We start from the raw sequence: 72,089 nt of genomic DNA on the forward strand, positions 1-72,089 counted from the left end.
ACACACATAAACATTCAGGCAGGGCAAATGCACTTGTCTGCAGTGAAAACAATAGAACAAGCAAATTGAGAACAAACACTGTTACACTTATATTCTAAATGAAACAGTGTATTCGGCATTAGGCAAGTCGACAATGTTTCGATCATTTTGTAAAAATATTAGGACCATCATCAGGACAACATTAATACATGTATACACCAAATGGGCTGCCCCTAGTTTGGGTTCCTACAGTTTCTTACAGACATTTATTGAGGTGCATCACCTGTGGGGGCATCTCGCAAAAAGTGATGGACTGGCCTTTTTGTTGATGAAACAGTGCCTGGGATAACGAAGTATAACTTGCGGCCCCAAAAGGAGGACGGTGCACCAGCCGAACAGTCTAGGAGTTAGGGAAGGACGTGAGCTTAGGGCGCAGGGGCTGTGCCTAAGGTGCCTGTATTAGAATAGGGTGAGCTACACTGATGCACTGCCTTGGACGCTGGACTGGATAGTTGAGGGTACTTGCCCAGGAGGGAGGGTGCCCTATCCTGAAAGACGAGGATTTGTTTTCTGCAAGTGCTGCAATCGTGCTGCCCGTCTGCTCAGCTGGAATTTGTGATGACCTCATAGAATGCTTGGATGCCTGTGTGCGTGTGGAGCGTCAGTTGGTGAACAGAGGCTGAGCAGCAGGGAGCAGCAGGGAGGCTGTTCCTGGTGGGGGTACACTTCATCTACTCTTTACCCTCTACTCATCTATCCTGAAACTATGCTCCAATAAAGATATCCTGATTATACACCCAGCCTGTGTATCTTCCATTTACAACAATTTGGTGACGATCTTGAAGAGCCTATGCGTGGAGTAAGGAAGGTCCTGTATAAGGGAACTAAGGAACCAAGAGACTGAAACTCTAAGGAAAAGAAAACGTTACGGTAGCCAAGACATTGAAACTTTGAAGAAACACCCTGGTCAGCCTCACCAGTGTCCTTTACCATCTGGACAGCCTATAGCCTGGGCGTTTCACCTTTCTATCAGTCTACATACAGTTACTGTCAAACCTGTGGTCATCCAGATGCCCTGTAACTACGGGCGTTTGCGCTTTTACTGCCCTGTGAAAAGACTCTGTGTAACTTCAAACCAGTAAGTTGAAACCACAAGTTTTTCAGGAAGGTAGTCATCTTAGACTACCTTCCTGAAAAACTTGTGTAATTTTATATTCTCTTTGCTTTTCCTATTCTTTTTGTTTTATCTTGACCTGAAGCTGATTTTGTGTTGTTTTAAAGATGTAAAGATGACCAAATGGTGGTAAACTCTACCCTTTTATGATTTTTACTATAAATCAAATAAAAGTATTACTGAGTATTAACCACAATTGGAGAAGAAAACTGGCAGCATCATAGTCAATAACACTGGCAACAGGAGAAAATTGGCAGCATAATTTTGACACCAACCTGCAGCATTTGGCCTGCGTAGGACGTCAGTGCTGACATCTGTCAACGTTGGTGTGAACTCAACATCAACAGAGTCTGGTATGTGAGCAGGCACTTTAGAGAAAGACTGGCAGTGTTTAACCGCATCAACGCTGAGCAGATTTACCGCTCAGCGCTGACTTTTGCGGAAAACCGCGTTACATGACGAGCTCAGCTCGTCATGAGCATACGAGAGGTGTACCTCATGACGAGCTGAGCTCGTCATGAGCGTCGAAGGGGTTAAAATGCATCATTGTCCGTGTCTGACAGCATACTCAAGCAACTGCAAAATGCTCTGGCGCACACCTAAAGGACAATCTCTACTGCTTGTTAGTCAGTTTTCTTGGAATTAACTGTTTTCTGCTGGCTATTCTCTTTGTGCGTGCGCTACTTGTGCCAACCTCCAGTTCAAAAGGATTCAGTTTGCAAGATCTCTATTAGAGTAACAAAGACTGGCAGTGTTTTAAGTGCTTCATTGACTGTGTTAGAGAGTGTACTTAAGTGACTGCATCCATTGAAGCTGCTCGTGTATCCTAACTGGCTCTTTCTCTTCGTTGTGAACCTTGATGTCTGATGTGAGGCAGTTTACATCTATTATTGTTTGGGGCCCTTTGTGCCTTCCTGCCAGCTGTGTCAGTTGATCAGTGTTGTTTTTCAAACAAGGGTAGAGCGCGCGCAGCCTTACCTGTCATCGGTTTCGCGTGCCGTCACTGTGACAATTGATACCACGCGGAGAGGCACTGGAATCCTATACTGCTGGGAGACTCTCTGCTGCCTGGACGTGCCTGTAGCCACCCGGGACGGCGTGAATGAACGTACCATCATCTTCTTTGTCCCTTGATTTACCTCAGCCAGTTAGTATCCCGCAACTACAAGATCTTCTTCTTTGTCTTTTGAGTCGGCATTTGGGGTGCATAGGGTAAACTCAGCACCAGCCACGTTTTCCAATGCTCACTTTCTATGGGGAATTTAAACAAAGTGTTTCTGGCACGTAGTCTATGGATTGATACAACAATACCAACTAGTGGTTATCTGACGCCACTGCCCCTGTACAAGGAAGAAAATGATTGTGACTTGAGGAACTGTCAGTTTCCTCTCTTCACCACGTGCAAATGGCAAATAGCTGTGCACATGAAGTTTGCTGCTTAAATAGCTGGAGGACTTGTTGCCGACATCTTCACTGATTTTCTTAACAAAGACTTCATGTCGGGCTGAAGATCTCGGGAGGGAGACCGCTCACCGTAGCTCAAGACTTTCTTTTCATTATATTGCTGCCCATTATAATGCATGTCTCGTTTTAGAGTCTGTGCCCATAAGGTCATAGTTTGTCTATAGGTTTCATATCAGTTGTAGGGCAGCCCTTCCAGTTTATACTGCACTGTGTATCCATCTTTGAGGAGGTCATGGGGGTGGTGTACCCTGTCCTGTGGAAGTTTAGTGGGTGGTCGCTGCTTCCCTTTTAATATATGGTGCCCTTTATACCAATTTGTACACCTTTTAAGGATTTGGTGTACCTTGTCGTGGTGAGGTTGTAGGTTCAGTCAGTAACTTAATTCAATTTTTAGGGTGAATCTTACCCTGCTGTGTACCCAGTCATGGGGCGGTTATATGGGCGGTCAGTGTTCTTTATGCTTAGAGTGTACCCATGCATGGGGAGGTTGTGAGAGTGGTGATTGCTCAAGTCTAGTTTTTTTTGTTAGTGTAGAGTGTACCTACTTAAGGGAGGTTGTAGAGCCAGTCAATGCTCCAGGTTTGGTTTCTGGGGAGTTGTCTTATCCTACAGTGTACCCTTCATTTGGGAAGTTGTGGATTCAGTTAATGCTTTATTTGAGTTGATGCATACTCTGCGGTGTGCCCTTTTAGTGGGGAGGTTAATGTTTTTTTCTTTAGGTTGTGGGGGCAGTTAGCGCCTCAGTTATTTTCCCTACCACAAGAGTGTACCCTTTTACGGAGAGGTTGTGTGGATATCCCAAAGTCATGGTCTCGCTACTTTGTTCTTCCCCACAGGAGAGGGACGGGGCATGTCTGGTTATTCTTCCAAGTAGTTATTCTTGGAAGTAGTTATTCTTCTATTTTTCGTGATGTTTTACACCTATTGTCATATGCACTTTGAAGTTTTTCTATTCATGCATATGTTGTTTCTGCTATATCGTTTATAATGACATTTCCTACATTGCACTCTTTTGCTGTTTTATTGCCTAAGGAAAGAGGATGTGTCATAAACTAGTGCTTATCTCTTTCCTACTGCTCATGTGGAATGTGTGATTACCTCATAGAATGCTTGGGTGCCTGAGAAGCAGGGAGCTGCTGGGGCTGCTGGGGCTACGTTTCATCTACTCTTTGCCCTCTACTCATCTATCCTGGAACTAAGCTACAATAAAGATTTACTGCTTATACACCGGCCTGTGTAATTTCCATTTACAACAAAGGCCTATCGGAAATCTCCTCATCATTAGGACTTAATCAAGACATTAAGGAATCCACACTCAGCTGGACACTTGTAACTCCCACATTACTGTTAAAAAGGTTCTTCCGCTCAGCTGGTCTGACCACAAAACCACTATCCTCTAGTTTAATGCACTTCACAAATTTTACAACTATTCCAAGCCAGTTGAGTCCACTAATTGCAGATCTTGGAACAAACGAGACACTGACATTCTATCCCAACATTTGCCGCATATTCAACCTATCCTCCCTCTGGATGGCGAGCTAGCATTCACATACTATATGGACTGTCTTAACTCCACCTTTCTAAAGCTAGCTCCTCCTAATTCCTCTCACTCCAACAGGAAGGAACCCTCTGCTCCATGGTTTTTCAAAGCCCTCAGGCTGCAGAAGGCAGGAAACGAGCCGGCGAATGCACTATGATGCCCGAGAAAAACATTCATAGGAATTAGCGTTAGCCTAATAAAAAAACTTCTCATCAAAGAGAAAAAAGTAATTCCTACACACATATGATTGAAAATGCCTCTAACGCCACCAAGGAACTCTTCCAGGGGGTCACCAAGCTCACCTCCATCCCAAAAACCAATGTGACCATACATTGCCAACAGTTCTGCGACACCCTAGTATTTACCTTTAAGCGTAAGGTTAACCAATTTTTCAATAACTTCAATAACTCTCATCATGTGGCCTAAAATGATTAGCTACTTCAGATAGAGCAGGATTACCCCTGAAGGAAGTGACCTGATTAGGGTCACCCGCGTCACTCGCGACCACCTCTCAGCCTTCCATACAAATGAACAGTCAGTCAGACAGTAGGGAATACAAACCAAGTATTTATTCAGACACACTCAAGCGGAGCCCGATCTGCCCAGTCTCTATGGATTGCTGCAGGGGGACTGACTTCAGCAAACATGATGACACATTATGTACGATTCAGAATCATTGATGGCACGCCCAGGCTGGAAATTTTCAGATGGAGGCAGGCAGCTACAGAAAGGAGGTACAGAAGGATGTGTTTTGATCCTGAGACACTATCTCTATGCCAAGGTTGTTCTGACTGTGCCCATTGCTGGACTAGTGGGAGCAGGCCTCTATCTAATGGGAAAGGTATGAGCTAATAAGAACAGTGTATTCATAAAGCCCAAGGGAACATAGATTATCTAATTGCAGCAAAATACGTGCATCTAGCAGCAGAAGCTCCAGCCTACACAAGTACAACAGCTGAGTTACCTCCTGGGCTCCCATTGTCTTTTATGTACCATATTCTCTAATATAGATGTCAGCAGTTGAATTGATCACTTTGTTAGGCAAGAGGCATCAGGAACATCATGCTTTCAAGCAGAAATTGAACAGGGTGGGAGGAGCCTCAGCATGTATCAGGGATCACCAACAAGCCAGAGATTCCAGCACTTAGCAGCTCCTAATTTGAGCAGGTGGTTTCCAGTGCTCAGCACTTAATTATCAACACATAGAATGTACGACAGTTTGCCACATGATGGCACTGTCGGTAATTTTGAAATGAGCACAACAGTGCTCATTTCAAAATTAGGGCTCCCGGTCTTATGTTATTTATTCTTTTAGCATTTCTGTCTGTAGTTCTTCATATTTTTTTCCCCACTTTATCTATCAATATTTATTTTGCTTTTTCAATATACAATAAAAATGACTAATACCTGCCGCTAAAGCCATTTTTATAACTTTGGGTGGCCTGGACTAGTCTTAATAGTCACACTTGTAGGACTGTGATGGCCATAACTTGTGGTGGTACTGTTATTGGCAGCACTGGCAGGGGGCAATGAGCGGTGAAAACACAGTAGCCTCCTAAGAACGGCCCTGGCACTTACTTTTTTTTTTTTTTTTTTACAATTTAAGTACTGCCACTTAGGCCCCCACTTGCTAAATATGGCTTCATTACAATGTACCTTGCGTTTTCTGATCCTCATTAAAATTCAGAGATCTTGGGGAACAAAAAGATCTGTTTATTTTCATGCAAATATTATGGTTGATGAAAGAAGCATACATTTCTAAGTGAAAGTCGAAGATAAAATGACAAACTGCTGGGTAGGTCCAAAAACACGATTCCATCAATTCTCTGGGACCTCTAAAGGTATCACCTAGAATCCCCATTGATTCTCTTGCCCACTTCAGAGTAACAAGTACCCTTATATTATCATTAACTCTAGGGGTGATAAATTCACAAACCCGCATCTGGAGCAATCTTAATGAGTCCTACACAGCACCAAGATTAAGAACAGCAGAGAACCATCATCATTGTACTGTGCTACCAGGACTCTAAGGTTCGAATTTAGATTTTGTTGGATGGTCCTCCATCTCAAGCATGACAAAAAAGCAGTCTGCATTATTGCAAGTGGCATAAGACATAATGAATAATACGGTGGACAGGATATCCCCCACAATTGTGGAAGAATAATCCTTCAGCCAATCTCTAAACCAGGCCCCAGATTTTTAGGTTGATACAGTAAATATTTATATTTTTCATATGAAAAACAAAGTTGGGGGTCAGAGTTCCAAGAAATGGACCAGTCTTGTTGGACAATGTGTCTATCCTGTCACCCTATCACTTTCATATCACATTAAACGTGGGCACTTGCTCAGGTTTCTGTTAATTTGCTATCAAAGCCACAAAACGCTGCTCATTTTTCCTATTGCTATTATGGATTTCAAGCTTACCCTCTTGCTGGAAGTTCTTGATTAACCACGTTTTATAGTATTGTTTACTGAGCTTATCTGGTAATATCAGTATCTATTATAATTGTTAGTGTGTTCCACCCCTGCTTACATTACATTTTGGAGTATTTTGATACTTTTTAACTCTTGCTGGGTAGTTCCATTCTGGCTCCTTCTAGCTTGTAGTATTAAGAAACCTGATACATGTGAATGTATTTGGATCGAAAACAAATGAGCCATAGGGCAGACTGGAGTTATAAAATGGGCAGCGTAACATCCATCATCAGCACTCCACCTGTAGGTCCACCCTCACCTGCTAGACGGCATACTAATCAATACTATGCCAATCTGCATAGTAAATATTGGGGTCCTCAATCATGAGAGACTTGAATCATGTTTGCACCACGCACTGTGGTACATGTGTAAGCTTTCCTGTTTTCAGTTTCTATTTTTGGCAAATTCTGGTGGTGTTTTTTCAGTGTTTTCCAGTTATTTCAATACCTCAAAAAAACAGTGCTTTTTAGTGGTTACTCATTTTCGCGCCATAAAAAACAACTGAAACAGTGTTTTATCTGTGTTTATGGAACGCTTTGCTTTTATTATTGCTTTTTCCATTTTTCAACAGAAATTGTATACTGCTCTGCATTTCAGAAGCTTAATACAGTCATGAAATACTTTCCATTGTACTTTGATTCTGCAGCTTAGATTTAACAAGCATATGCAATGCAATAGGTCTCGCATTTATGCGAGTTTAAGCTATTGACATTGTAAATGACAAAGCCTTTTATTTATGTTTTAAAAACGAAAACAAAAATAAAAGGCTTTGTTATTTGTAATGCCAATAGCTCAAACTCGTGTAAATGCGAGACCTATTGCATTGCAAATGCTTGTTTTAAATGAAAGCGTGAATTGGTCACTCAGCAAGTTGGAAGTTACAGTCTGTGTTCCAGAGTCGCTACCCCTCTCCTGCTCAGAGAGTGTTGCATTGCATTGTATCATCGATATAGCGCCCTCACACGTGTTGTGTGCGCGAAGCGCTGTTTAGCACTTCATTTGGTCTCTTTCAAAGGAATGGCTGACTGTGCATATTTTGCATTTTCTGCGTTGTTTACACGTGGGTACCATTGGCCGCCTGTGTCATAGGAGCCAATATCTAAATATGGAGCACCCCCTAACTCACATATAGCTCCAATACCTTCGCCCACTCCTTTGTTAACAACAACAAAGCCTTGTTAATTATACTTGTGGATTTGTCACATTTGCCACATAATCTATCATCTTCAGCTCAATCTGCAGATTTAGTGGATCAATACTATCACAAAATGTGGCACATTAAGCTGCATAAGTGTCATTTTATGCAGCTTAATGTAGTCAACAATGCCACATAATGTGACCCTCTACTGCCTCATAATACCAGAAGCAGTACTTTTCAACCACATACAGGCAGTCGTACATGTGAAAATAGCACGTCGTCAAACCAACAGACGGGATTACGTTAGTTTAAGGCCACACGCACTAAGTGAGGGTGGGGTGGCTCAAGCAAACAAAAAACACCTCATGCATGAAAAACCTTTGGCATTCTCTGACACGCAGAGAAAATACTAGTCAAGGACACACTGCCACTCTCAGTCACTCACTTCTACTTATACTAGGCAGTGCACATTCAACAACCAATCAACAGAAGTACTGGACATTAACAGAAGTGTCTCTTCTCTGTGACTGTGTGTTATCAGGTAGTATGACTGCTTTTTATTTGCACGACTTTTGTTGGGGACATGTTATGCCTGCTACTCCTTCGAAGTGGCCAACTGAAGTTGGTTTTTTAACTTAAACATTGGGGTTTTCAGTAAATATATTTATGTACATAATGCGGTTTCTCCGAATTCGATCTGTCTGTGATGAGGCGTTTCAGAGCTGTATCTACTTCTAAAGTTGCCTGTGTGGACGTCTCAGGAGGTGCTAGTCTCAGAGCTCATCTAGTGTGGGAAATATCTCTGCTTCACAATTATCATGTTTTTTTCACTGCACAATATTTCTTCGGCTCTACCACAAATACCCCTTTGCTGTAAGTGTCGGTTTGCGCCTATTGTTGTGTGATTTTGGGAGGTGATTCGGATAGTTGTGGTCAGATATGGCATTGTTATGTGTGGTTCCTTCAGAGGTTACTTTGCCGCTGAGGTTTTTCACACACTGGAGCCTCGCTGTTGCGGATGTGAAAGGCATAGATTTTGGTACGGAGAGCAATCTCAGATGTTGTTTAGAAGCAACCAGTATGTCTTCTGACTGTGGTACACTTCACAATGTGCAGCACAAAGGTGAAGCCAGTGGTGTCTCCTTAAAGCCCCCTGAACCCGTGCACTGACACTTCAGCCCCAGGCAGCCTACCAGCCCCGGGTGCTACTCCTAAAACTATACACCGAACCATCACGGAAATAACCCCACCACCATTTCCCAACCCATTGCTTCTAACTGATAAACATACTCACTGTGAAACTGTATATTCTGACAAGCATCAAACAGTTATGAATTGGGAATTCGAGTACTAGCTCTGATGCTTGGCGCTATGTGTGAACTTTGGAACATGGACTGGCTGGAAATAGATGGCTTGGATGATTGGAGAACAAGCCTTCAATGAAGTGATACCCTCTTTCCACCCCGCCCCGCCACAGTGCTACGGCTTCTCCTTCAAGTCCTGGGTACCCGAAGCTCATGCACTGTCACGCTACGGATTAATGTTTGCAGTGCTTTGGTGGCAGGTGATCTCATGCTCAGGACCTCCTGGGGGTCGGGCCTTCCTTACTCCGCAGGTCGGTCAATGTTTGTTCCACACCAGAGGCGCAACTAGAGCCACATTTCAGGGGGGGCAACTAGAAAATGTCGGGGGGGAGGCTGACTCTTCCTGCAATATGAGGATTGGAGATGAAATGGCTTTCAGAAAGGGGTGGTAAAACAACAGTGCTCATAAACATGTAATGGTCTTTAAAGACCTGTGAAGTGCTTGGGTGCGGCTGTGTGCGCCGGGGGACGCTGTCTGATCCCGGGCTGACACACACACAGGGAGGCTGAAGCCCTTCGAGCACAATTGGAGTGGTGCACCTGTTCCACAGTGTTCGCTTCTTGCTATGTATCCTCTTGCACATAAAAATATTGTGCCGGCCTGGGCAGGCGGCGTTCCCCGCTCGTTCGCTTCTACAGCTGCTGCACATATGTTCCTCTACCTGTAACCAAGGTGACTATCAACCCGGTGTACACAGGAGGGGCGCGACCTACACGGAGCGCAGCAAAGACGATCAGAGTGCAACAAGAGATAAGGAGGTCAGAGGTCAACCGATCAAGTGCTGAATGCACTCCGATATATAGCTGTATGGGTCCAAGAGCAGTGCTGACGGACAGAAAGCTCCGATATGCCCCGTGTTCATCCAAAATATTCCTGCTTTCTTCTCTGTAATGTTTTGGCTCCATCAAGTGTCCAAGTGGTGCAACACCAATGAAAATCAGTGACACTCAGTTTAAACCAGGTCAGCTGATTTTCATCCAGTAGGGCACTATCGGGCAGAGTCGGTTTAAACTGAAATCCGGACAGCCTATACATGTGTGACGCAAACCTCTAAGGCAGATTTTTGAAGCCATGCAAGACCACTTTTTTGACTCTGAGTGTCTTCAAAATTCTCGAGTAATGCAACACAGTGCAAACTTCTGCACTGCATTACTCTGCCCTGAGTAGGCATTCCATGGGTGTTGTATGGGTGTTCCCACGCAACTCCGATGGATTTTGATGCATCCCCAGATTTAAAATAACTTCTAAACCTGGGGATGCGCAAAACTCTTGTATCTTCACAGGGGAGGCGTAGTGAGGGGAAATATCTTACCCCCGTTTCTTCCTCTTTCTATGAGTGCAGGATTTTGCTGCATATAGAAAGAGGAATTGTTGGAACTGGGATTTCTGGTAGGCTAAGGCTGACGCAAAGCCAGGCAGAAACCACCATTCTAGTCAGGGCAAGGGAGTAACACGCCAAGATAATCCCTGCTCACCTCCTTGGTAGCTTGGCACGAGCAGACAGGCTTATCCCGGAGGCAATGTGTAAAGCATTTGCGCACGCACACAACAGCAACAACATCCTAGGCACACCACAAAAGGAACTCCACACAAGTTTATATAAAAATAACTTCTGTATTGTCAAAACACATCAGATAGTACTCACACAATATACATTGTGCCAACTGGCACGGGCAATATTCACAAGGGATTATTTACAAGACAGGGTCACCTAGACCACTGTCAGGAATCAGCACTTAGCAGAAATAGCACTTCTAGAACTTAGAATACTGTTAGAAATAGCACTTTGTAGATCATAGAATATAGGATATAAAATCACTGTAGCACAAATTAGCAAGTATAGCACACCACCAGTAACTACTGGTATCAGGTAAGTACCACCTACGCAACCCTAACCACCTTAGGAGAATGTCACGCAGGGAACCAGGACCTCACTAGGACCACCTGTACAGGAAAGAACAACCACCTAAGTATCACAATACAATTAGGGGTATAAGCAAGAACACATTACACATGATGCATCACAACATTCAGAGGTGTAGGGAAGGAAAACACATGATGCATAAACATACATTCAGCGGTGTAAGAACAAGGCACATGATGCATAAAAAACACATTCAGAGGTGCAGGGAAGGAAAACACATGATGCCTAAAACATTCACATTCAGAGGTGTAAGAACAAGGAAGACACATGGGGGCATATTACCAAGCAATAGCGATAATTATCGCTATTGCTTGGTTAGAGAGAAAATTTTACCGCTAAGCTGCGGCGATTTTTACCGCAGATAAACCTTGGTATTACCAAGGTTTATCGCAAATGCGATAAAAAACGGCCGCAATGCATGAATATCGCTGAAAAGTCAGCGATATTCATGCATTATCGAGCTAATGCTCTTAGCCATGTTATCCACCTCCCATTGGATAACATGGTTAAGAACTGCTCATGGGCAGGTGTTAGCTTTTGGAGATATTCACGCTTAGCGCGAATATCTCCAAAAGTTGGTAATAGGAGATAGCGATGTTAGCGACTGTTTCCAGTCGCTAACATCTTGGCACGCCCACTTTGCATGTCATTAGTGATAAATATCCCTGACATGCAAGTGGGGCCCAAGATGGTCGCTATCTCCTACTAGCTGTCGCTAACTGGTGTTAGCGACAGCTAGGTAATAGGGAGATAATTTTATCTCCGCTTTCTTGGCTTTTAAAGCCAAAAAAGCGGAGATAAACCCCCTTGATAATATGCCCCATGATGCATAAAAACATTCAGAGGTGCCAGGACACAACTCAATAGCGCAAAATCACATTGGCAAGTAAATCTCCAGTTGCGCAAGGTGCACATAGGCACAACACCAGCACTGTCCCAAATGCCAGGGCCTAAACGGAGCAGCTGCCCACTAAGTGCTGGGCAGCTGTAGCAACACTGGTGGGCCAACACTGGAGCCTTGCAGGCTCTGGCCAAAGCAATCGTGTCCCCCAAGAGCCTCGTGGCTCTAAACAAATAACTGGCCGCTTGGAGCCTCGCTGGGCTCATAGACAACAATGTGGGCACTCAAGAGCCCCTCGCGGGCTCCTCAAAAACTGGTGCCCTGAGCCTCTCGGGCTCTAAATTAACTGAAATGCGTCCTTGAGCCTCTCGGGGCTCTGAAGAACAAATGCCCTTAATAACGGTGGAGTCCCGCTCGGGGGACTCAGGACAATGGCCCCAAATCAGGAGCACTACTTAGCAGGAGGGGGCGGGCACTAGCAATGTGCCCCAACGCCCCCTCTAACAATACTGGCCCTCGGAAGCCTTTCGGGCTCTGTAAACATGGTGGGGCGGCCCACTGCCATCTGGGGCCGCCCACTGCCATCCGGGGCCGCCCTGACTCAGTGCCTCAAACCGGCACCAACAGCAACGTCACGGAGCCCCCCCAGCCCTTCCTACTCACCGGGCTGATCTTCGGCCCGCACAGGACAGCTTCTTCCTTCGCTGCGGGGCTCTCCCAACCTCACGGGAGCCCCGCGCCATCTCTGCCGCACTTCTCCTCCTGCCGGCTTCCTCTCTCGCGGGGCTTATCTCCGGTCTTCCTCTTCTTCCGGGAGACTGGCAACGACGGCAAAGGCTTCCCCCAGGCCTCTGGACACCACGGGGCTCCTGGGACTCGCTACCCAGCAATGCGAGGAGGCGGGGTGGGCTCCCGTCCTCCTCTTCACACAGCTTCCTCTTCCGTCTTTGGCCCCGCCCACAACCAGGCGGGCCACGGAGGCGGCCATTAATAAAAATGGGTCGGGCCGCGGCGGTGATTTCTTTCGGGGGTATAAAGGGGTAGGCACCCTCGTAATTAAAAAGTAAATAGCGGGGAGAGTACCCGCTTAAGGCGCCATAAAAACGGGGTGACACCCGTAAAACTACATAAAAAAAGGGCAAATAAATACGCCGAGTGGGCACCGGCACTCGGGGCACACAGAGGGCAGGAGCGCTTCCCTAAGGGGAGAAACGACAGCGCTCTGCCCAGCAATCAAAAACAAAGCGCCTTCAAGGTGCTGGGGGCACAGGCAGTGCCAGGCCCCTCAGGAATGGCCCCATAAGCAATCAGGGCCCCAACAACAAGGCAATTCCAAAATAAAGCGCCTCCCAGGCGCTAGGGGGGCAGAGTCCATCAAGCCCCCAAGGGAGGACTCCCAGCCATGCAGTCCAGCAGGTATCCAGGGGCTGGGCAGAGCCCTGGGAGGCAAGCCTTCCCCTGGGCCCAAGCAGCAGCATGCCCCTGGCAGGATTCAAGTCTGAAACAAGAACATTTTCAGAGTGTCACAGCACCCTTTTTATACACAAACATCCCTTTGTCTAGCAGGGTGTAGGCAATGTAAGAACCAGCTACAACTGGTTATGGGGAACTCCCCTTCACTGGCCAGGCTGGGGACATCAGACGCACCACAGGGGGTGGAGCCAGCATTGTGACAGGCAGGCACAGCCCTATTCACTCCCAGGTGCTATCTCCTCCCACCACTCTAGTTGCAGATGCAGTCACTCAACCCAGGGATGACTCAGACAACCTCCTGGGGGCTCCCCAGCCCCTGTCACCCTCAAACCAGACAGTCAATCCACAAGCAGGCCCAGGCACTCCTGGAGCCAGGCTCCAGCCAATCACGTGCCAGCAGACTCACTACACACGCACACCCATGTCTAGAAGTGGCACTTCCACACTAGACACATTCATCCCACATACATCATTATGCAGCATTCAATCTTATGAGTTCACACATACCAAACTCGACCCTGCACTCACCACATATCAGGAACTACCATGGTCACACATATTCCCCATGCATTCCTATGGGAGGGCAGATCACTCACCACACATACACAGAGAGCTCACGCACTTTACACTGTACCGCAGTGAAAAAGTGCGCAGAGGCCTAAAATCACCAACACCAGGTCAAAGAAACAGGCTAGGAAAAAGCAAAACGTTTCGGGAGTGAACCTGCCAAAAAAGGCCAGGTCCAACAGGAATAAACCTTCCAGATTGCTTTTGTGCACCATGGTGCAAATAATAATAATAATAATAAAGAGCTTGTAAAGCGCTCAGTAATGCCATCACGGCATGTCCCCGTGCTAAGGCTAGCAGTGAACCAGCAAGAGAGAGATCCAGAGGTCTATGCTGTGTATAAGTGAGTTTTCAGCAAGGCCCTAAACCGCGCTTCACTACTCTCCAGTCTCAAGGCCAAGGGAAGTTTGTTCCATTGTTGAGCTGCATGGAGCGCAAAAGAACGACCACCTATTCTGGCCTTCCTCGTCCTGGGGACTGTCAGCAGTCCGGTCCCCTCCGAACGAAGGGTCCTGGAGGGTTCATACCGGCTGACTAAATCCTTTAAATAAGCGGGCGACCTATCCCAGACAATCCGATGACAGAAGAGTAGGCACTTAAAACGCACCCGTTTCTTCACAGGCAACCAATGAAGCGCATCCAGCGCCTTCTGCGAATTGGCCCTCCTAGGTCTTCTCAACACCAACCTGGCGGCGGAGTTCTGGATGACTTGGAGGCGGCCCAGGCTACCCTCGGTTGCCCCCAGGAACAGTACATTTCCATAGTCCAACCGCGAGGTCACCAGTGCCTGTGTTAAAGTCCTTCTGGCCGCAAGGGGCAATAGGTCTAAAGTTTTATTTAGGGTCTTTAGAACTCCAAAACATTTGCCCACAAGACGCCTAATGTGGCCATCATACGAGAGGGAGGGATTCATCCAGATTCCCAAGTTCTTTGCTTCCTCACAGGGGGTAGGAGTAGGACCCAAGCATGAAGGCCACCACTCAGCTGACCAATTATCGCTTTTTCCCCCCACCACCAGCACCTCTGTTTTAGAACCATTGAGTTTTAAACAATGGGAGTCCATCCATTCTCCCAGTGCCTGCATGCAGGATTTAAAGTTGGTAGGAGTGTTGGAGGAGTTCTGCGATAAAGAGATCAGCAGCTGGGTGTCGTCGGCGTACGACACCAATTCCACCCCAAATGATTGTACCACTTTTGCCAGAGAGGCCATATAAAGATTAAAAAGAGTGGGGCTAAGAGCCGAGCCCTGAGGCACTCCCTGATCTAATGGCATCTCTGCTGAGCGACAAGTTCCTGTGTTGGGGCTTAGCTGCCAAATATGTGCCACTGCAAGGGAAAGGACAGGAATGGGCTTTGTTGTCCTAAATACAGCACTTTCCAGCCCATTCCCTGTCACACAGAGCAGCAAGGGGACTTGCTATGCGAGTTAATCACTATTGAGGCCCTTGGTCTCTATGAGTGTTTATTTGGTGGTGTAGAAGACATTACGCTTAGAAGAGTGAATATCTGCAGAGTCCACTTCAACTTTCACAGTTTTTCCTTTTGATGCTCTGGAAGGTAAAGGTAGGGCAGTATTTGTATACTATAATTGCTATCACACCCTTTGAGTCTGACCATGAATCACAGGGAATCCACCACATCATGTTATTTTACAGTATTACGTGTACATTTTGAACATGTATAACTGCTGTTGTGGAACATCAATGAAAAATACAATGCATATCTTGAAAAAATGTTATGTATGCAGATCTAAACTTGTGTTGTATGACCTGGTCAGTGCTCCTCATTTCAACACCAAGAATATCTATGCAGGTCATTGGAAGAATGCAAACTACCCTTCTGCTTTGAGACATTTTCTGCCCTTGCAAATTGCGCATTGCTAATCACTATACAAGGCTGAACTATTAACCGTTTAATTTATTATTGTGTTTTGGGAAGCAGGAACGGTTTTAAAAACACTGAAGGACTTGCTTACATTATGTTGCTAACCGGTTAAATCATAAAACACTATGGGGCTTATTTATTTTATCTATTAATAATTCACGCAACACAGAGCAGCAAGGCATGGTGTAGAAGACATTGCGCTTAGAAGAGTGAATATCTGCAGAGTCCACTTCAACTTTCACTGTTTTTCCTTTTGATGCTCTGGAAGGTAAAGGTAGGGCAGTATTTGTATACTGTAATTGCTATCACACCCTGTGAGTCTGAACATGAATCACAGGGAATCCACCACATCATGTTTTTTACAGTATAATGTGTACATTTTGAACATGTATAACTGCTGTTGTGAAAGATCAATGAAAAATACAACAATGCATATCTTGGAAAAAAAATTTATGTATGCAGATCTAAACTTGTGTTGTGTGACCTTCTGACCAGTGCTCCTCATTTCAACACCAAGAATATCTATGCAGGTCATTAGAAAAATGCAAACTACCCTTCTGCTTTGACCCATTTTCTGCCCTCGCACATTGATCATTGTTAATCACTATACAAGGCTGAACTATTAACCGTTTAATTTATTATTGTGTTTTGGGAAGCAGGACCTGTTTTAAAAAGACTGAAAGACTTGCCTAAATTATGTTGCTAACCGGTTAAATCATAAAACACTATGGGGCTTATTTATTTTATTTATTAATAATTCATGCAACACAGAGCAGCAAGGCATGTTGATGTGTTGCGTGGAAAGGAAAGAGCCAAACAGCATCATATTTACCAAGATATGTCACTTTTCAGCTCCGTCTGTGTGCTGGCACACTTGTGGCTGCTTAGAGATAAGACAAGCACTCTTGTACCATGGTGCAGGAATACCTGCATTAGAGGCAGAAGGTTGTTTGTGCTTGAAGGGATTTCTTTCCTGCAAAAAACAATCCTTAGAGACATATTCCTCTTTATATGTGTGATGCAGAATGCAGCACACGAGGAAAGAGAAAGAAATGAGTAGAAAAAAAGAAGATATTTGTCCACTATATGCCTCTGTCAGAGAGGCACATCATTTTGGTTCAAACCTAGGTTTACAATTCACTGTAAAGCTGGGTTTGCTTCAAAATACACGAATGGACGTAAACTAACTCAAGCAAGTGCTATGTGGTTTGATTCATTACTTTGGGGCAGATTTATGTTAACTGGCGCATCCCCAGGGATGCGCCAGTTAATGTGCGCCACAGCTCCGCCACCCATGGTGCGCCGCATTTATAATGCGGCGCACCATGGGGCAAAAAAGGCACAGATGCGTGACGCATCTGTGCCGTAAAGGTGGCGCATTGCTGGAGTTGCGTCGCAAGCGCGACGCAGCTCTAGCAAGGCTCGGGGGTGCCCCATCTTAACAATGCTGCGTCAAGACCTACGCCTGCTTCAAGCAGGCGCAGGCTTTTGACGCAGCATTGGCCTGAAAGTGACTGAGTGAAATCTTATAGATTTCACTCAGCCACTTTTGCGAGGCGCACCTGCCCCGGAACGCCCACCCTGCGCCGGAACGCCCACAAGCGGCGCAGGGCTTTACAACGTGACGCATCTGCCTAGATGCGTCACGTTGTAAATCGTTCGTAGGGATGCGCCACGTTTACGCCGCCTTGCGTGACGCAACAGAGGCGTAAACGTGGCGCAAGTGCCTCATAAATCTGCCCCAAAGTATTTACTGAATAGTGCAAAGCCACGCAAATTGACTTTGCATGGCTTAATCAATGCCCAAAAGTATTTTACATCAGGGCTGTGCTACAAATGTGATGCAACCCCGATGCGAAATCTTCGTAAATCTAGGCCTATGTTTGTACAGGCCTCATCACATGGGGAACCAGATGATGTCTGATGTGGTGATTTGCATAAATATGGGCTGTGTTTTCAGACCTGGATGGAGTCTGGTAACTGATGTTCTCCATCACATGTGTGCATCTAAATTAATGTGCATTCTGGAATTACCTAAAACAAATGTTTTTTTTCTAATCCAGGATTCAGGAACTTCCCCACCAACCGGAACACAATTTCTGAAAAATGCATGCCCTGCATGACTGACATGCTTATCTACAAGAGCTACAGATCTTAAGTAACCATAATCACAAATTTTCAAATGTTCTTAACAGTGCTTTTGTTTTACTTCTGATGGACAATCTATTTTAATAATTATTCTAAAGTAATTGATGTCATTTTAAATTGGATTAATCTACTGATTCGTTAAGCTTTCATTTGCTTCATACCTTGAACTTGTATTATTTTTTCATAGCGTTAAATAATAAGGAAACTCATTAAAGACCCATGCAATATTTTGTATACAGCTTCTTGTACAAGTTTGAGAATTTCACAGGTGGTACATTTGGTATCATTCTTCTCTGGTAGAGACCAGCCCAAAAATTTTAAAAAAGATGTTGCAGTTTTGACCACCCTTGCCATGGGTTCTCGTTTGTCTTTTGCAAAATTCAACATTTAAAGAGCAACAATAATCATAATCGCAGAAAACACATGCCACAGTATACCCGTCTAAATTAACCTGCATTGCCCACCCTTGGTGAAGTTTTGCTTCCTAAATGAAAACATTCATCTTTTAGTGTAGCAGACCAAAGTAATACCAGTAGACATTTGGTAAATATGTGGCATATTTGGGCAGTTTAAATGTTGAAATAAATGCCTTAAGGATGCAATATATATATATATATATATATATATATATATATATATTCACGCTCCAAGGTTGTCCACCATGTGAGTAGCACGCGAGCAGCAGCTTTATCTATGTGTAGGTGAGGACGGGGATCCGCTTGTAGACGCCGCTCCGTAATGGATCTGCCCGACGCGTTTCGAAGCTCCATCTGCTTCTCTTCAGGGGCTTTAACGGAAGCGGTGTGCGCACCCGCTACACTTCTCCAATTATATAACTCGCCCGTCGATGGGAGGCTCCAGTGAGACTTCTGGGAAGTGTAGTACGGAAAGTGTAGCGGGTGCGCACACCGCTTCCGTTAAAGCCCCTGAAGAGAAGCAGATGGAGCTTCGAAACGCGTCGGGCAGATCCATTACGGAGCGGCGTCTACAAGCGGATCCCCGTCCTCACCTACACATAGATAAAGCTGCTGCTCGCGTGCTACTCACATGGTGGACAACCTTGGAGCGTGAATCTATATGCGGCAGTCCAGCCGCAGAGTATGCACCACCCCGTTAACGTGGGGGTCACGGCAGTGAAGTAGCAGCCGTACATGGAATCGAGGACGGGCCCACTTGTGGAGTCCATACAGGACTTGATTGTGTGCTTTCCGTACTACACTTCCCAGAAGTCTCACTGGAGCCTCCCATCGACGGGCGAGTTATACAATTGGAGAAGTGTAGCGGGTGCGCACACCGCTTCCGTTAAAGCCCCTGAAGAGAAGCAGATGGAGCTTCGAAACGCGTCGGGCAGATCCATTACGGAGCGGCGTCTACAAGCGGATCCCCGTCCTCACCTACACATAGATAAAGCTGCTGCTCGCGTGCTACTCACATGGTGGACAACCTTGGAGCGTGAATCTATATGCGGCAGTCCAGCCGCAGAGTATGCACCACCCCGTTAACGTGGGGGTCACGGCAGTGAAGTAGCAGCCGTACATGGAATCGAGGACGGGCCCACTTGTGGAGTCCATACAGGACTTGGTTGTGTGCTTTCCGTACTACACTTCCCAGAAGTCTCACTGGAGCCTCCCATCGACGGGCGAGTTATACAATTGGAGAAGTGTAGCGGGTGCGCACACCGCTTCCGTTAAAGCCCCTGAAGAGAAGCAGATGGAGCTTCGAAACGCGTCGGGCAGATCCATTACGGAGCGGCGTCTACAAGCGGATCCCCGTCCTCACCTACACATAGATAAAGCTGCTGCTCGCGTGCTACTCACATGGTGGACAACCTTGGAGCGTGAATCTATATGCGGCAGTCCAGCCGCAGAGTATGCACCACCCCGTTAACGTGGGGGTCACGGCAGTGAAGTAGCAGCCGTACATGGAATCGAGGACGGGCCCACTTGTGGAGTCCATACAGGACTTGATTGTGTGCTTTCCGTACTACACTTCCCAGAAGTCTCACTGGAGCCTCCCATCGACGGGCGAGTTATACAATTGGAGAAGTGTAGCGGGTGCGCACACCGCTTCCGTTAAAGCCCCTGAAGAGAAGCAGATGGAGCTTCGAAACGCGTCGGGCAGATCCATTACGGAGCGGCGTCTACAAGCGGATCCCCGTCCTCACCTACACATAGATAAAGCTGCTGCTCGCGTGCTACTCACATGGTGGACAACCTTGGAGCGTGAATCTATATGCGGCAGTCCAGCCGCAGAGTATGCACCACCCCGTTAACGTGGGGGTCACGGCAGTGAAGTAGCAGCCGTACATGGAATCGAGGACGGGCCCACTTGTGGAGTCCATACAGGACTTGATTGTGTGCTTTCCGTACTACACTTCCCAGAAGTCTCACTGGAGCCTCCCATCGACGGGCGAGTTATACAATTGGAGAAGTGTAGCGGGTGCGCACACCGCTTCCGTTAAAGCCCCTGAAGAGAAGCAGATGGAGCTTCGAAACGCGTCGGGCAGATCCATTACGGAGCGGCGTCTACAAGCGGATCCCCGTCCTCACCTACACATAGATAAAGCTGCTGCTCGCGTGCTACTCACATGGTGGACAACCTTGGAGCGTGAATCTATATGCGGCAGTCCAGCCGCAGAGTATGCACCACCCCGTTAACGTGGGGGTCACGGCAGTGAAGTAGCAGCCGTACATGGAATCGAGGACGGGCCCACTTGTGGAGTCCATACAGGACTTGATTGTGTGCTTTCCGTACTACACTTCCCAGAAGTCTCACTGGAGCCTCCCATCGACGGGCGAGTTATACAATTGGAGAAGTGTAGCGGGTGCGCACACCGCTTCCGTTAAAGCCCCTGAAGAGAAGCAGATGGAGCTTCGAAACGCGTCGGGCAGATCCATTACGGAGCGGCGTCTACAAGCGGATCCCCGTCCTCACCTACACATAGATAAAGCTGCTGCTCGCGTGCTACTCACATGGTGGACAACCTTGGAGCGTGAATCTATATGCGGCAGTCCAGCCGCAGAGTATGCACCACCCCGTTAACGTGGGGGTCACGGCAGTGAAGTAGCAGCCGTACATGGAATCGAGGACGGGCCCACTTGTGGAGTCCATACAGGACTTGATTGTGTGCTTTCCGTACTACACTTCCCAGAAGTCTCACTGGAGCCTCCCATCGACGGGCGAGTTATACAATTGGAGAAGTGTAGCGGGTGCGCACACCGCTTCCGTTAAAGCCCCTGAAGAGAAGCAGATGGAGCTTCGAAACGCGTCGGGCAGATCCATTACGGAGCGGCGTCTACAAGCGGATCCCCGTCCTCACCTACACATAGATAAAGCTGCTGCTCGCGTGCTACTCACATGGTGGACAACCTTGGAGCGTGAATATATATATATATATATATATATATAAGGAAAGTACCAACCTCTACGGTCCTCAGTTTAGGCGGTGCCACATCCACGACAGGACTGCCGTGATTTAAAAAAAAAGTGATTTATTTCTGGATGTCAAAATTCTGGTGTGCTGCAATTAAATGAACTTTGAAAAGTTTTCTGTAACCGTGTGCATTTCCGAAGCTCTTGGGAACTTTGAAATACAAAAATTAAACGGCAGTCCTGTCGTGGACGTAGCACCGCCTAAATTGAGGACCGTAGAGGTTGGGACTTTCTTAACTCTATCACGGGGTAACGGACAGCATGATTTCCACCAGCAAAGACGTCCAGAGGCCCACTAAAGGCAAGTACGACAATGACAAAAATTAAAACAACAAAACAAGCCCACTGGAGGGTGTGACTCAGCCTGGGAACACCGTGTTCCATAATGCAACAAATTCCAACTTACCTGAATAAACCAATCATCAAGCAGGACACTATTTAAATGCACAAAAAACCGAGACTGTTTGTTTTTCTGTTAGTCAATCCTGTGAAAAAGTGCAATGTATAACAAAACCCGTCAGGAAAAAGTGATTTATTTCTGGATGTCAAAATGCTGGTGTGCTGCAATTAAATGAACTTTGAAAAGTTTGTCTGCTACCGTGTGCATTTCCGAATCTCTTGGGCACTTTGAAATACAAAAATTAAACGGCAGTCCTGTCGTGGAAGTGGCACCGCCTAAACTGAGGACCATAGAGGTTGGGACTTTCCTTAACTCTATCACGGGGTAACGGACAGCATGATTTCCACCAGCAAAGACGTCCAGAGGCCCATTAAAGGCATGTACGACAATGACAAAAATTAAAACAACAAAACAAGGTCCACTGGAGGGTGTGACTCAGTCTGGGAACACCATGTTCCATAATGCAACAAATTGGAACTTACCTGAATAAACCAATCATCAAGCAGGACACTATTTAAATGCACAAAAAACAAGGCTGTTTGTTTTGCTGTTAGTCAATCCTGTGAACAAGTGCAATGTAGCACGAAACGCGTCAGGAAAAAGTGATTTATTTCTGGATGTCAAAATGCTGGTGTGCTGCAATTAAATGAACTCTGAAACGTTCGTCTACTACCATGTGCATTTCCGAAGCTTTTGCGCACTTTGAAATACAAAAATTATACGGCAGTCCTGTCGTGGAAGTGGCACCGCCTAAACTGAGGACCGTAGAAGTTGGGACTTTCCTTAACTCTATCACGAGGTAACGGACAGCATGATTTCCACCAGCAAAGACGTCCAGAGGCCCACTAAAGGCAAGTATGACAATGACAAGAATTAAAACAACAAAACAAGGCCCACTGGAGGGTGTGACTCAACCAATCATCAAGTAGGACTCTATTTAAATGCACAAAAAACTGAGGCTGTTTGTTTTGCTGTTAGTCAATCCTGTGAACAAGTACAATGTAGCACGAAACGCGTCAGGAAAAAGTGATTTATTTCTGGATGTCAAAATGCTGGTGTGCTGCAATTAAATGAACTTTAAAAAGTTTGTCTGCTACCGTGTGCATTTCTGAAGCTCTTGGGCATGTTGAAATACATATATATATATATATATTACCTACTGGCGGTCGCCAGTAGGTATATATAGTTAGGATGTTTTTTGAATAGGGATTTCTGAAAATTCTATGTTGAATAACTTTGGCGTTGATGGATGGAATTGGCTGAAATTTTCAGGAAAATGGCACATTTTGTTTCTGAGCGTCCCCTGAAAGTTTGGGGGGGTTTCGTCAAGCAGGGGCCGAGAAAAAAGGGGGGTCCCAAAATGTGTTTTTAACATTGAGATTTCCATAGGGCGGTTGGACTCACTTTTAGCTCGAACGGCTGAATGGATTTCTATGAAACTTGGCAAAATTGTAGAGACTGTTTGCCAGATGTGCCTTTGCTAGGTCTCAAGATATGTGCTCCAGTGGATTTTGAGAAATTAACGTTCAAATAAATATATATCTGTGACAGCGTCCCGGTTAGCGCCCCGGTTCGCGTACCAGATGCGTAACGGAACTTCGCGAGGAGAAGCCGATTGGCTCTCCGGTGACTGTCAACATTCTAAACAGTCCGGTGCGGCGGCCATCTTGTCTCTCGGTAGGATCGAGAGACAAGAGGTGGAAATAAACGAAGGGGGAAATGAATAAAAGGGGGCAAGGTAGACCCTCCTGACCCCCTAGGATTGATGTGGGGCATATTGAAGGGCCCCGCGGGGCAAAAAAAAAAAAAAAAAAAAATTGGATTTTTCGCGGTGGAAGCGCTACCCGGTACGCGAACCGGGTAGCTTACCGGTAGCGTAACAGGAGTCCGCCATCTTGCGTTAAGGTCTAATTTGGACACAAGATGGATGCTAAACAATGCTGGGATTGTGTAAAAGGGGGCAAGGGAGACATATCCTGACCCCCTAGGTTTTGTGAGGGTGGATGAGGAGACCCATATATGTCCAAAAAAAATGTTTTTTTTTTTAATTTTCGCGCGGTTAGCATCCGGTGCGCGAACCGGGTAGCGCTCCGGAAAGCGTAAATGGTGAAAATAAGTTAAACAAAAAGTTACATTTAAAATGTATTTAGAGTGATCATAGTTAGGGTAGCTATTTTATAAATGGGAGATAGTTCTGAAAAGAACTTTTTTTTAATTGTTTTTGTTGTTTTATATTTTTTTATTATTTTTCTGAACATTTTTTTTTTTTTGTATTTTTGGAACAATTTTAATTTTTTTTGGTTTTTTTTGAGGGGGAACAACGAAAAACAGGCATTAGAAACGGCTCAACAGGAGCAAAAAAAAATCACTTTTTGGGGCCTTTTGAGCACTTGTGATTTTCAAATGCTCTGTTCATTAAAATCACACTCATCTCCCCGTGGCAAAGTAGTCCCCCACAATGAATACACACTAGCTTGATGTGATGAAAATTGCTCTGGATATTGGGGACCGTCTCCCTCGCCTCTGGTCCCGAAAAACTTTCCTGTGTTGAGGTGGTGGCCACAGGAGTTCGTAGGTTTTCACGGAGGTCACGCACCTCAGCCACCCTGTAATTTATTGGATGCCACCTTTGCATGTGGCGATGCATAGTATAGTTCCCATAGCTATATTTTTTATCTGTGCCTCAGGACAGAACTTCTTTGCAGATCAAGCATGTGACATAACGGGCATTGGCTTTTTTTTGGGTTTCTGGGAATTTAAAAAATTGCCAAATGAAACTGTCCTTGTGATGGGATTTCCGGGGCTGTTCAGGCAAGAATACTCTCTCATGTACGTCCTCTTCCTCTTCTTCCTCCTCTTCCTCAGGGTTGGGAAGGAACTGGGTAGGTGGTCCTTCCTTCCTAGGAGGTGGTGGTGGTGGTGGGGGTGCACCAGCTGCAGCTACTATTGAAGCCATCTCTTAATAATAAAAATAGGTCTTCCTCTCACAAAGTTGAAAGTCAGAGTGAGAAAAAAGGTGGGGGCTTTCATCATTTGGGAAAAAAATGTTCTAAACCAATGAAAAGTGTTATTTTTAGGTCACATGACCTAGCCTTACATCATTAGGAAACCAAAAGTGAAATGAACCAATAAAAAGTTTTATTAACAAGTCACATGACCTGTTACGCTTACGTTACGCGCTCCGGGCCGCGCCCCGGATCGCTTCCGGGGTGCTGCGCTTCGCGCCTCGGTTCGCGCTCCGGAGCACTTCCGGGTGCGCTAACGCGGCGCGTCATAAGACGCATTACGCGGCAACGCGATACGTCGCGCTTACGCGACGCCTCACGATGTTGTTTTCTAACACGGCAGTTGCGGTAACGGAACGTTTACCGGTTCGCGGACTGGGTCGCGGCACCAAATTGAGCTAACGGGAAGCTACCCGGTGCGCGGACCGGTAGCGAAACAAAAAAAAAAATAAAAAAAATATATACATAAAAAAATTGTATTAAAAACATATAAAATATATTTTACGATTAAAAGAAGAATACATTTTACAGCTTTTGATATTTGCTATTAAAAAACCATTGAAATTCACTGAAAAAACCATAGGTTATAGACCATATATAGTTAGGAATTAGCATTTACAAAACCTTGAAAATTCACTGAAAAAACCATAGGTTTGAGACCATATATAGTTAGGTGAATATTTTAATCATACAAAACAAATGAAATTCCCATATATAGTTAGTTGCACTAACTATATATTTCGTGCACCCGCAATCCACTGCTGATTATGTCACATATTACATCATTCATGACATGGTCAGTGACATCACTGATGACATCTCAAATGACATCACTGATGACATCACTGATGACATCTCAAATGACATCACTGATGACATCACTGATGACATCTCAAATGACATCACTGATGACATCACTGATAACATCTCATTTGACATCATTGATTACATCACTGATGACATCATTCATGTGCTAATACGATGAACCTCTTCAGACTCTAATATAACCTTAGATACACTCAGTGTATACAGACACTCACACGCTGTCACTCATCCATGGAGTTACTCACACACCTAGTCAGTCATGCAAAGAATCAATCTCACCTCCATTTCCTCAACTATACAGTTATACACACCTTACTTATTCAAACATATACTAACACATATTTACTCTCTTATACAATCCCTGATACAAGTTCACAATGATCCATACAGCCACTCACACATTCACTGGCTCTCATGCACAGTTATTTATATATGCCAACTCTCACATGTACTGTGTTTTACATATGTACTTACTATGACATGTAGCATTGAGATATCCATTCACTCATCAAGACACTCATGCACACAGTCAACCGCCTATGTAGCTGTTTCCATAAGCACTCTTGAACTCATACACCTAGTGAATCAACTGCTCACACATCTATGAACAGAGTCACACACCTCCCAGCCACCCCCACACACACTCAATCTCCCATACAAATACTTGGGCAACCAATCAATAACACATATAGCCTCTCGTATAGCTAATGATGAACACATGCAGCAGTTTACACCACAACAGACATACTGATGCACACATTCAGACAGTTTAGTCACTAACCCATGCATTTAGGACGACACATTTATTCACTCACTCATACAGTCAGTCACGCACCTACTAAATCCTTCATCCAGACACTTATACATCCACTCATTCTTCAATATGTAAAACATATTTAAACTTTACAGAAACACACAGTCACTGGATGATGTCATCAGTGATGTCATCAGTGATGTCATTTGAGATGTCATCAGTGATGTCATCAGTTATGTCATTTGAGATGTCATCAGTGATGTCATCAGTGATGTCACTGACCATGTCATGAATGATGTAATATGTGACATCATCAGCAGTGGATTGCGGGTGCGCGAAATATATAGTTAGTGCAACTAACTATATATGGGAATTTCATTGGTTTTTTATGATTAAAATATTCACCTAACTATACATGGTCTCAAACCTATGGTTTTTTCAGTGAATATATATATATATATATATATATATATATATATATATATATATATATATATATATATATATACATATATACACACACACACATACATATATATATATATATTTTTTTATATATATATATATATTCACTGAAAAAACCATAGGTTATAGACCATATATAGTTAGGAATTAGCATTTAGAAAACCTTATTTTACTCACACAAAACCATTGAAATTCCATATATAGTTAGTTGCACTAACTATATATCGCGCACCCGCAATCCACTGCTGATGATGTCACATATTACATCATTCATGACATGGTCAGTGACATCACTGATGACATCACTGATGACATCTCAAATGACATCACTGATGACATCACTGATGACATCTCATTTGACATCATTCTTGTGCTAATACGATAAACCTCTTCAGACTCTAATATAACCTTAGATACACTCAGTGTATACAGACACTCACACACTGTCACTCATCCATGGAGTTACTCACACACCTAGTCAGTCATGCAAAGAAACAATCTCACCTCCATTTCCTCAACTATACAGTTATACACACCTTACTTATTCAAACATATACTAACACATATTTACTCTCTTATACAATCCCTGATACAAGTTCACAATGATCCATACAGCCACTCACACATTCAGTGGCTCTCATGCACAGTTATTTATATATGCCAACTCTCACATGTACTGTGTTTTACATATGTACTTACTATGACATGTAGCATTGAGATATCCATTCACTCATCAATACACTCATGCACACAGTCAACCGCCCATGTAGCTTTTTCCACATGCACTCTTGAACTCATACACCTAGTGAATCAACTGCTCACACATCTATGCACAGAGTCACACACCTCCCAGCCACCCCCACACAAACTCAATCTCCCATAGAAATACTTGGGCAACCAATTAATAACACATATAGCCTCTCGTATAGCTAATGATCAACACATGCAGCAGTTTACATCACAACAGACATAATGATGCACAAATTAAGACAGTTTAGTCACTAACCCATGCATTCAGTGAGACACATTTAATCACTCACTCATACAGTCAGTCACGCACCTACTAAATCCTTCATCCAGACACTTATACATCCACTCATTCTTCAATATCTAAGACATATTTTAACTTTACAGAAACATACAGTCACTGGATGTTGTCATCAGTGATGTCATTTGAGATGTCATCAGTGATGTCATCAGTGATGTCACTGACCATGTCATGAATGATGTAATATGTGACATCATCAGCAGTGGATTGCGGGTGCGCGATATATAGTTAGTGCAACTAACTATACATGGAATTTCAATGGTTTTGTGTGAGTAAAATAAGGTTTTCTAAATGCTAATTCCTAACTATATATGGTCTATAACCTATGGTTTTTTCAGTGAATTTTCAAGGTTTTGTAAATGCTAATTCCTAACTATATATGGTCTATAACCTATGTTTTTTTCTGTGAATTTCATTGGTTTTTTAACAGCTAATATCTGTAGCTGTAAAATGTATTCTTCTTTAAATCCCAAAATATATTTTATATGTTTATGAATAATTTTTTTTTTAAATATTTTTTTTTCTTCGTTCCCGCTTCGCGAATCGGGAAGCTTCCCGTTAGCTGACCTTGATGCCGCGAAATAGACCGCGAGCCGGTAAACGTTTCTTTACCGCAAGTGCCGCGTTAGAAAACAACATCGTGACGCCTCCCGTCCGCATGACGTTTCACGTTGTCGCGTGATACGTCATATGACGTGCTACGTTAGCGAACTGGTACGCGAAGCGAGTGCCAAAGCGCAGGTTTCTGGAAGCAAACCGGGAGGCCCTGCAAAGCGCTTAACGTAAACACAGCAAGTCATGTGACTTGGTAATAACACTTTTCATTGGTTCATTTCACTTTTGGTTTCCTAATGATGTAAGACTAGGTCATATAATCTAAAATGAACACTTTTGATTGGTTGAGAACTCTTGTTTTTCCCAAATGATGAAAATCCCTCCTTCTTTCCTCACTCTGACTTTCATCATTGTGAGAGAAAGACCCTTTGTGATCACTGAGCAATGGCTTCTTTAGTAGCTTCAGCTGGTGCTTCCCCACCACCTCCACCACATCCAAGGAAGAGTGGACCACCTGCTCAAGTTGTAATTCAACAAGAAGAAGAAGAAGAGGAACAGGAGGACGAGCACGAAGAGAGGCAGTTTTTGCCTGAGCAGCCCAAGACGTCTCACTGGAAAGAAAACTTCATTTGGCAATTTTTTAAAATTCCCAAAGGTCAGAAAAAAGTAAATGCAAGATACGTAACTTGCCTTATATGTCAAGATAGACTGTCCAGAGGGACCGACAAAAAATACAGTTTCGGAAACTACACAATGCATCGCCATATGACTAGGTGGCATCCTAACAACTACAGTGCTGCACAGTTTCGGAACGACCTAGATAATCTCCCTATTATGGCCAGAAGATCTGTTGTACCGGAAGTAACGGGACCAGAGGGCAGGGAGATGGTGCCAAATATACAAATGAGATTTGGTGAAGTAAAACACACCTGCGTATTTTGCGATGGATTCATTTCCTACGGAGAAAGAAGCATCACTCTGATCAACAGAGCTATTGACTATCATATGCAAGTTTGTCCGAAACGCCCAAAATAATAAATACTTCTTTTTTTTGTTTTGTTGCTCCTGTTGAGCCCTTTACAATGAATCGTTTTCATTGCCCCCTCCAAGAAAAACCCAAAAAAATATAAAACTGTTCCGAAAAATTCAAAAACAGTAAAAAAATGTTCAGAAAAAAAAAAAAAAAAGTTCTTTTCAGAACTACCTCCCCGTTATTAAAAAATTGGTACAATATTTGGAACTGTGCCAACCTCTATTTCTCTTAGTTCGCTTCCTAGTTCGCTCGCTGGTACGCGAACTGGAAGCGAACCAAAAACAGTAAGTATAAGGGAAGGAAACACACACTTATGTTAAAAGAAAGACAGCTATAGGGGAGTAAACTAGAGATACTATTACCCATAATCCACTGCTGATGATGTCACATATTACATCATTCATGACATGCTCAGTGACATCATCAGCAGAGGATTGCGGGTTTTTTGGCAACATGCCTTATCCACGGTTTAATAACGCTGCCTTTTGCTTTATATAAGTTTTCAAATTGTATGAAATATATACCAATAGGTCTTTATGAACCTTTAGGTAGTGCTTTTGTTCATGAGGTCTGGTCGCTTCCATACACATACAGATGTTTCAAAGATGATCAAGAAGTTTATCTGAATGGAGAGGAATGCACTGAGACGCCAGATCATTCACTAATGTGTAGGCACATACAGTTACACGATTCATGCAACAAACACCGACCAAATATGGCTTGCGTGTTGCAAGGCACGCCAGTTCCTGCTATCATCCCCACGTTCAAGTTGTTGGAAAATGGTAGTTATTTGATGCTCAATAATGAAGATTGTTCTGAGTTAATTAAAAGTATTCCTTTTATCGTAACAGTAAGTGAACGGGTTATTTGCTGCAGAAATGTTCTATTTCCTCCCACACATGAACATAGGGAGTTTTCAATCTGGCCACAAATACCAACCTTGGGACACGTTTCAACGGCATGGCAAGAATAAGAGCTCTTTTGTCTCAGAGAGAGGTGGCCTTGAGTTCGGCCCGTGAAACTTTCGTACTTCACATAGCGAACACCCGTACACAGGTTTGCCTTTCAATTTCAGCAACATGTTTCCGACTATCTTTAACGCATCCTCCACAAAATCCCTGGCACACTTTTTTAAAGTTGTTACCAGTGGTCTCGTGACTTCATTTGAGAAAATCTTTGGAGTCATCCCTGCTCCCTTTCATTGTATTTTCTGCACTCTGGTTCGTGGATTGGCATTTTTACTTGCATTACCAGCGGACGCTCTTGTGCTTTTTTACATTTTTAAATATGGATGTCCCTCCTATGCAACCTCCGACCCTGCAGCTGCTGACACTGTTCCGCAATCGCATGCTAGAATATTATGGCACAATGCCGTTGGCGATATTAAGCACGGCATATGGATTATCTTTTCGGTTCTCCTACTTCACCTGTGTCCAGCCTGTATTTCACTGCCTGACCTGTGATTTCGATTGGGCCATTGATTTGTGTCTCTGCGGACCGGTTTCTCCTGACGTCGACTTTAATCAGCTGATGACTCCTATCATTACTCACGAGTTGATTTGTCCTGGCGAAAGGATTATGGCTGTGGCATTGATGCATGGACTACTTGGTCCCTGGAATTTACTGGCGGCAGCACAGTCTTTCTTGGAACACAGCTTTCTTGAAAACCCACCGAGCTGTCCTCTGATGGTGATAGAGGATCCGGTGCTGGGAGAGCACGTATGTTCTTTTCCGCTTTTAAATTGGATGGCTGAACTGTTTTCGGATGAAGACGGTGACTTCCTATTGGAGGCTGTTGCAGCTTATTTTGCATACACAGTTATGTCATAGACCTTTTTCATGTTTGATATGCTGAGTACTAGCATTTCATTGACAATTCATTGACTTATTTGTCAAGTTTTTATTATTTACCTTGCCTATTGGCTTAAGACTCGATAAAGTACTTGGCTGTTTTATTTTTCTTTAGCATTGAATTTTCCTAGTTTTTAATGCTTTACCTTGCGGACCGTCCACATATAAACTTGCAATCTGCTCTCATGAGATGGCACTTCTATTATCTTATTCAGTTCGTTTCCGGATCATGAGGAGGTGTCATCTAGGTCCTGGATATCTTTACACCGTGTTAAGTTAGCATGGGCTCATTACCGGTTTAAACGCCATTTTTCCTTTTTTGCAACTTCTGCACACGACACTTAGTTGTTGCTTTAGCTTTCCACCTAGTAGTTCATCGTGGTTTACATGAGAATAATATGTTATTGGTCTACTATCTGCTTTACTTGTTAAACTATATCTGTACAGCGAGTGCTAAAGTTTCAAGAACAACACGATACAGAATTGTTATGAGGTCTGATCTCCACGACTTCATACTCATAACATAAGTGCAACTTCTGCCAATTCTGGGCATGAGGCGGGTTTTATATTGCTTTGCCGAACACACATACACAACAGTTGATGCGGTTCACATGAAGAGAGAGCTGGTGTATGCTGATGTGATTCCTTCAAATCTAAGACACTAAAGTATGGGCACGCCCTAAACCAACACAAAGAGACCTTCTTAGCAAATAATATAATATGTGTATTAGGGAGGGTGAGATATAAGCAGCCGCGGGCCGTGGAGGGAGTTACGATGGGGCAGGGAGGCGGGGAGGGGGAGAAGCAGGGTGGAGCCCTCTCTACCTTGCCCCTCCCCCTCCCCGCCTCCCTGCCCCACCGTAACTCCCTCCACGGCCCGCGGCTGCTTATAAGTGTTGCTAACTCTTATTCATTTACAGCATGTTAACATACTGTCACCATTCGCTTTTTATGTACTAGTAACTATGCTGGTAATTTTGCTACTGATAATATGTGTACTTGTATTCTCCACCCTGCTTCTCCCCCTCCCCGCCTCCCTGCCTCACCGTAACTCCCTCCACGGCCCGCGGCTGCTCATAAGTGTTGCTAACTCTTATTCATTTACAGCATGTTAACATACTATCACCATTCACTTTTTATGTACTAGTAACTATGCTGGTAATTTTGCTACTGATATAATGTGTACTTTTATTATCTAAGGTACTACGCCTGAGAAGACGGCATTAGTAAATAAACATTTCAAATACACATCTGTTCTTCTTAACTCCATGTTCTGGTTTCTAAGAAATCTATAACGACCGACTGTTCATGAGTTCCACGTATCCTGAGGTACTATAAGTTCATATTCTGGATTGTCTAAACATTGAGAGTTTGTTATATCCAATGTGACACTGTACCTAGCTTGCTAAATAGTTTTTGATTACTAACGTGAGTTTTGGGACACCCTAATTCGCCGAGGTTCCAATCCTCTGTCCACAGTTCTGTGTGAGAACAGAAACCCTGCGACAGGGGCACCCCCGACCCTTGCTGGAGCTTCATCACACTTGCGATACAACTCCAGCAATGCGCCACCTTTACGGCACAGATACATCACGCATCTGTGCTGTTTTTGCCCCATGATGCGCCGCATTGTAAATGCAGCACACCATAGGTGACGGAACAGCGGCACAGAATGACTAACACATCCCTGGTGATGCGCCAGTCATCATAAATCTATCCCTATGCTTCTTATCTTGTTAGAGATGAACCGCCATATGTATCATCAAAGTTATTTGCATTTCCTAAATAGCGAACTTTAAGGAATAAATAGCGATTCTTTACCATTCCTAGTTTGCGATGAGCTATTTGCTAATTAGCCGAATGTAGCCCAATGAAGCCCAATGTAGCCCAATGTAGCCCAAAGATGGCCGCCAGACACACAAAAAAACAAATGTAGCCCAAATATCAGCCAGATGTAGCCCAACTATAGCCCAGTGACAGAATGACCAATCAGCTTCGCAAACCTCCGTTACGCGAAGCGGAGCGCTGTTACAGATATATATCTTTTTTTGAACGTTAATTTCTCAAAATCCACTGGAGCACATATATTGAGACCTAGCAAAGGCACATCGGGCTACCAGTCCCTAATATTTTGCCAAGTTTCGTGCAAATCCATTCAGCCGTTCAATTATTATTTGTATTATTTTTTTTTGCCCCGCGGGGCCCTTTTAAAACCTCCACATCAAACCTAGGGGGTCAGCGAGGATCTACTATGCCCCCTTATAGTTATTTCCCCCTTTGTTTTGACCTCCTCTTGTCTCTCGATCCTACCGAGAGACAAGATGGCGGCCGCTACGGACTGTTTGGAATGTTGACAGACGCCGGAGAACCAATCAGCTTCGCTTCACAAAGCTCCGTTGCGCGAAAGGTCCGCGAACCAGAGCGCTGCCTGGTCCGCGCTTACAGATATATATCTTTTTTTAAACGTTAATTTCTCAAAATCCACTGGAGCACATATATTGAGACCTACAAAAGGCACATCGGGCTACCAGTCCCTACAATTTTGCCAAGTTTCGTGCAAATCCATTCAGCCGTTCGGGCTAAAAGTGAGGCCAACCGCCCTATGGAAAACTCAATGTTAAAAACACGTTTTGGGACCCCCCTTTTTTCTCGGCCCCCCCTGGACGAACCCCCCCCAAATTTTCAAGGGCTGCTCAGAAACAAAATGTGCCATTTTCCTGAAAATTTCAGCCAATTCCGTCCACAAACGCCAAAGTTATTAGACATAGAATTTTCAAAAAACCCATAGAGAAAAAATCCTAACTATATATACCTACTGGCGACCGCCAGTAGGTAATATATGTATATATATATATATTCACTGAAAAAACCATAGGTTTGAAACCATATATAGTTAGCTAGATAATTTAATCATACAAAACCATTGAAATTCCCATATATAGTTAGTTGCACTAACTATATATTTCGCGCACCCGCAATCCACTGCTGATGATGTCACATATTACATCATTGATGACATGGTCAGTGACATCACTGATGACATCACTGATGACATCTCAAATGACATCACTGATGACATCACGGATGACATCTCATTTGACATTACTGATCACATCACGGATGACATCTCAAATGACATCACTGATGACATCTCAAATGACATCACTGATCACATCACTGATGACATCATTCATGTGATAATACGATGAACCTTTTCAGACTCTAATATAACCTTAGATACACTCACATCTCATTTGACATTACTGATCACATCACTGATGACATCTCAAATGACATCACTAATGACATCACTGATGACATCTCAAATGACATCACTGATCACATCACTGATGACATCATTCATGTGATAATACGATGAACCTTTTCAGACTCTAATATAACCTCAGATACACTCAGTGTATACAGACACTCACACACTATCACTCATCCATGGAGTTACTCACACACCTAGTCAGTCATGCAAAGAATCAATCACACCTCCATTTCCTCAACTATAAAGTTATACACACATTCACTGGCTCTCATGCACAGTTATTTATATATGCCAACTCTCACATGTACTGTGTTTTACTTATGTACTTACTTTGACATGTAGCATTGAGATATCCATTCACTCATCAATACACTCATGCACACAGTCATTCGCCAATACAGCTGTTTCCACATGCACTCTTGAACCCATACATCTAGTGAATCAACTGCTCACACATCTATGCACAGAGTCACACACCTCCCAGCCACCCACACACACACTCAGTCTCCCATACAATTACTTGGGCAACCAATCAATAACCCATATAGTCACTCATATAGCTACTGATCAACACATACAGCAGTTTACACAACAACAGACATACTGATGCACAAATTGAGACAGTTTATTCACTAACCCATGCATTCAGTGAGACACATTAAATCACTCACTCATACAGTCAGTCATGCACCTACTAAATCCTTCATCCAGACAGTTATACATTCACTCATTCTTCAATCTGTAAAACATATTTAAACATTTCAGAAACGTACAATGACTCGATGATGTCATCAGTGATGTCATCAGTGATGTCATTTGAGATGTCATCAGTGATGTCATCAGTGATGTCACTGACCATGTCATCAATGATGTAATATGTGACATCATCAGCAGTGGATTGCGGGTGCGCGAAATATATAGTTAGTGCAATTTCAATGGTTTTGTATGATTAAATTATCCAGCTAACTATATATGGTTTCAAACCTATGGTTTTTTCAGTGAATTTTCTAGGTTTTGTAAATGCAAATTCCTAACTATATATGGTGTCAAACCTATGTTTTTTTCAGTGAATTTCAATGGTTTTTTAATAACAAATATCTATAGCTGTAAAATATATTCTTCTTTATAATGAATACTATATTTTCTATGCATATTTCAATGGTTTTGTGTGAGTAAAATATCAACTTTAAAGGTTTTCTAAATGCTAATTCCTAACTATATATGGTCTAAAACCTATAGTTTTTTCTTTGAATATATATATATATATAACAATCCGCATTGAAGAATAAGTGGATGTATAAGTGTCTGGATTGAAGATTTAGTAGCAGTGTGATTGACTGTTTACTTGACTAATTTGTAGTGTGTCACTAAATATATTGGATAGTGACTAAACTGTGTGAATACTATTTTTTCTATGTATGTAATATTTTTTTTTGGGATGTATGGAAGTTTTTTTATTTTGTTTTTATTTTGCTTTGGTACGCTTCCGGTCCGCGCCCCGGGGTGTGCCCCGTTAGCGAAACTTTGGTTGGCGCCCCGGTTCGCGCCCCGGGAAAACAACATCGTGACGCGTCGCGTAAGTGTGACCTATCGCATAGCCGCGTGATGCGTCTTATGACGCGCTACGTTAGCGCACCCGGAAGCGCTCCGGAGCGCTACAGAGCGTGACGCGCAGCGCCCCGGAATCGCTCCGGGGCGCGGCGCGGCGCGGGGCGCGTAACGTAAGCGTAACAGGTCATGTGACCTGAAAATAACACTTTTTATTGGTTCAGAACCTTTTTTTTTCAAAATGATGAAAGCCCCCACCTTTTTACCTCATTCTTACTTTCTACTTCCAGAGAGCAAGACCTGTTTTTGACAATGGCTTCTATAATAGCTGCAGCTGGTGCTTCTCAGCAACCACCACCACCACCAAAAGGACCACCTCCAACACTGGACTTTGGTGGAGAGGAAGATAATGAGGATGAAGAGGAGGAGGAGGAAGAGCAAGTAAGGCAGTTCCTGACAGAAACACCAATGCAGAGCCATATTAAAGAGCACTACATATGGCAATTTTTTAAAATTCCACCTGGACAAAAGAAGGTCAATGCACCCCAGGTGTCTTGTTTGATCTGTGAACATGTACTTTCTCGTGGCAACCCCAACAAGAAATACAGCTTTGGGAATCATACAATGATTCGCCACATGGAGCGGTGGGATCCTAATAATCTTTCCCAAGCACAAGTAAGGGATCTTGCTGCCAACCCCCCAAATGTCATCCCAGGCACCTCCAGTGGACAAAGCTCATTCGCCGGACCAGAAGGCCGAGAAATGGTCTACAATATTCAAACTCCTTTTGAAAACTACAAAATAGTTTGTATATATTGTGGAGGAACTATCAGTTTTGGAGAAAAGAGTATTACTTTGATTAACCGAGCTGGAGAAAATCATAAATGCAACAAGAAGACAAAACAATGATTCATTTTTATTTATTTTTGCTCCTGTTGAGACATGTTCAAACACTGCTTTTTTGTTATTTCCCCTAAAAAAACACTAAAAAAACACAAAATAGTTTTCAAATATCTTAAAAAATCAAAACATTGTTCAGAAAATTAATTTAAAAAATGAAAAACAAGAAAAAGAATAAAAAAGCAGTTCTTTTCAGAACAACCTTCCATTTATAACAAAATTGCTAAAATTTTTACACCCTGTCTTTCTTTTTTTCTCTTTGTTGCGCTTCCCGGAGCGCTGCCCGGTTCGCGTACCGGGCGCTCCCCCTCGAAATTATTTTTAATAATTTTTTTTTTTGCCTATATGAGCATCCTAAGCCCCCCTCAGAAAACCTAGAGGGTCAGGAAGTGACTACCGTGCCCCCTTCTACCCATTCCCAACGTTGTTTGTCCTCCATCTTGTGTCTCGATTGTACCAACACACAAAATGGAGGACTCCCGTAACGCTGCCGGTACGCGTACCGGGGCGCGCACCGGTAAGCGCTCGCTAAAAAAAGGTGGGATAGTAATTTACAGAAAAACCACTGGAGACACTTTCATCAAATATAGAATAGGCCCTACTACATAGCAGTCCCTACCATTTACCCAAATTTGGTGGTATTCCGTTGAGCCATTTGGGCTGTAGCCCTGTCTAAATATCCTGAGGTAAATTACATGACAAAAACACATATGAAACTGTTTGAATTTTTAACCAATTAAAATGTTACTTACATTTTGTACTTTTATGTGCTGACATTTGATTGGTTAAGTACATGAATATATATAAAAAATGAGAGGGAAGCATAGCCATTTTGACTAACACTACCTAAGGTACATTTGGAAAAGAATTTGACAGAAAACTTCAACTACTTTGAAGAAGGTAAGTTGTTAATTTGAAAGGAGAACTATGTTATGCACTTTAAGTTAATTTTGTAAAACGTTTTCAGATAGTTATATACTGTCCCTCTATAAGAGTTAGACATTGAGAAAGGCTTAATTATTTAAATTATTGATTGAGTTAGGCTTCTGTGGTATAATTATGAATTTACTTAGGCTTCATCACAGGCACTTTTTAATAGTTCTACTTCCTGCCTGAAACCACACAGTGCCCAAAGATAACTTCACTGTTAAAAACTCACAAGTACCTGTCTGAACTTAAACCCAACAGTGCCCTATCTCTACTGATATATTTATTTTTTATGCAATTTACAGCAAGAAAACGGAAGCACAACAAAATGGAAATATTATTTCATTTGAAATTAATATGGAGAACAATACTAAGGAAGACAAAGAAGAAATAGACTTTTTGGATGACACTGTAGACCAAGACTTAATTAAATGTGTTGAAGAATGTGAATCATGGAATGAAAAGGAGGACATACTAGATGAATTAATGTTGCAAATTCTTTTAGATTTTGAAAAATCAGAACAATAAATTTAAATTTTAAAAGTTAAAATTGTTTGAGACATTATTCTTTTTTATATGAAAATTATGGAATAGTGCCAAAAAGATATAATATAAAGTGAGACTTCAAATATACTGTGCAACTTTTTTGTGTTACATAGTAAGTTTGCTCATAGTTACTTCCTTTCTCCAACTATATTATCTCCAATGTGTATTTAACATCTCTTTATCATCTCCGGCCTCCATATTGTTTCTGCTTTCCTGACAGACTATGGTATGAATTCCATATACCACAATTACTTCTGAAACAACATGCAAGATATCTACAAAGGAGACGGTGTATATTAAATTTTAGACTCTGCATTGGTACCTACATGTTGCTACTTAAATTAAAAAAAATTAAAAAAAAGAACAATCAATAAACAAACAATATTTGCAAAGTCTATCATTCTTTTCTCCCCATAGTACGCTCCCCGGACCGCTTCCCTGTGCTCGTACCGGGCGCTCCCCCCAGAAAAAAAACGAATTTTTTTTTTTTTTTTTGCCCCGCGGGGCCCTTTTAAAGCCCCCACATCAAACCTAGGGGGTCAGGAAGGATCTACTCTGCCCCCTTATGGTCATTTCCCCCTTTGTTTTCGCCACCTCTTGTGTCTCGATCCTACCGAGACACAAGATGGCGGCCGCTCCGGACTGTTTAGAATGTTGCCAGACACCGGAGATCCAAACTGCTTCTCCTCGCGAAGTTCCGTGAAGCGCCCGGTGCGCGCACCGGAAAGCTCACCGGAGCGCGCTTACAGATATATATATTTTTTTTTAACTTAAATTACACAAAATCCACTGGAGCACATATTTTGAGACCTAGCAAAGGCACATCGGGCAAACAGTCCCTACAATTTTGCCAAGTTTCGTGGAAATCCATTCAGCCGTTCGAGCTAAAAGTGAGTCCAACCACCCTATGGAAAACTCAATGTTAAAAACACGTTTTGGGACCCCCCTTTTTTCTCGGCCCCCACTTGACGAAACCCCCCCAAACTTTCAGGGGACGGTCGGAGACAAAATTTGCCATTTTCCTGAAAATTTCAGCCAATTCCGTCCATCAACGCCAAAGTTATTCAACATAGAATTTTCACAAATCCCTATTCAAAAAAATCCTAACTATATATACCTACTGGCGACCGCCAGTAGGTAATATGTATGTGTATATATATATATATCTCTGGGCACAGCGAACTTTGCATCCTGCAGCAACAAAAAATGACTTGCAACAAACACCCATTGGAGGGTTTCAAATTAATGTCCAACCAAAAAACCACATGTACCAGAAAGCACCACGAGCCATGAGGGGCGGTCCACCGAGGACAAAACTATTAATTAAGGCAACAAACATGTGGTTCTACTTACAAATAAGGAAGCAGTCACGGCGCACCTCTGAGGAAGTTCGAGTTAAGAACGAAACATGTAAGGATTGCCGTTTTGCTGAATAAATGAGGGATACAAGCTTCGCTGGTGATGTGCGGCTGATTCTTTCCTTTTGGAGGGGTTTTTGGGAATATATATATATATATATATATATATATATATACTGAGAAAACCATAGTGTTCAGGCCGTATATAGTTAGGTATTAGCATTTAAAAAAACCTTTGAAATTCACTGAAAAAACCATAGGTTTCAGGCCTTATATAGTTAGGAATTAGCATTTAAAAAACCTTTGAAATTCACTCAAAAAACTATAGGTTTTAGGGGGGTTATAGTTAGCTGGACATTTCACTCACACAAAACCATTGAAATTGCTCCTATATAGTTAGTTGTACTACCTATATTTCGCGCACCCGCAATCCACTGCTGATGATGTCACATATTACATCATTCATGACATGGTCAGTGGCATCACCGAAGACATCTCAAATGACATCACTGATAACATCACTGATGATATCATCCTGTGAATGTGGTTTGCTTCGTTATTTAAATATGCATTATATGTATAGCAATTTGCATTGAAGAATGAGTGGATATATAAAAATAAATATTTGGATGGAGGATTTAGCAGCAGTGTAATTGACTGTTTACTTTAACAATTTATAGTGTCTCACTAAAGATAGTGGATAGTGACTAAACTATATGAATATCTGTATCACTTTGTCAGTTGTTGTGTAAACTGGTTCTCCAGTTGGTTACTAGCTATGTGAAAGTCTATATTAGTTATTGATTAGTTAACTGAGTATTTGTATGGGAGAGTGAATGTGTGTGTGGTTCGGTGGGGGGTGTGTGACTGCCCAAATATGTGTGAATAGTTGATTCAGTAGATATATGAAGTTAAAACTACATGTTCTAACAGTTGTTTGGGTGAGTGAATATCTTTATGGGTGTGGTGATGAGCAAATATATTTCTCAATGGTACATGTCCAACAACCTAGAAAAAGAAAAGGCAGTGTATGTGTCAGTTGTTGTATATAAATAAGTATACATAAGACTCAATGATTGTGTGAGTGACTATATGGATAACTGTATACTTGTAATAATGATTTTATAATACACTAAGTATGACTTACTATCTAAATGAATAGATGAAGTGGTGTTTGTATAAGTGTGTAGCTAAGTAAGTATGTAAGTATGATCCATTGTTTGCATAAGTGAGTAGGATAACTTCATATGTGAATAGGCTGTGTGCTGGTGTGTAATGTCGATATAGGTGTATAAGTATTTTTGATAGTGTTCTATTGTTCATTGACAGCATGTATGAGTAAATCTACAGGTAAGTGAATAGATGTGTGTATATATCTAGGAATCTCTGAGTGGGTTTTTAGATACTTGTATTGCTGTGTCAATGGATTCAAATATGATACTCTGTATTTTACAAAGAGTGATGAAAGAATTTACTAGTGTATGAAAAGGTGTATGTGATTGTCACGTGGACGATGTCATCGGTGATGTCATCAGTGATGTCAGTTGAGATGTCATCAGTGATGTCACTGACCATGTCATGAATGATGTAATATGTGACATCATCAGCAGTGGATTGCGGGTGCGCGAAATATAGTTAGTACAACTAACTATATAGGAGCAATTTCAATAGTTTTGTATGAGTGAAATGTCCAGCTAACTATAACCCCCTAAAACTTATAGTTTTTTGAGTGAATTTCAAAGGTTTTTTAAATGCTAATTCCTAACTATATAAGGCCTGAAACCTATGGTTTTTTCAGTGAATTTCAAAGGTTTTTTAAATGCTAATTCCTAACTGTATAAGGCCTGAAACCTATGGTTTTTCAGTGAATTTGCAAGGTTTTTTAAATGCTAATTCCTAATTATATAAGGCCTGAAACCTATGGTTTTTTCAGTGAATTTGCAAGGCTTTTTAAATGCTAATTCCTAACTATATCAGGCCTGAAACCTATGGTTTTTTCATTGAATTTCGAAGGTTTTTTAAATGACATTTTTTAAATGTATTAATTGTTATTTTTTTTATACTGATTTACTACATTTTTGCAGGCAGGTGTTCAGAGGGCACCTCCCCTTTTTACAACACTCTGCAGCGCAGCTCCATGGCGCTTACTGGAGATACCTGTTGGACTAGTTCTCTCTAGGGGACCTCTGGATTGAAGAGGAATTAATTTCCCAACTTAAACTGTGCAAACGTGCCCTTTAGAGAGTTCTAAATTGGGGAATTAAGTTCCCTTGCATACTGGGGGTCCCTGGAGGCCATTTAGCCCACTATGAGCCTCCATTATGCGCCAGGGGGCTGCGCTGCTTTTCCCCGGGGGACGGCGGTCCCTGGGGCAGTGTAGGGGGGATTGGGGCCCCCCCACACTTCTTTATCACTATGCCACGCGATTTTGTCCCCCCGGGGGGTAATTTAAAAAAATAAAAAACGTGTTTTAAAAAAAAAAAAATTGCCCTTGGGGGTCTTTGTGGCACCACCTTGGCAGGCCTAGGGGGTCAGGGTGTTTCTACCCTGCCCCCTTTTTCTGTTCTACACGTTTGTTTTTCTGCTTTCTTGTGCCTCGGTCTACCGAGCACAAGATGGCTGCCAGCACTTCCTGGTTTGAAGTGTTGAAAGCCAATGAGCATGCAGCTCCTGCTCAGAAAGTTTTAGAACTCAAAAAGGGGACAGGGTAGAAGCACCCTGGCCCCCTAAGCCTGCTCAGGGGGTCGCACAAGGACCCCCAAGGCCCCCCAAAAAACATTATGTTTTTTTGGGAAAATCATGTGGTTCGCACCCCGCGATTTTTTATATACATTTTCTTTTGTTTTTTGCCTTGGCGGTCCCTGTGGGACTCCCTGAGCAGGCCTAGGGGGTCAGGGTGCTTCTACCCTGCCCCCTTTTTGACTTCTACACGTTTGTTTTTCTGGTTTCTTGTGCCTCAGTCTAAAGAGGCACAAGATGGCTGCCATCAATTTATGCGACAGACAGTGGCAGCCAATCAGCATGCAGCTCGTGCACGGGTAGGTGCACGCACGGTGCGAGCACGGTGCGCGCTTATAGATATATAAATGTTTTTTTCTTTTGATTTTCTCAGGAACTACTGAAGGGATTTACACCATTCAGACTCTATCATTTTGCCAAATTTCTTGTAATTCCGCTCAGCCATTCGGGCTGTAGCAGTGTCTAATCGTCCTATGGAAAATTCCAAGGGGAAAACACGTTTTGGGACCCCCTTTTTTCTCACCCCCACTTCACGAATCCCCCCAAAACTTTCAGGGAAGGTGCGGAGCGGAGAGGGCCATCTTCTTTGAGAAATTCACAAAGATTCATCAACCTGCGCCAATGTTATTCCCAATAGAATGTTGCGGATTTCCTATGGAAACTAGGTCCTAACTATACATACCTACTGGCGACGGCCAGTAGGTGATATATATTCCTCACCAAACTTAGTCTAGTTACGGAGGGCGCGTCTTTGCACAGCTGGTGCAAGTGGCAGGGACGGACTCTCCCCGAAGATTTATCCACAATCAAAGATTACACTTGAACTCGTCCAGAGTTTGAAATAACAGTTTTAATTCAAAAGGCCATTGCCAAAACAGCACTCTCCTCCACCTACGCGTTTCGACCGGCAGGTCTTGGTCGCGGTAACAAACATTTGTCCTACTTCTATTTACATATTTATACCAGTAAAACATGTCAGCACATTATGGTGCATTTTGGGTATGGTCGTTTTTTTTTTTTTTTAACATTTCATTTACATTTTTACTGCACAGTTACATTTCATTTCATAACAACTCAGAGTGTATTTTTGTTGAACAAATGCAGACGTTATTTCATGCACTCAGCGATACCTATGCCGATTGCGATTTTGCCACAATCGCATAAGATTCGCAGATTCGGCTGTTTACCATGTTGAAATTGCGATCTCGCAATTACCAAAATCGCAATTTGCGATCTCGCTAACTGCGAGATCGCAAAAACGGGAAGTCGCATTTCGAGCCCATTGATGACATCACAACCAGGAAGTAGGCTGTTCCCTCCATCATTCAGATCACTGAGCCTGAAAGTGAAAGCAGTACTGGCCAGAGCTCCACTACAGACAACTTGCAGCACCACAGCAGGACATTAACAACCTTCAAAATGTCCCAGGAAGCAGCAGGGAGCAGTGCCCCAGGGAGGAAGAGGAAGATAACATTTTCTGAGCAAGAACTTGAGTTCCTCATTGAGGGAGTCTGTAAGGACCATGCTCGCCTTTTTGGCAAGGACTCCCGGAGGGTGCCTGAGGCTGACAAGCGCCGCATCTGGCTGCGCATCCGCGCAAAGGTCAATTCTGTCGGGGTGACCCAGCGGTCAATAGACAAATTAAAAAAGAGGTGGTACGACCTCAGAGGGCGTGCCAGAGCGAATCGCTGAGAGGCTGGGGGAGCGACTTGCCACCGGTGGGGGAGAGCCCACTGTCACACCCAACACTCCCATGGAGGACCTTGTGGAGGACACCCTGACTCCTGAAGTCTGCGTGGGTGTTACCCAGCTGGACTCGTCCTGACCCACCCAACAATCCCAAGGTAAGTGCCATGTGACTGTGACCCCGTCCCCTAACAATGCCCATGACTCCTGAGCTAGCTATTTGACAACCCCAGTCATGCAGGCCATGCACACCTGAAATGCCCTATTGCATTGTGGTAGTTGTAATGTAACCAAAATTCCCAGACAGCCTAAAACACAGCCAGACCTGTCAATTCAAAGTAATTCCAAAAGCCAGTCAGGGAAAGCAAGCCTACATGCATGTAGCAACATCTCATGTGCAAGATACATATCATCAATCATGCACCCAATTACATCACAGGTGCATCTGAACAACTCAGCACCGACAGTGAGGCCCTACATATAGAGGAGAACCCGGAGGACACCGAGGGTGAGGGCCAACCTGCACCACGACCAGGACCATCTCAGGCACCTGCAGCAGTACCACCACCTCCCCATGTGGACAGGGCCACCCCTGCCGCCAGAGGTGCCCAGCAACCACCCCAACTGACACCCACGGCAGTGGTACAGGCCACACCACCAACAGCCAGGAGGCAGACAAGGCGCACAGCCGCAGTAAGATCGCAGTCCAGCGGACTGACGCACCAGCAGCGTGACGCCTCAACACGCGCGGGCAGGGCTGTCCATGTACATGATCCTGGCCTGGACATTGAACGCCGCATGCTCACGGTACATCAGAAGCAGGCGTGTCGCCTGGCAGCCATTCACCTGCAGCTGCATAAGACTGCGCAAAATGTTGGACAGCTCTCGGAATGCATGCAGGGCATGACCGCAGCTGTTCGTGAGAACAGCCAGATCCTGGTATCCCAGCAGGATATCACCCGCCGCCGCCACCGCCAGCTGCTGACCCGCCTGTCAGCCTCACCAGGTCCAATCACATCATTGGCAATGCCACCTCACAACTTTCCCGCCGGTCCCTTGCAATGCAGGTACAGATGGTCCAGTGTTGCCAGGACGTCGCCAGGGCACTTGAACAGGTGACAGCAGCAGTGCATAGTCTGCAACCGACTGCCCATGGTGAAGCAGGGGGGGGGTGATGATGCCAGCGAGGGCACCTCAAGCCACAGCAGCATGTCCTTGCCGCTGGTGACTGAACGCCGCCACAGCAGCAGGCCCACTGCAGCATCACGGGCCAACATGGTTGTGGAGGACACGGAGAGGCGACTGGGTGCGTCCGGACGGAGGCGCCAGTGACACATTTCATTCTGCCTGCAGGGCCATGCTGATTCTAGAAGCAAGCCCTCTGACCCTTCATGGGGACGTATGACGCAATACAGGCCACATTATTGTGAATAAACAATAAGAATTTATGGTCTCACGTAAATTCGACTCATGTCATTATTACATTTGTCATGCATGAGTGCAGTGTTGTGTGAGGGGAATGGGTGCACTAGAAACAGTTCATAGTGATTTGGTTGCGGCGCCTGTGTCCCTCAACAGGATTCTCCCCGCGTGCATGATGCACATTTGCAGGTTGGCGGTTGTCCCCTTCCGACTCACTACCAGAGATGTCCACAGGTATCCTCTGCTTGGTAGCAATGTTGTGGAGTATTGCACACACGGCCACGATGCGGCAGCAGACCTCAGGCTGGTATTTGAGGGCCCCACCAGTCTTGTGTAGGATGCGGAATCTGCTCTTTAAAAGTCCAAATGTCCGCTCAATGCAATTCCGAGTGCGACTGTGATCAGCATTGTAACGCCGTTGCTGTGGTGTGGCAGGGTTGATGTATGGGGTGAGGAGGTACTCACGGAGGCCATAGGCGCTGTCACCTGAATGATAGGAGCAGAGTGTGAGTGCCTGTCATGCGCAGCTACATAGTCTCGATGTACTGTTTGTTGGCACGTGTACTTACCTAGAAGGTGTCCTTCGCCATAGTCTCCCCTGGCCAGTCGTGTGTGCAAGCCGCAGTGCCGGAATATGAAGGAGTCATGCGTGCTCCCTGGGTATCGTGCCACTATGTCAGTGATGATTATCTTCGCGTTGCACACCATCTGGATGTTCAGGGAGTGGTAGGACTTGTGGTTCCGGTACATGTATTCTGTCTCTGCGGGTGGGCAGATGTGGATGTGGGCACAGTCTATGCATCCAATTACATGTGGGAATTGTGCTACGTTGTACAATTCTAGCTTGGTTTGATTCAAGTCCTGTTGGGTGCTTGGGAATTTAATGTAATGGTGTCGGCGGCTCAACGTGGCATCCAGGAAACTCCTCAGGCAGCGGGACATGGTGCTCTGGGAGATCCCCCCTACAACGGAACAATCCCCTGGAAGCTTCCGGAAGCCAGGAGATGCAGGCTGCACAAGACCTGGACATGGGTGGGCACGGCATTGGTCCTCCTTGTTGGGTGCTGCATCAGGGGGTCAAGGTCCCGGATGAGCTTTGTAATCATTGCCCCATTCAGCCGGTACTTGGAGTAGATTTCCTCCTCAGTTTGGCCCAGCAGTGTGATCGGCTGGCGGAAAATTCACTCCTGGATCCTGCCTCTGTTCCTTGCTGCAGCCTGGAGCCTTCGCCGCCTGAGCACCATGTAGAGTCCTGTCATTGTGAATGTCCTCATGATCCTACTGTTTCTCCTTAAGTGTGTTTGGTCAGGCCCACACCTGTGGCTAGTTTGGTATTATTATTATTATTATTATTTTTTACTTCATGGTTACCACCTGGTTTGGGTTCTCCTTAAATTACGCCTTGCAAATAGCGATTTTGACGTTTTTCGCTAGATGCGATTTTTCATGAATTTGATTAGCGATTATTTAGCGATTTCGCAATAGTAATCGCAAAATCATTGGAGTCTCGCTAATTCCGATTCGCTAAGGGGGTTCCACCTAGATTCTGCGATTTTTTTTTGCGAATTCGCAAAATATTTTTTGCGATTTCGCAAATTGGTCTGTGTTCTTTTCATGAATTGCGGTTCCTTGAATTGCGATCGCAATAGCTAATTCGCAGCTATTGCGATCGCAATTTTGGTTGATGAATCTGGCTGTAAGGCACTAATTTTCACCGCAATTCTATTACATGTCCCCTCAGTTTGTAGTTGCTAATAGGATCCTCCTATTTGGCTTCCTTCTTGGACAAGCCATTTTTGCAACCAAAATCATTATTATTATATCATTTATCATATTATCGAGAGTTCAAGTTTTATTGACTGGTGATTTTTATATCATATATTATATTATCGAGAGTTCAAGTTTTATTGACTGGTGATTGGGACTCAGTGCCCTTACTCAATTCCGTGCCTTGTTCTTTGGTGTCACATACATGCACGGTTACATCTTGCATAATATATCATTACAAGCATTACATCTCTTCTGCATTTTTTGGAGAACAGAGTCTTTATCATATTGTATTTAGAGGTGTATATACAGTTCCTCATCCCCGTTCAAACCCAGTGGGGTTTTCGTTTTAAAATGAATAATGAGCCTTGACTCTAGGCGTCTCAACGTGAGGATTCTGTTGCCACTCCTCTCTTTGATTGGCACAGTGGCCAGTCCACTATAGGTCACATCCTGCCACGTTCTATTTTCATGAGCCAACATGTGCTTGGCTACGGCATAGGTTTGATCTTTATTCTGTATGGCCCGTATATGTTCAAGGATTCTCTTACTCAATGGACAGATGGTACTCCCAATGTATCTTTTGCCACAAAAACATTCCAACATGTAAACAACATGCGTGGTTTTACAGGTGATGGCATTTTCAATGTAAAAATTTTCCATGTGGATCCTTGAGTAACTTTATTGATTTACCTATTTTACAGGTCTCACATTGGCTACATTTGTGGAAGCCCTTTTGTCTGTCTTGTAACCAAGTTCCCTATATTTTGGTTTGCAAATGGCTTCTGACTCGTTTGTCAGACAGGGATTGTGCCTTCCTGTATGTCATTTGGGTGTGTTCACCCAGATCTTTACCAATGTCTGGATCTTTCAATAGAATGTTCCAATATTTGTTTAGTATTTTCCGCACTTTGTAGCTCTCTTTGCTGTATGTTAGTACCATTCTGATTGGTTCCTTTGGTATGTCATTCGCCATGCTATCTTTCTTATTTATCAAAGTTTCAGCTCCTATTTTGCATCTGGCCCTCAGTTCACCACGTTTCACATCATTGTGCTTATATCCTCATTTCAAGAATCGTTCTGTCGTATCCTTGAATTTTCTATTTATTTCACCTTGGTTTGAACAATTCCGTTTCATCCGGATGAATTCCCCGTAGGGGATGTTTTTTTCAGGGGTTCCGGATGAAAGCTCTTCCCATGCAGTATGCTGTTTGTTGCCGTGGTTTTTCTATGGACAGTTGTTTCGAGTTGGCCGTTCTTTATATAGATCTTAGTGTCCACAAATACGATTCCACTTGAGCTAATTGAGTGAGTAAATTTTAATCCAACTTCATTGTTGTTCAAGACACCAAAAAATTCCAAGAATTCAGGCTCTGTCCCATTCCAAATTAGGAAAAGATCATCTATAAAACGTAGCCAGAGTATGACCTTGGCTACGTGATAATCGTTTTCTTCTCTCCAAACTACAGTTTTTTCCCACCAACCCATTACTAGGTTGGCGTAGCTTGGAGAGAAGGAAACTCCCATGGCGGTGCCACAGCACTAGGAATAGTGAGTTTTACTGAAAAAATACATTATTCCTGAGACACAGTTCTATCATTTCCAATACCATTTGGCAATGTTGGAGTTGTTGTCTTGGTTTTTGTTTCAGGTAATATTGTACTGCTTTTAATCCAAGGTCATGATTTATGGATGTGTAGAGAGATACTACATCAATGGTTACCAGCCGGTAATCACTGCTCCATCCGATGTTCATTAGATGTCTTAAGAAGTCGCCAGTGTCCTTGATATAAGATGTTAAGGTTGGCACTATCAGGGCTAGAAAGTGATCCACATATGTGGAAATATTCTCATACAAAGATCCATTTGATGGTGGATATATATATATATATGCGTACTCATTTCCTTAACAAAGGAGATGTGATGGATAAGTAAAAGCAAGGCTCTGCTAAGGAGTACGGCACCGGTAAAGAGAGCGCCAGGGGTCTGCAAACAAGAGCCAAACAGTGGATATAACCCCATTAGTGATCTGTTCTTCCTGTTGATATCTGTATATTACCTGTATTTATATATTTTTTCTTTCGACTTCTGTGCATCTCCATGGTTGTTTGTTTATTTAAGTGCATACATACTTGTTATCATGTTATCTTACATCTTGTTCCTTTTCCCTATAGGTGTAAAGGTGGGGACTGAGTCACGTCACAGCACCACTGTTCCAGCCCCTTGATTGTCACTTCTTCGTCATCACTTATGAGCACGCCCAGTTTGGGCTTCCATCTAGAAGGTTTTGGACTGCACTGTGGGCTTTGGGGCTTTGTACGCAAGTAAGAACAGTTTTTAGCGCGTCTGTACCGAGGCTCTCTTTCAGTGTATTTCACTGTAGGTGTCTCACCATGTAGTGGCCATGGTGGCATTTTACCTGGTTACTGTGTCACTATCCCCCTTTGGACACTCTCCTTGGATTGAAGGTGCTCGTGTCTCCCGATGGCTTTACTCGCCCCCCCCCCCCTTCTCCCATGTGAGGCTTATTTTGGAGTGTGGGTTTGAGTCCGGCTATTTATTTCTTTGGCTGGTTTTCTTTCATGTAAACCCTGTGTGACATCTTGACTGTTTACTGCAATTTGCATATCAGTTTTTTTACACGTCTCATATACCTTGGATTTACACGTTTCTGACATTTCTTTGCTTTACGATCTTGCATTATGATTGTTGTCTGATTTGCGGCGCGTTTTGCAATTATGCTTTTGCATTTTCCATCGAATTTACTGTGATGTACCTGCTTATTTACTGTTCCAACATGTCTGCTGTTATTTTGGTCCCAGTCCACTTTCTATGTCCATACCTTTTGTTGCAACTTTATTTATTCTGTATGCACGATTCTCTGCACTAACGTGAGCAAGACCTTTGTCAGGCCGAAACATGTAGTTTGTGTGAATAAACACCCTTGGACTTGGCATATGGTGTTTTCTTGTTGGATTCTGAGAGCGTGTTGGACGTCTTTGTGCTTTTGGAGAAATTTATGCCCGGCGCGCTCGGCCGGCATTCACGCCACCTCCCTCGGGGTCATTTGCATCCTTATTCTGAGCAATTTTCTGTTACGGGCAGTTACGGACATTACAAGGTGCTACCGGCCTGGCCAGGACATGAGAATTGTATTGTGATTCATCGCGACACGGAGACAGTTGGATTACGAAGTACGGGGTAAGAGCGCTGGCTGTGACGTGGTGTCTGTCCTTTAGGGACCGGGGTGTTTGGGGGCGGCTGCTACCTAACATTCTCTGCCCTGGGGTTAACGGCACCGCGCCTCTTTGCCTAGCGAACACCCGACATTTATGACAGGCATTGGTGGTGAGAATCGGTGCTTGGCGGTATTCTCCGAAGACTCCCAAGCTGTGTGCCATTGGTCTCCCTAGTCTGTATAATGCCAGTTGTGAGCATAGTTGGCGGCGTACACACAGAAGAGTAGTATTGTGTCCGACATATAGGCAGAATCTCGCTGTCTGGGGGCGTTTGAGGACCTGTACCCCCTATTCCTGAGCAGGAGGAACCTCATATTTGTTTGAGGGGAAACCAACATATTCACCGTAGCCGATTACACACACCAGGGGTTTTGTAACCATGGAGGAAGAAGATGAAAGAAGAGCTGCTGCGCAGGCTCTATTTACAAGAAAAACAAATGGTACAGCTAAAAACATCACGCTGGTCAAGAATGACTCTCCGCAAACTATAAAGGACAAAATAAACAAATTGGAAAAATTAAAACGTGGAGAAATATCCAAATGGTGGGAGGCAATCTTATTACAGAACTATATTGATCAAGAGATGGTTCCCAGGGGACTTAGAATCTTCACCACCCCCACATATGAGGCACTGAATCCTGACATGTTGACTGAGTGGTCGGAGAATTCGGCGCTCAGTTCCAAACGGATGTTGGAGATTTTGGTAAAATACGCCTGGATAGACAGAGACCGTATATTGAAACAAATTGAAGAGCTAATGGATGACATAAATAAACAGGCAGAAGATGACATTGTGAACAAACTTGTGTCTGAAATGAAAGCTCGCTTGAAAAATTATGAGGAGGACATTAAAGCTCGTAAAGAGAGAAAGCTTGATCGTGATTACAATGATTACGACACAGGGAGGATACTGACCTTTAGTCGTAAATACAATCATCTTTATAACAGCGATTCTGTGACACAAGTGGCAGCAGTACAAGGTGGAGATGAGACTTCAACTGGACTGAGTGAGACTGAATCTGATATTTCCATTGTTTCAACGGAAGAGACCAACCAAGCGGCCAAAACTCCACGCAAGGCGAATTTTTTAGAGGAGTATCGTCACCTGCGCCGGAGCAGGCGAACGATCAAGAAGACTCCGGCACCACAAGCAGCAACTCCAAGAGGTCGAGGACGAGCGAGAGGATGAGGAAACGTAGGAACAGGGGGAAGAGGGTCTCTCAGAGGTGGCAACAGAGGCAATGCAAGGGGCAACGTGGGAAACATGAACACACGCTCCAGAGGAAAACAATAATGGACCCTGATCTGGTAAATAAAACGATCATTAACCTATCCAACAGAACTATGAGTGATATTGAAAAAACTACTCTTTGTTTGGGACTTTCGTTTTGCCCTTCTATGCCCTCAAATTACAGCGAATCTAGAATTGATCTTTTTAGATTTGTTCGTAAGCTGAAACTCAAGAAATGGCATAAGCTTAGAGCCCTGGGTGGCTGTACCACATTGAAACCCCAACTGCACATTAATGATACCTTCAGGATTGGCGATGTTGATGCTCTGATTAACATCGTATAACTTGAACAAGAATGTGAGAGGGAACAGTCCCGAGGGGATTCCAGTTTCGAAGAAAGAGAAGATGCATCCCACAGTAATACACGGCTCCTTCAGGAGGAAGATTTTACCATTGACAGTAGTGCAGCCTCAGGATTTAAACCTAAATCTACCTTTATTCCCACCATGGCACACGATGCCATAGATACCTTTCATGAGTGCGTTAACAAACAACTGAACACATACCGTCACACCAAGAGAAAACAGGAACTTATGCCTAATAAGTTGTCCTTGAGTCAGAGGAATGCCCTCAAGTCCCTGCTTCAAGATAAGAATGTTGTGATTTGCCCTGCTGATAAGGGGGGCAATATTGTTATTCAAGACAGAGAGCATTATGTAGCGGAGGCACAAAGACAACTATCTGGTTCAAATACTATACCACCAGTACTTTAGATCTTTACAGATACAGCATTACTGAGCTGTGGGAAAAACTCAGCACATGGAAGGACAGGGGAATTTTAGAATGGGAAGAATATAATTCCTCAAAAACGATAATCCTATTCTCCCCGTCCTATACCTCTTACCCAAAGTCCATAAGAGCAAGGACAATTCCCCCGGGAGACCCATTGTGTCCTCGGGGGGTAGTGTGGCCGAACACGTGTCCAAGTACGTGAGCCATTATCTACGTGAATGGGTACATGCTCTCCCTAGTTATATCAGGGATACCAAAGATTTTTTTATGAAATTGCAGGACTTGACATGGGATGAGGAATGCCTTCTCATCACCATGGATGTACAGGCCCTATATACTATTATCAACCACGAGCAGGGCCTGGCAGCATGTAAATATTTTCTTGACTCACGCCCACTGCGTTTCCGTGAGCACAGTAAGATGCTGTGGGAAATGATGGAATTTTGCCTCCTGAATAATTTTTTCCTTTTTGACGGCATCCTGTACAAACAAGTGACTGGGACCGCGATGGGTTCTTGCTTTGCTCCCAGTTTCGCGAACCTATTTATGGGGTACTGGGAGCAGAGCATTTTCGCGAACCCATCGTTGGCAGAACACATCAGCCATGTGGCGACCCTGTGGCGCTACGTTGACGACCTGTTTATGGGGTGGAGGGGATCGTCAGAAGGAACCCAGAGTTTTATTGATTGTCTCAACATCAATGACAAGAATATAATTCTGACCAGTAGCATTAGCAAAGTGACAGCTGAATATCTTGATGTAAAGATCAACATCATTGACAACAGATACACACTTCTCTTTTTCGGAAAACTACGGCCGGTAACAGCGTGTTACACGCCCTCAGCAGCCATCCTGAACCACTCAAATGGAGTTTTCCGTATGGTGAGCTGCTGAGGGTGAAAAGAAACTGTAACACTGAGGCCGGTTACCAGCAAGTTGCCTCTGAAATGCTGGATCGCTTTACTCAGAGAGGGTTTCCGTCATGGGTTTTTAAAAAAAGCTAAGGCCAGGGCAGATGCCATGCTGAGAAGCACTACCCTTCAGGTTACCACAGCTGAAGAAATTGATAAGGATGACAATAACACAAGACTCATCTTGATTTATAACAGAGAGTCAAGGCAGGTACAAAAGATTCTAGCTAATAACTAGAATATTTTTTAAAGTGATGGTACCATAGGTGACTTGATTCTCAATAGGCCGAGCATCACCTACAGGAAGGGCAGAAACATCAGGGATTTCTGTGTCCACATTGACATTACCATCTATCCCACATATCAAGGCCTTGGCCTACAAGGGTTCTTTCCTTGCAGTCACTGCAAGGCATGCAAAAACAGTACCCTTGTCAAGAGAGTAGAGTACAATGGCATTAAGAGGGAGATTACACAATTTTTTTAATGTAATACCATGTTTGTGGTCTACGTGATTGTTTGCCCTTGCGGTCTTTGGTACATTGGGAGTACAACTGCCCAGGCCAAAAAGCGCATATTGGAACACTATCGTGCCATAGTCCACTGTGATGTCAAATATCCCGTGGCTAGACACTTTAGTGAGCATCATTTCTCCAATCCTGCACTTATGAAATTCTTCATCTTAGAACAGATCAACAGGAATCCCAGGGGTGGGAATAGAGTTCTCAAGTTGAGACAGAAGGAATCAAAACATATCATCAATTTCCAAACCAAGACCCCGGGGGGGGCTTAACTTTGATGAGGAACTTTCTGTTCATCTCAAAGATAACTAACCCCATTAGTGATCTGTTCTTCCTGTTGATATCTGTATATTACCTGTATTTATATATTTTTTCTTTCGTCTTCTGTGCATCTCCATGGTTGTTTGTTTATTTAAGTGCATACATACTTGTTATCATGTTATCTTACATCTTGTTCCTTTTCCCTATAGGTGTAAAGGTGGGGACTGGGTCACGTCACAGCACCACTGTTCCAGCCCCTTGATTGTCACTTCTTCGTCATCACTTATGAGCACGCCCAGTTTGGGCTTCCATCTAGAAGGTTTTGGACTGCACTGTGGGCTTTGGGGCTTTGTACGCAAGTAAGAACAGTTTTTAGCGCGTCTGTACCGAGGCTCTCTTTCAGTGTATTTCACTGTAGGTGTCTCACCATGTAGTGGCCATGGTGGTATTTTACCTGGTTACTGTGTCACTATCCCCCTTTGGACACTCTCCTTGGATTGAAGGTGCTCGTGTCTCCCGGTGGCTTTACTTGCCCACCCCCACCCCCCCTTCTCCCTTGTGAGGCTTATTTTGGAGTGTGGGTTTGAGCCTGGCTATTTATTTCTTTGGCTGGTTTTCTTTCGTGTAAACCCTGAGTGACATCTTGACTGTTTACTGCAATTTGCATATCAGTTTTTTTACACGTCTCATATACCTTGGATTTACACGGTTCTGACATTTCTTTGCTTTATGATCTTGCATTATGATTGTTGTCTGATTTGCAGCGCGTTTTGCAATTATGCTTTTGCATTTTCCATCGAATTTACTGTGATGTACCTGTTTATTTACTGTTCCAACATGTCTGCCGTCATTTTGGTCCCAGTCCACTTTCTATGTCCATACCTTTTGTTGCAACTTTATTCATTCTGTATGCACGATTCTCTGCACTAACGTGAGCAAGGCCTTTGTCAGGCCGAGACATGTAGTTTGTGTGAATAAACACCCTTGGACTTGGCATATGGTGTTTTCTTGTTGGATTCTGAGAGTGTGTTGGACGTCTTTGTGCTTTTGGAAATATATATATATATATCACCTACTGGCGGTCGCCAGTAGGTATATATAGTTAGGATTTTTTCTCTATGGGATTTTTGAAAATTCTATGTCTAATAACTTTGGCGTTTGTGGACGGAATTGGCTGAAATTTCAGGAAAATGGCACATTTTGTTTCTGAGCAGCCCTTGAAAATTTGGGGGGGGTTCGTCAAGGGGGGGCCGAGAAAAAAGGGGGGTCCCAAAACGTGTTTTTAACATTGAGTTTTCCATAGGGCGGTTGGCCTCACTTTTAGCCCGAACGGCTGAATGGATTTGCATGAAACTTGGCAAAATTGTAGGGACTGGTAGCCCGATGTGCCTTTTGTAGGTCTCAATATATGTGCTACAGTGGATTTTGAGAAATTAACGTTTAAAAAAAGATATATATCTGTAACTGCGGACCGGGCAGCGCTCCAGGACGCGTACTTTTCGCGCAACGGAGCTTTGTGAAGCGAAGCTGATTGGTTCTCCGGCGTCTGTCAACATTCCAAACAGTCCGTAGCGGCCGCCATCTTGTCTCTCGGTAGGATCGAGAGACAAGAGGAGGCGAAAGCGAAGGGGCAAATGACCATAAGGGGGAATAGTAGATCCTCGCTGACCCCCTAGGTTTGATGTGGAGGTTTTAAAAGGGCCCCGCGGGGCAAAAAAAAAAAAATAATAATAATAATCGAACGGCTGAATGGATTTGCACGAAACTTGGTAAAATATTAGGGACTGGTAGCCCGATGTGCCTTTGCTAGGTCTCAATATATGTGCTCCAGTGGATTTTGAGAAATTAACGTTCAAAAAAAGATATATATCTGTAACAGCGCTCCGCTTCGCGTAACGGAGGTTTGCGACGCTGATTGGTCATTCTGTCACTGGGCTATAGTTGGGCTACATCTGGCTGATATTTGGGCTACATTTGTTTTTTTTCGTCTCTGGCGGCCATCTTTGGGCTACATTGGGCTACATTGGGCTTCATTTGGCTTCATTGGGCTACATTGGGCTACATTTGGGTTCCAACATATATATAGGCCAATGTAGCCCAATATATATTTTTCAAAGTTAATTTTCGTAAAAACCACTGGAGCATATATCTTGAGACATAGCAAAGGCACATCGGGCTACCAGTCCCTACAATTTTTCCAAGTTTCGTGCAAATCCATTCAGCCGTTCGAGCTAAAAGTGAGTCCAACCGTCCTATGGAAATGAAGGAAATGAATGGGTAATTTGTAATTAGCAAATAGCTCATCGCAAACTAGGAATGGTAAAGAATCGCTATTTATTCCTTAAAGTTCGCTATTTAGGAAATGCAAAAAACTTTGATGATACATATGGCGGTTCATCTCTAACAAGATAAGAAGCATAGGGATAGATTTATGATGACTGGCGCATCACCAGGGATGTGTTAGTCATTCTGTGCCGCTGTTCCGTCACCTATGGTGTGCTGCATTTACAATGCGGCGCATCATGGGGCAAAAACAGCACAGATGCGTGATGTATCTGTGCCGTAAAGGTGGCGCATTGCTGGAGTTGTATCGCAAGTGTGATGAAGCTCCAGCAAGGGTCGGGGGTGCCCCTGTCGCAGGGTTTCTGTTCTCACACAGAACTGTGGACAGAGGATTGGAACCTCGGCGAATTAGGGTGTCCCAAAACTCACCTTAGTAATCAAAACCCCTTAGCAAGCTAGGTACAGTGTCACATTGGATATAACAAACTCTCAATGTTTAGACAATCCAGAATATGAACTTATAGTACCTCAGGATACGTGGAACTCATGAACAGTCGGTCGTTATATATTTCTTAGAAACCAGAACATGGAGTTAAGAAGAACACATGTGTATTTGAAATGTTTATTTACTAATGCCGTCTTCTCAGGCGTAGTATCTTAGATAATACAAGTACACATATTATCAGTAGCAAAATTACCAGCATAGTTACTAGTACATAAAAAGCGAATGGTGACAGTATGTTAACATGCTGTAAATGAATAAGAGTTAGCAACACTTATAAGCAGCCGCGGGCCGTGGAGGGAGTTACGGTGGGGCAGGGAGGCGGGGAGGGGGAGGGGCAGGGTGGAGAGGGCTCCACCCTGCTTCTCCCCCTCCCCGCCTCCCTGCCTCACCGTAACTCCCTCCACGGCCCGCGGCTGCTTATATCTCACCCTCCCTAATACACATATTATATTATTTGCTAAGAAGGTCTCTTTGTGTTGGTTTAGGGCGTGCCCATACTTTAGTGTCTTAGATTTGAAGGAATCACATCAGCATACACCAGCTCTCTCTTCATGTGAACCGCATCAAGTGTTGTGTATGTGTGTTCGGCAAAGCAATATAAAACCCGCCTCATGCCCAGAATTGGCAGAAGTTGCACTTATGTTATGAGTATGAAGTCGTGGAGATCAGACCTCATAACAATTCTGTATCGTGTTGTTCTTGAAACTTTAGCACTCGCTGTACAGATATAGTTTAACAAGCAAAGCAGATAGTAGAGCAATAACATATTATTCTCATGTAAACCACGATGAACTACTAGGTTGAAAGCTAAAGCAACAACTAAGTGTCGTGTGCAGAAGTTGCAAAAAAGGAAAAATGGCGTTTAAACCGGTAATGAGCCCATGCTAACTTAACACGGTGTAAAGATATCCAGGACGTAGATGACACCTCCCCATGATCCGGAAACAAACTGAATAAGATAATAGAAGTGCCATCTCATGAGAGCAGATTGCAAGTTTATATGTGGACGGTCCGCAAGGTAAAGCATTAAAAACTAGGAAAATTTAATGCTAAAGAAAAATAAAACAGCCAAGTACTTTATCGAGTCTTAAGCCAATAGGCAAGGTAAATAATAAAAACTTGACAAATAAGTCAATGAATTGTCAATGAAATGCTAGTACTCAGCATATCAAACATGAAAAAGGTCTATGACATAACTGTGTATGCAAAATAAGCTGCAACAGCCTCCAATAGGAAGTCACCGTCTTCATCCGAAAACAGTTCAGCCATCCAATTTAAAAGCGGAAAAGAACATACGTGCTCTCCCAGCACCGGATCCTCTATCACCATCAGAGGACAGCTCGGTGGGTTTTCAAGAAAGCTCTGTTCCAAGAAAGACTGTGTTGCCGCCAGTAAATTCCAGGGACCAATTAGTCCATGCATCAATGCCACAGCCATAATCCTTTCGCCAGGACAAACCAACTCGTGAGTAATGATAGGAGTCATCAGCTGATTAAAGTCGACGTCAGGAGAAACCGGTCCGCAGAGACACAAATCAATGGCCCAATCGAAATCACAGGTCAGGCAGTGAAATACAGGCTGGACACAGGTGAAGTAGGAGAATCGAAAAGATAATCCATATGCCGTGCTTAATATCGCCAACGGCATTGTGCCATAATATTCTAGCATGCGATTGCGGAACAGTGTCAGCAGCTGCAGGGCGGGAGGTTGCATAGGAGGGACATCCATATTTAAAAATGTAAAAAAGCACAAGAGCGTCCGCTGGTAATGCAAGTAAAAATGGCAATCCACGAAGCAGAGTGGAAAAAATACAATGAAAGAAAGTAGGGATGACTCGAAAGATTTTCTCAAATGAAGTCACGAGACCACTGGTAACAACTTTAAAAAAGTGCGCCAGGGCCTTTGTGGAGGATGCGTTAGAGATAGTCCGAACCATCTTGCTGAAATGGAAAGGCAAATCTGAATTGAAAAGGGTCTGCACCTCTGTACGGGTGTTCGCTATGTGAAGCACGAAAGTTTCACGGGCCGAACTCAAGGCCACCTCTCTCTGAGACAAAAGAGCTCTTATTCTTGCCATGCCGTTGAAATCTGCTCCCAAGGTTGGTATTTGTGGCGAGATTGAAAACTCCCTATGTTCATGTGTGGGAGGAAATAGAACATTTCTGCAGCAAATAACCCGTTCACTTACTGTTACGATAAAAGGAATACTTTTAATTAACCCAGATCAATCTTCATTATTGAGCATCAAATAACTACCATTTTCCAACAACTTGAACGTGGGGATGATAGCAGGAACTGGCGTGCCTTGCAACACGCAAGCCATATTTGGTCGGTGTTTGTTGCATGAACCGTGTAACTGTATGTGCCTACACATTAGTGAATGATCTGGCGTCTCAGTGCATTCCTCTCCATTCAGATAAACTTCTTGATCATCTTTGAAACATCTGTATGTGTATGGAAGCGACCAGACCTCATGAAGAAAAGCACTACCTAAAGGTTCATAACGACCTATTGGTATATATTTCATACAATTTGAAAACTTATATAAAGCAAAAGGCAGCGTTATTAAACCGTGGATAAGGCACGTTGCCAAAAAACCCGCAATCCTCTGCTGATGATGTCACTGAGCATGTCATGAATGATGTAATATGTGACATCATCAGCAGTGGATTACGGGTAATAGTATCTCTAGTTTACTCCCCTATAGCTGTCTTTCTTTTAACATAAGTGTCTGTTTCCTTCCCTTATACTTACTGTTTTTGGTTCGCTTCCGGTTCGCGTACCGGCGAGCGAACTGGGAAGCGAACTAAGAGAAATAGAGGTTGGCACAGTTCCAAATATTGTACCAATTTTTTAATAACGGGGAGGTAGTTCTGAAAAGAACTTTTTTTTTAATTGTTTTTGTTGTTTTATATTTTTTTTATTATTTTTCGGAACATTTTTTTACTTTTTTTGAATTTTTCTGAACAGTTTTATATTTTTTGGGGTTTTTCTTGGAGGGGGCAATGAAAACGATTCATTGTAAAGGGCTCAACAGGAGCAACAAAACAAAAAAAAAGTATTTATTATTTTGGGCGTTTCGTACAAACTTGCATATGATAGTCAATAGCTCTGTTGATCAGAGTGATGCTTCTTTCTCCGTAGCAAATGAATCCATCGCAAAATACGCAGGTGTGTTTTACTTCACCAAATCTCATTTGTATATTTGGCACCATCTCCCTGCCCTCTGGTCCCGTTACTTCCGGTACAACAGATCTTCTGGCCATAATAGGGAGATTATCTAGGTCGTTCCGAAACTGTGCAGCACTGTAGTTGTTAGGATGCCACCTAGTCATATGGCGATGCATTGTGTAGTTTCCGAAACTGTATTTTTTCTCGGTTCCTCTGGACAGTCTATCTTGACATATAAGGCAAGTTACGTATCTTGCATTTACTTTTTTCTCACCTTTGGGAATTTTAAAAAATTGCCAAATGAAGTTTTCTTTCCGGTGAGACGTCCTGGGCTCCTCAGGCAAAAACTGCCTCTCTTCGTGCTCGTCGTCCTGTTCCTCTTCTTCCTCTTCTTGTTGAATTATAACTTGAGCAGGTGGTCCACTCTTCCTTGGATGTGGTGGAGGTGGTGGGGAAGCACCAGCTGAAGCTACTAAAGAAGCCATTGCTCAGTGATCACAAAGGGTCTTTCTCTCACAATGATGAAAGTCAGAGTGAGGAAAGAAGGAGGGATTTTCATCATTTGGGAAAAACAAGAGTTCTCAACCAATGAAAAGTGTTCATTTTAGATTATATGACCTAGTCTTACATCATTAGGAAACCAAAAGTGAAATGAACCAATGAAAAGTGTTATTACCAAGTCACATGACCTGCTGTGTTTACGTTAAGCGCTTTGCAGGGCCTCCCGGTTTGCTTCCAGAAACCTGCGCTTTGCGACTCGGTTCGCGTACCAGTTCGCTAACGTAGCACGTCATATGACGTATCACGCGACAACGTGAAACGTCATGCGGACGGGAGGTGTCACGATGTTGTTTTGTAACGCGGCAGTTGCGGTAAAGAAACGTTTACCGGCTCGCGGTCTATTTCGCGGCATCAAGGTCAGCTAACGGGAAGCTTCCCGATTCGCGAAGCGGGAACGAAGAAAAAAAAATATTTAAAAAAAAAATTATTCATAAACATATAAAATATATTTTTGGATTTAAAGAAGAATACATTTTACAGCTACAGATATTAGCTGTTAAAAAACCAATGAAATTCACTGAAAAAACCATAGGTTATAGACCATATATAGTTAGGAATTAGCATTTACAAAACCTTGAAAATTCACTGAAAAAACCATAGGTTATAGACCATATATAGTTAGGAATTAGCATTTACAAAACCTTATTTTACTCACACAAAACCATTGAAATTCCATATATAGTTAGTTGCACTAACTATATATCGCGCACCCGCAATCCACTGCTGATGATGACACATATTACATCATTCATGACATGGTCAGTGACATCACTGATGACATCACTGATGACAACATCCAGTGATTATGTGTTTCTGTAAAGTTTAAATATGTTTTACATATTGAAGAATGAGTGGATGTATAAGTGTCTGAATGAAGGTTTTAGTAGGTGCGTGATTGACTGTATGAGTGAGTGATTAAATGCGTCTTACTGAATGCACGGGTTAGTGACTAAACTGTCTGAAAGTGTGCATCAGTATGTCTGTTGTTGTGCAAGCTGCTGCATGTGTTGATCAGTAGCTATATAAGTAGCTATATGGGTTATTGATTGGTTGCACAAGTATTTGTATGGGAGACTGAGTGTGTGTATGGCTGGCTGGGAGGTGTGTGACTCTGTGCAGATCAATGTGTACTTGTATCAGTGATTCTATAAGAGAGTAAGTATGTGTTAGTATATGTTTCAAAAATGTAAGGTGTTCTGTGTTTAACTGTATAGATGAGAAAATGGAAGTGTGATTGATTCTTTTCAGGACTGACTAGGTGTGTGAGTAACTCCATGGATGAGTGGCAGAGTGTGAGTGTCTGTATAGGTGTATGAGTGCATATGATAGTGTTGTAAAGATGAGTGATTGTATGTATGAATGATTGTATGAGTGAATGTGTGTGTAGACATAGGAATCAGTGAGTGCGTATGTAGTAACTAGTATTGGTGTGTCAATGGTTTCAAAAATTATACTCTCTATTTAACACTGGGTGTAATAGAGGTTATATTAGAGTGTGAGGAGATGCATTGTATTATCACATGAATTATATCATCAGTGATGTGATCATTGATGTCAAGTGAGATGTCATCAGTGATGTCATTTGAGATGTCATCAGTGATGTCATCAGTGATGTCACTGACCATGTCATGAATGATGTAATATGTGACATCATCAGCAGTGGATTGCGGGTGCGCGATATATAGTTAGTGCAACTAACTATATATGGAATTTCAATGGTTTTGTGTGAGTAAAATAAGGTTTTGTAAATGCTAATTCCTAACTATATATGGTCTATAACCTATGGTTTTTCCAGTGAATATATATATATATATATATTTATATATATCTATATATATATAGATATATATATGTATTGATACTCACAAGAAGCAGAAGTGTGCGTGTAATGCTGCCATGAGGCATGCTTCTGATTAACTGAAGTCTTTTATAAAGAAAAATGACACAGCATTTGCATTACTGCAATCAGTGAGGAATGATATATCTGCCAAATAAAAATGAAAGTTTGCAGGGTGTAAGGAGGCATCTTTTGCTATTTAGTTCAGACCAAATTCACTCTGAAAATCATCTTATACAGGGTCTCATTGGGCAAGAAATGAGTCTCATTTCTCTAAAGGTTGGTAAAGACTATAGTATCATGAAACTATGGACCTCATTGCAAGTGGCTCAAAGTGGTATCCTAGGTGGGCACTTCTCCTTCTGAGTGAAAAAAGCCTTATGTCCAAAAATTCCAAACCTGTTAATCCAATTAACAGAAATACTGCCCCCATAGCTTTGTGTGATGTACTAAGAGCTACAGAAGCTATTGCAACCAGCCCCTACCAACCCACCTCCTGCACAATGGTTGGAGTCGAAAATACTCTACCCTATTCTTCCATCCAATTATCTGCCCTCCATCTGCACCAAGTCCCTCAATATAGCCCCTTTGCATCTTTACCATCTGCTTCAAGCAGGTAGTTGATGTGTTCGGATTTGAGCCCGTTTTTTTCCCATAAAGGGAAAAGGCATGCAAAATTGGATCTAGTATTACCAGTGCCATGTGTTATTTCTCACTCCAGAGGAAATATTCTGTAATCCCGAATTTGGCTGCAGATACACAAGATAGAACAGAGTTTCCAGGGAACTCAGAATGAAAAACAGAGCCTGCCATATCTCACTCAATTATTTCCTCCAGGGATGTCCATCTTTTCTGAAAATGATCTTGGAGCCTACCTAGTGCTTCTACACTATGGGATAAATTCCAGGATAACAAGACATTAAAATTGTAATTCATAGATGTGTTTTGTAAAAGGTTTGAGGCAGTTGAGTTTTGCTGCCATTATTCTATTGATACAGAAACACTCAGTCATGTATCCGACACCTTCACAGTAATTGGATATGGGCCTTATTATGACTTCGGAGGTCTTTGGGAATCACCATAGTCATAGTGGCTGTCTGACCACTGCTACACTGTGGGACCGCCTGCAGTATTATAATTGTGACAGTGGGACCACCAATGAACCACTGCTACCGCTGCGGATCAAGGATTCTTCAGTGGTCTGGCAGCGGTTTGAGGCCAAATATGCTGTTGGTACCACAGCTGCATCACCAAGCATATTTTGAGTTGCCTCTCCACCGCCCATTTCATGGAGGTGGTACCGCTATGAAAAGGGTGGTGGTGAGGAAAAAAAGATGCCCCTGTGCCTGGGGGTTCATGCCGGGGGCCCCTGTTGTGCCCCCCTGTAATTATGAACCCCTAGTTACTGCACGGGAAGGAATGCAGAACATGGTTCATTACTTTCCATACAGGAATGTGCACCGGTAGTCCCGCGGTGGTGCTGTTTAAGGCTCACAATGGGCCTTTAAACAGCACTACTGCAGGACGACCAGACCTCCCACCAGCCAGACCACAACATTACTTGTAATCTGGCAGACGGGCGGCAGTGAATTTAAGCAGTCCTTCAGCAGAGAGGTGGTGTGCCGCCTGCTCCAGGACCGTCAAAACTTGTATCAGGCCGATAGTGTTCATCACGCGCAAGTTTCCTCAAATCTTATTTTACTCATTGCACTTGGGAGGGATGTCCTCAAAGTACTTATTAATAAAAAGAGGCTCAGTATAAGGAATATTGGACTCTGATCTCCTCACAAATGCACTTTTGCTGCCCCGTGACTTGCATGCACACCTCTACGGAAGGAAAAAGGAATGCACATTTTCACTTGAGGTAGAACGACCATGATGTGGCCGTGATCAAAGCTCATAGGTCAGGGGTCCAATGATAACTAATTCCATGCTGTGAGCCCAGATGTTCCCTTTTTTTGCACAAATTCACAAGCTGCCCATTTACTCCGTTTTTCCTCCACATTCCGGCTGTGCAAGAGAACTTGCATTTATTAAATGAGCCCGATTTACCAATTTTTAAAAATTTGAAACAAACACTGCCGAACAAAAATCCTCAATTCTACTTATTTTGTTGCCGCACCAGTCGCACTGCCCTAAAGCCAGCCCTGACTGTAGTAAAGGTCTTCCTTCCTTTCTCCTGATTTGTATTTAGTAGTTTATTTTAATTACATTTCTTCAGGAGTTGAAGTGGGATGAAAAAACGAGGGGGTCTCTCAAAGGGGCGGGGAGGATGACATTAAGTGCATGGCTTACAAACATGTTAAGATACAAATCTGTACTTAGCATAGTGTGCCACCCGACTGGTATTGTCCTGTTTCTGTCATTGCATTTAGATATATGATACAACAAGCAACATTATTCCTACAACAAGCCGGAACTATTGGCTTTGTCAATTGTTGTTAGTTGCATAATATAAAGAAGCAACAACTACGTTTTTTTTGTATATAATATAGAAAATGCTTCAGTTCTGAAGTGATGAGACTGAAAGAACTAAAACGAGTCTCTTTGAAGTTGCATCAAAGGCTTTGCGCAGTAGTACTGCTGCAGAGTTAATATTTTGTTTTCACCCTGAGGGTGAGAGCAAAAATGGAGAGCCCGATAGCAAATGCTTTTAAGAACTGCCGGCACGACCCGGCACGACCCGGCCAACTCAAAGCCCTGCATTTCTTAGCATGCTCAACGTGATAAAGAATATACAAGAGGGGGGAAACAGAGAGCAAAGTGTATTTAAGACGGAAGACTAGTAAGAAGAGGCCTTTGCCAAAAAAAATAATAAAAGAATGCGTTTTGGCAATTTAATGACTGAACTGTCAAAATACAACACAAACAACTACCTCAGTGCCACGGTTTCTGTGTGTTTTGAAACGTCACACCTAACACAGAATGCATTTTGGGCTGACAGTTCATTTCAGAGATGAGGCAATGTTAGCAGACGCACATTCCTTCTGCTCCTGTGATACTAAAAGCAGCAAGCCACTAGCAGTAATTACAAAGCTTAGTCTTTCTTATTGAAACAAATGCACTGCTCAGTTTTAATATGAGAAGATAAAAAGAGTTCATAAACGCGGCAGTAGACAGGATATTTCCGTCCATTAGTGACAGGCCGCAGAAGGGATTGTTCAGTGAGCCCCGGGAAATAGAAACGTTCACTCACTGCCAGGGAATGTTTCTGCACTGACTGTCACTGCGAGTGACTGTGATAGCGGCTCGCTTCAGTAAAAGTGTGCAAATTGTGTTCTATACCTAAATCAGATGAAGCATACTCTTTCTGGTGGCAGGTTGTGCCTAATACATGTTTTAATTAAAAAATAACAATAAAGCCTGTGCTGCCAGACTGTAAGCGATGGTGTGGCATTTCTTCCGAGAAATGTTCAATAACAGCGGTCTTAGCTGCACATCTGTTCACCTGTGTGTGTTTAGTATTGTGTTTGAACAACGGACTGCACAGTGTATATAACACAGCAATTAAGGCTCCATAGGACCACGCATGCGCACAGGGATTTCTCTGTAATGCCTTATCTGAAAATAAGTGAAGAGTGTGCATTTGTTTTGTTCTTTCGAGTTCATTGTGTTCATGTAGACTCTGAAGGAAATAACTGAAACGCTCTCTAATTACCACACATCACACCGCATCTCGTTAGATTAAGATTAATACTGTAATATAAAGTAACTACATAATTATTACTAACCGCAAAAGACTGAAGTTAATCAAACACAAGACAATGGCATTAACATGTGCAAAAGCTGACCGAACTTCAAATTAATGGAATATGATTTTATTTTATTTATTTATTCAGGGCTGGCTTGTGACTGGAAGCCACTTCGAAGGGTCAAGTCTGCTAGAAGTGTCAGTCTTGCAGCTCATTATTACAGAAGCATTACCACCGCATCACTAAATACCCTCAGACTGAATTTCCACATTTAAAATGCACACTTTAGTATATGAAGGATGACGAAAAACTGGAACCAGCATGTTTTTTTCAATGTAGATACAAACTGGGGGCGGCCCAAAGATGAAAAAAAAGATGAAAAACAAAATGGTAATTCATTGCCATTCTTTTATCATCCTCCCATCCTGAACTGAGCATCAGCTTTCTGGTAAGGGGATACTTTTCCTTGCTGTGGCGCCTTCTCCTCACGCTGCTGCAGACGCGCTGCGCTTTAAAAAGTGCATTTTTACTCGTTTTGTATGTTGTGCATAATTGGGTGTTTTTTAATCAGGTTCTTACCTGTGCTTAATAGCGCGGTAGCGCCCTCATTCCTGCACCATAATTGTGCCCCCCACCGCTTGCAGAAGCGGAGCGCTGTCACCGGGCATTAGGGGTCTGGACAGGAAGTAGGGCCGCCATATTGGGGCTGCTGCCTTGAAGCGCGCCAATACACTCAGCGCTCTAGTTCTCCGAGGGGAGAGCGAGGAGGCGGTATTTAAAGCTCGCTCCCTCCGCGCAGCGGGGACGCGCAGCGGTGGCGCCTGACTCGCGCCTGAGTCAAGCCAGAGTCCTGCCCGTCTGCGCCCGGAGGCGTCCCGGAGGCGTTGCGGGCGGCGGGTGGGGCTCTGCTCTTCTAGGATGTGTAAATCTGGCGCACGTTTGGTGCGGTACACACGTGAGGAGTTGCGCTCTTTGAATTATAGGGAGAGTTGTTGCTGTTCTGTCTTTCCGGGACGCCATAGGGGCAAATCTCGTTGCCCGGGTTGTGGTTGGCGTCCTAACCGGGCTTTGTCTTCTACCCCGGCTAGTATCGTAGCTGGTGCAGAGTATGCTTGCATGCTGCTAAATACTAGATCAGCGGGCAGTCATGCGCAAGACATCTTTGAGCTTCTCGAGACAGAGAAGCCACTCTGCTTAATGTTGACGGAGACCTGGTGGGGAGAATCCTCCAACCCTGATGTGGCAATGGCGATCCCGTCTGAGTACAACATCTTCAGGAAGGACAGAGCGAGGGGTAGGGGCGGTGGGGTCGCTTTGGTGGTGAGGAAGGGCACGCTGTGCACCGTCCTGCCCACGGAGGATATACGTGGTTCGGAATCGCTGGCTTTTTCACTCATGCTAGCGCCGCACCAGTCAGTGAAGGGGCTGTTGGTTTATCGACCCCCTGGCCCGCTTGGAACTTTTTTTTGCTGACCTCGATTCGGTGCTGTTGGGTCTGGCTCTGAGAGCAGAACACTGCTTAGTGGCGGGGGACTTTAACATCCGGATGGATGATCCGTCCGACCCTGCGGCCATAAAGCTTTCTGAAGCCATGAATCCACTGGGCCTCATTCCTCATTTGCAGGGGCCGACTCATGCTAAGGGGCATACCCTTGACCAGGTTTTCTCTACATCCCCTTTGGTGGTGAAAGAGATTCTCCCGGTCTTGTGGTCGGATCACTGGCTTGCCAAGTTTGTGATCAGTGGCACTGCCAGGTCGCCCACCCCTGTCCCACAGCAACGGGGACGAGCGTTCAGAGCTTTTAGTAGAGTGACCCCTGAGATGTTGGCTCAGGCGGCGCAGAATCACCCCTGTCCTCTATCAGGTGAGCTGGAGAGGGACTTGGAGGCCTTGCAAGATTGGTTCACGGAGAGGCTTAATGACCTGGCCCCGATGCAGCCCCCCCGTCTGACATCAAAGCGGGTGTCGGCCCCTTGGTTCACTCCTGTACTGTGGGCTACGCGGCAGCAGTGCAAGGTAGCCGAAAGGGCCTGGCGGGCTCACTATGACAGCTTGGACAGGTCTGCCTATAAGGCTGCGGTTAAGGTCTACCATCGGGACATCCGCCTCGCTAAGAAGGCCTATCTTGCGGGGAGAATTGAAGCGGCGGGGAATTCCAGCAAGGAGATTTTTACCATCGTAAGAGAATTCATGTCCCCTCGGACCACCATGTCGGAAGAGGTGCCCTTAGGTTCCTGGGCGGCGGATCTTGCCTGTTTTTTTACTAGCAAGATAAAAATCATACAGGACTCTTTTGCATCTGTAGGACCTGTCAGGCCGCCGGTGTCCGAGGTTGGTTTGTTTTCCTTGGCTGTGCGGGGTGTTACGCTGGCCGAGTTCCCACCTTTGTCAGCCCCCTCCTCTCTAGCGCTTATGGGCAATTTAAAATCTGGTTCGCCGTTGGACCCTTGCCCAGCTAAACTTTTGGGTAAATTGGCGGAGGTAATTAACCCACTGGCGAACCCTCTCCTCAACCTATCGTTGAGTTTGGGAGTGGTGCCGTCAGAGTGGAAGAAGGCCATGGTTATCCCGCTACTTAAAAAACCTGGCCTTGACCCAAAGGTCCCAGCTAACTATAGGCCGATTTCGCTGTTGCCGGCCTTGGTAAAAATCTTGGAGAAGCACGTCCAGTCGGTGCTCTCCAATTTTTTGGAGTCTCACGAGATTCTGCATGACTCTCAGTCAGGCTTTCGCTCTAATCGTAGCACCGAGACCGCGCTCCTTGAGGTTTCTGAAACCATTAAAGGGGTGTTGGATACCGGGGGCAAAGTCATGTTGGTGTTGTTGGACTTGTCGGCGGCTTTTGACACCGTCCCCCATGATGGCCTTCTCGCAAGACTCTTTGAGATTGGTCTTTGGGGGACGGTGCTCAAATGGTTTTCGTCTTTTTTAGCCGGCCGCCGGCAGACGGTCTGGACGCCACCTGACTCCGCCGTTATGCCGCCATTGGGAGTCGGGGTCCCTCAGGGCTCTATTTTGAGCCCGACCCTTTTTAACATCTTTATGACCCCACTGGCGGCGGTGGCGGAGGCGTTTGGTGCCCGGATCGTGTCGTATGCCGACGACACCCAGCTCCTCTTCTCTTGCGAGAGAGGGGCTGACTTTGACGGGGAGAGTATCCGGAGTTGCCTTGGGGCGGTGTTCGCATGGTTCCAACTGAACAGCCTCAAGTGCAACTCCGATAAATCGGAGGTACTCTTCTTCGGGTGCGATGTAGAGCCCAGCTGGCAGACCTGGTGGCCCGTCGACATGTTCCCACCATCCGGCTCCTCCCCTATGGCTAAAAACCTGGGGGTTAAGAGGGATGTGGGGCTGACAATGAAGGCCCAGATTCTGGGGGTGACCGGCACCTGCTTTGGCCTATTAAAAATGCTGCGGAGATTTTTGCCTCTTCTGTCTGAGGAGCACAGGAGGTTGACTGTGCAGGCTCTGATAGGCTCCAGGTTGGATTATGCCAACATTCTTTACCTGGGCCTACCAGAGTATCTGCTACAGCGGCTTCAAGTGGCGCAGAATGCGGCGGCCAGGGCCATTTTTGGTCTAAATAGACGCAGTAGCGTCTCTGGGCTACTGCTGGCGCTACATTGGCTCCCCATCCGCAAGCGGATTGCCTTCAAGGCTATGACTTTGGCCTATAAGGCGCTCCATGCGGTGGGGGCGAAGTATCTCCAAAAGAGACTGGCCTTTTACCATCCGGCGCGGTCGTTGAGGTCTGAATCTCTACTCCTGGCGACGGTCCCTCGGGTTAAGAGGGCCCGCCTGGGTGGCCGTTCTTTTAGTTTATTGGCCCCACAGATGTGGAATTCGTTGCCGCTCCCACTTCGGGGGGCTACCTCTCTTTTTGAGTTTAGGAAAGGGCTTAAAACCTGGCTGTTCTCTCAGTAGGTTTCCAGGTTGTTCTTTTTTTATTGTCTGTGTGCTGTTCATTTCTTTTAATCTGTGTTATGTTACTCTGCATTATTTCCCCTTACCTAAAGCGCCGGGACACTCTTTTTGAGTAACCGTTGCGCTATACAAAACTACAAATAACATAACATAACAATAACAGGATGGGGCGTGGCCGCTGCAAAATGACAGCAGCAGGGAGGAGTGTGGGCTGATTGAGCACTTTTCAAAGTGTTTATGCTGCTTTGGCCAACCATCTTGCGACAGCGTGCCACACGTGCACACTTTAACCCGCTGAGTGCTCTTGACGAGCTCAGCTCTCCATGAGGCATAGTGGAGCTGCACTCATGACGAGCTGAGCTCGTCACGGCTTTTGGAACGTTCGCGCGCAGGGATAATTTCCCCGCTGGGCTGAACGTTCCAAAACGGGTGCAGCTCCACTGTGCCTCATGACGAGCTGAGCCCATCACAAGCACAGTGGCGCCGTGCGCGGCCCCCCTTCCCCCTGCACAGCGGGGGGGGGAACACCCCACAGTGAAGGGGTTAAAAATCTCTTACTCTTAAGACAGCTGGGTTAGAGTAAGTGCAGGGCTCCAGCGTCATCGGGAGTGGCGAGTGAAGCCTCTCCCTCCATTCAGGGCGCTGCTCTCAATATATGAGCACAGAGCCAGGATTGGTGCCCTCGCTGTATTCAGTTCCAGAGAAGAGTTCTGGATGATAGAGGACATCGCTTCAGGTGAGTTTTTTAATAATAATATTTGCGCGCACATGCCGGCCCTCGCCTTCCCTCCCCATAGATGCAGGCCGAATGCAACATCCAGCTGATGTTGCTGCAGCCAGTGTTTGCTACATGGATCTCAGATTTACTTTGCCAAGACCTGCTGATTGTTACATCTAATTAGGGTTCTCCTGTAACTGGACAGGAAGTGTTTTTAACCTGGCTATTCTATGTATGAAGAGTTGGAGTATGGACATATTAACTGTTGAGAATAAGGAAGAGCAGAATATTAACATTTTTTAATTTCTTGTAGTTCAACAAGAGACATGTAGAAACTGTGGACAGTATGCATTAAAAGATGTCTCTTGAGGCATAGACTGGGAATGTCCTTTGATCCATTATATATTATAATTTATAACTCATCCTCTACAGAGAGTGCATATTGCTGAAGCTTGAAGTAGTAGTTCAAGTCATGGTAAGTACATTTAGTGAACATATATTTGAGATAACTCACGATTGGTAACCAGCTAATAGGGTGCTCAGCTAAAATAAAGGGAAAAAAAGTTATACCGAAATGTCCTACATGGTGCTCCTAAGGGTGAAGGGTATGGCTACCAATCATACCCACACAGACCCACAATTGTGTAGCTGGAAAGAAATCAACAAGTTCTCCCTGAGCACTCAAATAACAATATTAAACAGTTTCAACATCCAAAGTCCACAATGTCTTAAGTTGCAGGAAGAAAATTATAATCCATTCCTTGTTTCAGATCAAATCAATAAAGTCCTTGTATTCCAGTTAGATTTTATTCATCCACTGTAATCTTCATAAACACAGCCAATACATGTTTCGTCGTGCCAATAAACGCACTATGACTTCCTCAGGGCTGCAACCCAAACAAATAATATATAAATTCTAAATCCATTATTAATTGTA

The sequence above is a fragment of the Lissotriton helveticus genome, chromosome 4_1 (genome assembly GCF_964261635.1).
Source record: "Lissotriton helveticus chromosome 4_1, aLisHel1.1, whole genome shotgun sequence".
NCBI lineage: Eukaryota > Metazoa > Chordata > Amphibia > Caudata > Salamandridae > Lissotriton > Lissotriton helveticus.